This window comes from Hyaena hyaena, unplaced genomic scaffold (assembly GCF_003009895.1).
Source record: "Hyaena hyaena isolate Hyena2069 unplaced genomic scaffold, ASM300989v1 scaffold_689, whole genome shotgun sequence".
Taxonomy (NCBI): Eukaryota; Metazoa; Chordata; class Mammalia; order Carnivora; family Hyaenidae; genus Hyaena; species Hyaena hyaena.
The window spans coordinates 999-73,087 of NW_024081322.1; positions in this window are offsets into that span (position 1 = coordinate 999).

Sequence of the window (72,089 nt, forward strand, 5' to 3'; positions counted from 1 at the left end):
TTCTAGAATGTGTAGTTGGAATAGATATACTTAGCAGCGGGCAGAATTCCCACAGTGGTTCCTTGGCCTGTGGAGTAAGGGTTGTTATGATGGAAAAGGTCAAGTGGAAACTATTGGAACTGCCCCTACCTGAGAAAATGGCAAATAAAAAGCAATACCACACCCCTGGAGGGATTGCAGAGATTAGTGCTCTTATTAAAGATAATCCAGAGAGATCCCTGGTACCTTCCACCATGTGAAAACACAGTAAAAAAGATGATCATCTGTGAACCAGGAAGAGGCTGTAACTAGACACTGAATCTGCCAATGGCTAGAAGAGTTTTAACATGCACCCTGGAAAAGCCTAGATTGCCATGAATGGACCTTTAAAATAAGGGCTCAAAGACAGCAGCTATAGAGAAAACTTCAATATTATTCTTAGAGAACAAACACCCATGTAGTCCTGAACAGAAATTTGATCAGAATATGGACCAAAGATCATTCTGATGAGGTCTCAGGTGGAAATGAGGATCAAGATTTTGGACACTGGAGGAAAGGCCATCCTTGTTTTCAAGCAGCAAGGAACTTGGCTGAATTGTGTTCTTGTTCTAGTGTTTTATGGAAGGTAGAACTTGCAAGCAATGAAAGTGGATATTTAGCTAAAGCTATCTCTATTCAGTAAAAGTGTTGAAGGAGTAGCCTGGCTCCTCTTGACTCCTTATAGTAAATTGTGAGAGGAGATAAATGACTTAAAGTCAGAGAGTTAATCAAAAAAAGAAACATGACTTATAGATTTGGAAAATTCTCAGTATATGCGTATTATAAAAATGAGAAAGTGAGATCAAAACTGAACACTAAGGGTGTGGCCAAGAGACTGTTTGATAAAATCACTATGGATAAGCCATCTCTACAGAGAAGCCAGAAGCTATTCTCCAAGACCACGGAAGAATGACCCTGGAGGAGTCTCAAAGTTGATCAAAGTGGTTTCAAAGGAGAGGCTGCTAGGACCTGAGGATCACTGCCACACATCGAGGGCTGTCCTCCTTGGCTGACATAGGTGTGGCATCAGCAGGATGATGAGGTTTAGCAAGGGACATGGTGGCTGCCCCTCTATAGAATACAGGTGGTAGGGGGACCTAGGTGGCTGAGTCAGTTCAGTGTTCAACTTCTGCTCAAGTAGTTTACCTCAGGATGAATCACACTTTGAGGCTCACCCATATGTGATTTAGAGGATATTTAGATGAGACACTGGACTTTAGGCTTTACACTGATACTGGAACTAGTTAAGACTTTGCTGCTACTAGGATTAAATGAATGTGTTTTGCATGTGAGAAGGACATGCATTTTGGAGATCAGGGGTAGGATGCTAAATACGGAATGTTGGGTCCCCCCCGAAATTCATATATTAAATCCTAATGCCCAGTGTGATAGCAGGAGGAGTGGGACATTTGGGAGGTGGTTAGTTCATGAAGGTAGAGCTCTCATGAGTGGGATTAGTGCCCTTTATAAAAGAGATGCCAACACCTTCTGCCATGTGAAGGTAACAAAAGAAAATAGAGCCATCTACAAATCAGGAAGCTGTTTCTCATTAGACACTGAATCTACTGGTCTCCACTTCCCAGACTTCAGAACTGTGAGAAATAAATGTTTATTATTCATAAACCACCCAGTCTCTTGTATTTTGTTATAGCAGCACAACAGACTAAGACAGAGATCAAGGAAAATACTAGTCTCATTAAATACATTTAAGGAAACTATAGGAGACATTTTAATTCCTAGTTTTGTAACATTCCATGAGCTGTGCCTGTTCAATGAAACTATTAGGTGCAAAAACTAGAAAACCAAAAAAATAGAAGTATGAACATATTCTTTAGATGAATAGAAGCCCATTCCAAAAAAGACATCAGAAAAATTGGAAAGTGATTGCTTCTAGGCATAGGAATCTGGCACTAGCAGAGTTGGGGATTGAGTTGCTGGTTTTCATTATATTGTTATTATAAACATTAAAATACATAACACTGTATTATTATATAGCATTATTTGTCTTCTAAAACTATGTATAAGTGTTGATTTGATAAGGATGAAAAAATTAGAAAATAAATTTTTTAAACAAATAGTTTATTGTCAAGTTGGTTTCCATATAACACCCAGTGCTCATCCCCACAAGTGCCCTCCTCCATGCCCATCTCCCCCCTCCCCCTCCACACCCATCAGTCCTCAGTTTGTTCTCAGCATTCAAGAGTCTCTCATGGTTTGCCTCTCTCCCCCTTCCCCACTATTTCCCCCGCTCTTCTCCCCCACGGTCCTCCGTTGAGTTCCTCCTAATCCTCCTATATGTGCAAACATACGGTATTTGTCCTTCTCTGCCTGACTTATTTCACTCAGAATAACACTCTCAAGGGCCATCCATGTTGCTATACATGGCCAGATTTCATTCTTTCTCACTACAGATGTAGATACAGCCATGGTGCTTCATCCAACTTCATGGGATCAAGGCCCTTCCCATGCTTCTTAAAAATTTATTTTCTAAATTTTTAAGGTCCTCACACCAGTTAGAAAATAAATTTTTAAGAAGCATGGGAAGGGCCTTGATTCCATGAAGTTGGATGAAGCCCCATGGCTGTATCTACATCTGTAGTGAAGCAGCAGGTTCTCATGTAGAGTATACGACTAATATTGTACTTGACAAGGAAACTCAATTTTTAGCAAAGACACCAAAAAGCCACAGAAACCTTAGACAAGTCACAAACTTGGAATTTGGATTCAACATTTGCAAAAAGAGAGAGTTGGACTCAACAATGTCTCTATGTTTTTCAGTTCTAGTGTGTAAACATTTTGCAACTATTCTGCAGTGGTTGGGGTTTCTAATAGACTAGCTTGACACTCTCTCTACCTCCTTTTTCTCCATCATATCTGAAGTATTTTATGTGTATGTTTGCATATAAATTTTATTCTGTTTATTGTCTGCCTCTCTCCCAATGTAAGATCTGTGAGGGTACAGAATATCTATCATTTATTTGTCACTGTATCATATATCTTACATGATATTGCAAGGAACTAGAATAATGCCTAACACATAGTAGGCACTCCAAAAATATTTGTTGAATAAATACATTTTGTCAATTTCAAAACTGTGGTTGACCTTACCATGGCATAACATTCCATTATCTTTGCTTAAAACATTGATAACACTGCAAGAAGATATAAGGTAACTTGTGATTGAAGCTTTGGAAATGAATAAACTAGAAAAGGTAATGTATGTAAGTATATATGTCATTTGCTTCAGCCTTCTAACATAATGTCAAAAACTTACTTTGATGGAAAATTATTTACCTTTCCTTGACCTGCCTCAGTCCTGTGTGCAATATTCTTACAAAACAGTATTCAGGTTGCCCTACGGTTCTTGTTTCACCTTGTCTTGCTTTGCTTTTAGCTTCCTTAGCTTTCAGAAGGCTTTGGTACGGAACTCTGCTAAATGGTCACAAGTTAGATACCTCAGCTATTAGCTTTTAATTCAATTTAATATTATTTATTAAGCAATAGAGAGGACAAATTTAATTTCATTATGTTGTATCAACTGGGAATCAAATACAAATGCTCTGGATAGCTTTGATGTGCTGAAAATGAACCTCATATTCCTGAGTGAATACAACTCAAAAAATCAAAAGTCAGTATTCTGAATAACTAACATTAATACTTGAATATCATTTAAACAAAATTGACCACATCAAAATGAATTAAGGATAATCCTAGGTACACCAGATATCTATCCCTAGAGCTTTATGCAGCTCTGATCAAATTGTGAAGGGGAAAATAATGATTTGGAGATAAACTGCATGAATTCTCAGATCATTTCACACAAAATTCGCCTTCATTATTAATCAAAGACCTGAATCTTGCTCTTTGGGAAGATTTTTTTTTTAATATTATATATCTAGTCTGATATAATTAAAACCACTCAAAGAAAAACTGAAAGTTGTTGTTGTTGTTGTTCTAATCAAAAGTGTTTATTTAAATACATAAATACCCTTCGTTTCTTGTTTCTTTCCTCTCTTGCTTCCTTCCTTCCTTCTCTGGGTAAGTCAGTCAAAAAGCCATCGGAGACCTTTCATTTCCACTCTTTTCTTTGTCATTCACTTTCTCCAATACTTGGTGGAGGCAGCTGAGGAAGTAGACACCATTATAAAATGACAGCCAAGAAACATTTAGGGCAAGTGCTTTGTAGGGTTATTTAGGTGGTTTGATTTCAGAAGTATCGAAAGCAAGCAAATGGAAGTCAGGTTTCTACCAGAAAAGGGAACTGCAAATATGGAAAGGAGAAAAGCTAGAATGAATTCTGTGGATATGAACTGGAACTGCAGGGGAACTTAAGATACTGATGTGAATTTAAGGTGAAAAAAGAAACAGAAGTGCATGGATGTACATAGGTGCATGTGTGTTCATATACCACATGTACATTTTTTTTCTAGTTTAATTAATTGACCAACTGAGTAGGACTACAAATAGTGAACTCCTGTGTCAATAAGCACACTCAGCTTATTACTCCTTAGTTTCTAAATACCACTATCCACTAACAGGAAACAGGGTTCATCAGAGAAGTGAAGGATTGGGGCAGAGGACTGAGGCAAGTAAGCCTAGAACATATTGATGTGCTGAAAAATAAAGGAAGCCTCAAAGAATGATAGGGAAATGTGAAAATGACAGAGCAACAGCCTACCGTTGCTGCACTGGCCAGATTTGCAGCAATTTGAGCATCAAAACAAACAATGGCACCATTAGTTAGCATTTTATATGAAGAATAATGGAAGTTAAAAACCACCATTTAGGGAAAATCATAGCAATAATTGTTTCAGGCAAAAATCTTCCATAGATGCTGAAACTACTGAGTGGAAGTTTGATAAGGAGAATAAAATTGCAATGCTCTCAAAATGTCTTACCACAAAATGCAAAGTAATTATTCATTACAAAAGAAAATTAGTAACTTTACTAGGGTGACATCACTTTACTCAAGTGACCAGAGTTAAAATCACCAGTAATGAGAATGGGAATATTGATATTGGAACCACTTATCAGATAAAGTATAATAAAAAGAACACAGCATCACTTAGGTGATATTCCTGCCAGATACACAGTATAGACAGGTGAGAAAGTAGGAAGAGATGTGGGTAGAGAATATAATAAAATGAATGGGGTTCAGTGTCATCAATTATGGAATCTAGGTTATGAGTATTCATCTTCTGTACTATCCTTGCAACTTTCCTGTAAGACTGTAATTATTTTAAAACAAAAAGCCAGGGGTGCCTGGGTGGCTTAGTCGGTTAAGCGTCCGACTTTCGCTTGGGTCATGATCTCACGGTTCGTGGGTTTGAACCCCGCGTCGGGCTCTGTGCTGACTGCCAGCTCAGAGCCTGGAGCCTGTTTCAGTCTGTGACTCCCTCTCTCTCTGACCCTCCCCTGCTCACGCTGTCTCTCTCTCTCTCCTAAAAATAAATAAAAAACATTAAAAAAAATAAATAAAACAAAAAGCCAAAAAGAAAAAAAGATATAGCTGCAAATTCTCCTTTAGAAAATGACAAAATCGTTTTAGGTAAAGGAAATCAGCTAATGATAGTTGCTTAGCAATATTATGTTTGTGAGCACAATACAAGTTTGGGTCATTATTTCATTGTGTTTCTAGAAAAAGTAGCTAAGTTCATAGGAGCTTTGCTACAAATAGGACCCATGGTGAAATTATGGCCAAACAGAGAAAATTAGTAAGATGCTTACTGTCAGCAGGCCTGCTGGGAGTGGCATCTGTGTCTGTAAGTTAATTCTTTCACTCACTGCTACAATATACCCTGCCTTGATGTGTATTACAAATGTGATCACGTTGGGGCATATTATTTTGTCTTTTTGGATTCTTCTCAGACATCAGGAGTTCAAGTACCTTAGAAAGTATAGATAGACTTAATCTCTGCATATTCCTGCCCGTTATTTAAAAATATACCTGAGCAAAACTTTCACCCACCCCTTATCCTTTCCCTCATGCTTTGCCAATAGAAGAACTGGAGTACTCTATGAGATTTGTCTTTTACATATTAAAAACAGTCATGAAATATAGAGTTGAGAATATAATATTCACAAATTTTTACCATGTAAGCATTATATGGCAACTAATATAGAAAGTGATATTCTGAGATAGACTTTTGCCATATATTGCCTCACATAAAAAATCACTGTAACATTGATTACAATGGTCAAGATTAAGAAATATAAAGTGTATACCTGTGTAAAGTGTAGAACACATTTTTGTTCTATGTACATAATTAGAATTACTTGAAGCTATTAAAAGATTATTAGAAGCTATTAGAAGATAAATTAGTGGCTTTTTAAGAGCTCTCTCTATATTACGGGGGGGGGGGAGCAAAAGGATATTAGATAAATATAGTCAGTATGGTTCCACAAATAAACCAACACAGATATACAACTCTAAAAGTTGTTTTCTTTGAGTAATGGAATTATGCATAATTCTTATTTTCTTCTTTGCAATTTTTTTCAATTTCTCAATTTTCCATTATGAATTTGCCTTGCTGTCAAAATCAGGGGAATATGCTAGTGTCATTTTGCAAATGAAACATATTTTAATGTGTTTCCTCTCTGTTAGCCCAGGTATCATCACATTTCTTAGAAACCTTTTATAGGCTGAAAGAAAATTGAAGTTGTATTTACTCTTAGAAGTAAAATCAACTCATTTTAGTTCCTATATTTGTATCAGGTTGGCTTGAATGCCAGCAGAGATTAATGGGTGATTCTTTATCTATGGTTTCCCAGGACTGCCTCATGTTAGAAGCAAAGAGCTCTGTGAACCATCTTTCCATTTTATGCCCCTGCTTCACCAAGAACATCTAATTTCTTTTTCTTTTTAATTTTTTAACATTTATTTATCATTGAGAGACAGAGAGAAACAGAGCATGATCATGGGAGGGGCAGAGAGAGGGGGAAACACAGAATCTAAAGCAGGCTCCACGCTCTGAGCTGTCAAAACAAAGCCCAACCCAGGGCTTGAACTGAGCCGAAGTCAGACACTTAACCGACTGAGCCACCCACAGACGCCAAGAACATCTAACTTCTTAAACAAACTTCTGATTATGTCTTCACAAATATTCTCCATCAAAAATATTCGACTCACAATTAGCTGTTTCTGTCAGCTTACCAATTTCTATCTGATCTTAAATTCAAACAAGAGGCCTTTGCTTAAAAGAATTTGATTCTATGAATCTCTTATCTAAATTCTTTTTAAAAAATTTTTTATGTTTTATTTATTTCTGAGAGAGAGAGAGCGAGCATGAACAGAGGAAGATCAGAGAGAGAGGGAGATAGGAACCCACAAACCGTGAGATCATGACCTGAGCCGAAGTCAGACACTTAACCAACTGAGCCACCCAGGAGCCCCTCCTTGCAGTTTATGTTAGTTACCTAACAGAATTCAATGTAAATTTCTAACTTTAGGAAACATTTAGGAAAATGGAATTATTTCCCCCCTTTGCTGATTAAATTTAGATGAAAGCTAAAAAGTGAAATGATTGCTTCTAAATTAAATTATAATGCACCTTTCTTTAAAAGTCAAGGTAAACATTAAGTAGCATAATAGTGCGTTCATACTTAGTTTTTCGTATGCTAATCATTTTTCAGGGTTGATTCTCATTCCTTCACAGTAATGAGGACCTGCAGTTATCACAAAGTTAATGGTGATGGGGAACTGATAAATAAAAAGAAAATTTATTACGTGTGTTTTTTATACTGGTAGTGGTTTATGTACTCACTCCAAATGTAATCAACATTTTCATAGCCTCCTAAGTCCTCGAAGCATTCTGTAGTCTACAATCCAAATAGATGAAGTTAATGAGTTGTGTCTTAGACCAATAAATAGAAAAAGAAAGAAAGGAAGAATTGTTAGTATGTCATTATGATGAACCTATTACTATTAGTGGAGAGCCTGAATTAACTATAAGGTGACCTTGGCAATATATCCATTTCCTTCCTGTAACAATATAATGATTACACTTCCGTCATTACCGTAATGTTGCTTTGTCATTATTACAGAGAATCAGGAGCATTTTCCACTCATCAGTAGGAGATGGGGTTAAAATGGGAGAGAAAATACTCACAGAAATTTAAAAAAAAAATTCCCCTTGAAGGAGAGTAAACGTCTGCAAGAGCTGTGTTAATGCAAGAAGTTTCATAGCCCCATCTGGTGGTCAGAAGTTAATTAACTAAATGAATCATCTAGATCAGAGCTCTAGTTTTAAGATATGTATGATTTCAGCAATCACTATCATTGTGTTCCTTACTAGTAGGAAATGTGATAACCATGCTATGTTAAGCAGAAGTTGACTAATAAGCAAACACCTGTCCATTTAATAATTCATAAAATAATAGAAACACTCTTCTCCAGAACTAAACTCATGTAGGAGTTACATCTATTTTTTTTATCTTTATGTTTATTTATATTGGAGAGAGAGAGAGAGAGAGAGAGAGAGAGAGAAAGAGAGCAGCAGAGTGGCAGAGAGAGAGGGAGACAAAGAATCTGAAGCAGGCTCCAGACTCTGAGCTGTCAGCACAGAGCCCAGACACAGGGCTCAAACCCACAAACTGTAAGATCATGACCTGAGTCAAAGTTGGAAGCTTAACCAACTGAGCCACGTAGGCGCCCCACATCATCTATTTTAGGGCTGACTTCATGTTTAACAGCTGTATCTAGTATTTACCTATCCTTAAGTGGCACTCAGTAAAAAAGTTTAATAACAGGATTATATAAACAGTCTTGATGTTTTGTGTAATATTAGCATTGCCTCAGTCTTATAAGTGAAATAAAATATCAGAGTCTTTATAACTAATTCTGTACCTTGATCATATTGGAATATTCATGATTATAATCCCTCTAGAATTTTGAGACTCAAATAAAACAGACTGAGTTTATCTCCAAGCTTAATCCATGTATGTCCATCCTCACCAGAGCCCAAATATTCAAGGATTCTAATTTTTAAGATACTCATACACCAACCTTCCAACAATGAAAATATTCTTTAAAAACCTGTATATAGCCAGAAACAATTTTGAAAACCATTGTATTACAGAAATTTTTAAAAAAATGCTAGTGAGTATATAAAGTTACTGGGAGTTTCTACTTAGGAAGCAATGTGAACTGAAGCTGAAAGGTAAATCCGTCAAGAACTGCATGTCCTTCAGGAGGTTATCAGGTACCGTGTCCCTGATACAGCATCATGTAGTGTAGGAAGCAGAAGCGGTGCTCAACATACAAACCAGCTGTGAGGTTTCCACTGCTCAGAGATGTTACATCTGGCCCCTTAAATAGTTTCACAGGCATCATCAATAAACCATAATCAGGATGTGATGATTCAAACAAGATCACCAACAAGAAGAGCCTGGAAGCCAGCCAGTCCATCAGCACTGACATTTCACTGCAATTTAGTCCACCTGAGCTGGCTCGTTCAGGAAAATAGATGACCACAAGACATACAAAGAGCAACTGTCAAGCAGGCAAAAGTGGAAAGAGACCAGCAGGAAATGGAGGAAATATGCCCTAATGGTGAACTGAATCTCTTCAATAAGACTGGAGCAGCCAGACTGTAGGTTTGGGCAATTCACTAATTAAGTTGTTTGTAGCCATGCATATATATATCGATATGTTAAAAAGTCCTATGACTAATACATCAAGAATCATAATCATTTGCAAGATTTAAGTATATAACTATAAATGACAGCTAAAATATTCACAGGTTAGTCTATTCAGGATTCAACAATGTAAAATATTCCCTAACTTTTAAATATTGATAGTCATTATTAATTTTGACTGTGTGCACCTTCCCAGAATATTTCCATGAGTTTGCATCTACCATGGATTGAGACTTTTGATTCTGTTGTTAGCAAGGAACAAACATGACTTTATGAATATCAAGAAAAGCTGTACCAATTATGCTGAAAAGTGGAATGCTAAAGGTCAAAGCAGAAAAAAACTGGATTCTTTTTGCATAGTGTCCTATAAAGACAGCTTTCTCCACCCTTGAGTGAAACTGGGGCTCATCCTGTGACTTCTAATCTCTCTGACAATAAAAAATTTCCTTGATAACTTTCAGTCACAAGAGAGTCATCATTCTCTAATAGAAACATCAAGTATGTGTCAATCTATCAATCATAATAATAACTGTAGTACTTCTCTTCCCTTAGCTTAGACCCATGAACCTACTGGGGGAGGGGAAGAGATGAATTAAGAGTGGAACATAGCTGGCTTAACTCTGGGATCCCTCCTTGGATTTAAGCGGGGAATAAAGTTCAGAAAATTCCTTTCCTCAGTGGCACTGATCTAATCTCACAGTGCTTTCTACTGACTTTTCCATGTTTGAAACTCTTTCTCTTTTTTTCCTTTTTTTTTTTCACTTGTGAAACTTGGGAACTTTGAAGTTTACTTGGGAGCTTTGAAGATCACTCCTCCCCACTCCCTGCCTCTCCTCCTCTTCTCACAACCCCTCTGCATCTCTGGACATCTGTCACCCGCAATTCCATTAAAGCAAGGAATTCTTTCCTCCTACCATCATTTGATGACCCTTCCCTTGCCCTATTCTTCTGACAGGTTGCTGTGTTTACCACTCTCCTCTCAGAAATATCTCTTAACAAAGTTCCAGGCCAACTTAGTCTTCCAAGTGATGTTCTGAGCCATGGAAAATCAATAGCCTTCACCCTCAGAAATTCTGGGATTAAGTTCGGTCTATTCTCAAGGCAGATACGTCTTGTTCATCCATCAGAACAGCTAACAAGCCACAGATCAGCTTCTGTGCCCCCACAGACTCCACTGAAGATATATGAAGCTCCTTAGATGTCTGTTTGAAATGCTAATCTCCAGAAGTGCAACCCATCCTTCCACAATGGTGGAATTCAACTCAGCACACAAGTCTCTCCAAAGAACTTCTCTCTCTTATTTTTTCCCAGTTCCACTCTTGGTCCTCTCAGTCCTTTTTATAGTCTGGTAACAGGATCACAGGTTGTTCTTAGCCACTTCCTCTGCACATTACTTTGGTAGTATAGGTGACACACAATGTTACATTACTTTTAGGTGTCAAACTTAGTGATCTGAAAAATTTATATGTTATTATTTGTTCACCAAATATGTAGCTAACATCTGTCCCATTACATCTCTATTACAATACCGTTCAGTGTATTCCTTATGCTCTTCCTTTTCTTCCCATGAATTACTCATTCCATAACCAGAGACCTGTATCTCCCTCTCCTTTCACCCATTTTTCCCAACCCCCACTGCCTTCCCCCTATGGCAACCATCAGTTTGTCCTCTGTATTTATAGATATGACTCTATTTTTTTTTGGTCACTTATTCTTTTTTGTAAGATTCCATTTATGAGGTGAATCATATGGTATTTGTCTTTCTCAGTCTGATTTAGTTCACTCACTTTGCAATTCCTTCTTAAATCATCTAGCAAACTTCAAACTAGAAGGTGTGGATGGTTGGCACCTCTTATCTTAGGGTTCTCTTAGTTTGATTTACTTGTAATAAGGATCTGAGAGCACACAGAACATGTTTTACTTAGGAGGTAATCCCAGGAATACTGGGAGAAGCGAGACTGAGAAAGGACAAAAGCCAATAAAGCAAGTTTTTGCTGTGGGCACTGAGTCTAACCCTGTAGGGACACTTTGGGAGTCAGTGTAGAAATGTGCCTCAGATTTATTCCTATCAAAGATCAAAGAAACAAGGACGTTCACACAACCACATTCTTCAGTGACTGGTTGAAGGCCTGTTCTCAGAGGACTGGGAATCAGGGTTAATTTTCCAGGCATTTAGAATAGAATGTCATATGTGATTGGAGAATGGGCTCTGACCACAAAGGACTCAGACAAAAAGATACAAATGCTGTAATTTGTAATTTGGACTGGTGGTTCTAAAATAGGAAGGACTGACTGAGTATATAGACAAAACAGTGACTGCTGCAGGGCCCAGTGACCTGAGACAGAAAAGTCTTGTTTTAACATACAATTAAATAGACAAATGATAGAACTGAAATAGTATTCAAGGTTGTTATGTTTTGTTTCCTTTTGTTAGAGAGAAAGAGAGAGAGCGTGCAAGAGTAGGGGAAAGGGGTAGAGACAGAGAGAATCTTAAGCAGGCTCCACGCAGAAACTGATTGAGCAAGGTTCAATCCCATGACCTTGAGATCATGCCCTGAGCCAAATCAAGAGTCAGGTGCTCAACCGAGCCATTCAGGTGCCCCAGAAATAAGATTCTTTAAAGAAGCCTGTCAAACTCTGCTTTGTGCCTTTCATGATGAGAGTGGTCTATGAGACCTATAAGCAGTGATCAGTAACACCGAGATCTACTCTAGAATTGAAGTCTTTCTCATCAGAGTTCCACTGAAAACTTGAGGCCAGAACAACAAAATGAGACTCTCTTTCCATTCCCTTTCTCATTTTCTGCTCTAACACAGTCTATGAAGAACTTTCTATGTTTTACAAATTCACCTATTATGTCATCAACCTTTTCATCCCAATGCTCTTTCCACCTACTTGTCAGAGCTGATACCTGACCCGCCCCTTGCCTCCAGTGGCAAGATACCCTCTCGTGCCCTTGTCTGCATTCTGCTCTCAATTGCCGCTTTCCCTTTTATTTAAAAGTCCCTTTTTCTCATCCTCTACCATTCATTGTCTCTTTCAATTTGGTCATCTTCCAAAATTCATTTAGAATGTTGGCACAAGGTTCATGTGTCCATGTAATATATAGAATGCCCGTTTCATGCAGTTCTTTAGTGCCTTCAACTTGGCCCTCAGGTCACTTCTCCTCTTCACATCCACAGATGTCTTGCCAAGTCTGCCATCACCCACAGTCACTCTACCTCTAAAATCTTATTCTATAATATTTTTTTCTCTAAATAGAATCCATATAATCCCCATTTTTCCAGTTTGGCTTTTTTTTTTTTTTTTTTTTTGTACTCATCTCTTACAGTGTCATGTTTTTGAAAGGGTCCTTTAACTTGTCATTTACTCCTAATCTACAAATTCCTCACATCCTCACTTTCTTCCCATTTAGGCTAACCTATGATCAATACCCTCAATTCACCTGACCTTATATCACACTCAGCAAGTAACTCCATGATCCTGAACAAACCTGTCTTTTTCACTCCCATATCAGACTGTTTAAAATTGTCAAAATAAGGAGAGAGAGGAAGAAGATTATGAGAAAAAGGAGAGAAAAGAAAATAAATTTAATTCCAAATTGATACATATGCATTTTCTCCATTATTTGTTCTTTCTTGGTGTTTCTTCTTCTATTTTCTACAAACCTCTCTCAAATCTCTGCTATTAGCTTCAAACTCCCTACTTCAATGCCTACTCAGTCACTCTCAATGTATAATCATGCCCACCATGACACAGAGAAGTTGGAAATTTTGGTGACAATGTGAACACTTCATAGGATCCATCCATGAAAAAATAATTTTAATCATATTTATTCTCATATCCTTGCCTCCAAGTTTAAGGTATAATATTATAAATAATTATAACAAAACTGCACTAATTCATTTCCATATCAGAGCACATCACATGACACACTTTAAGTATAATAATAACTGAACTGAGGGAGGCATTATTATTAATATTACTAAAGTCTACACTTTACATATATGTTTGCTTATTTTTATATAATAAACTTTATGTTTAATCAAAACATAGCATACATCAATAAAAGTATACAAATCATATCTGTACTACTTGATTAACTTTTACCAATTGAAAATACCTATGTAACCACTACCTGGATAAAAAAATCAAATATTTTCAGCATCAGACAAAATCCATCATTGCTTCCCCTAAATAACTGCTTCCTCTATCACCCAAAGGTAATCCATATCCTTTCTTCTTTTGTTTTTCAGATTAACTGATGTATAATTGACAAAATTGTAATATATCTAAAGGGAAAATATGATGATTTAATGTAAGCATCAAAAGAATACTTTTAAAGGAAATTCTACTTTTTTGACTTCATGCTTCTAATGTTCTAAAATTACATTGGATTCATTTGATACACATCCCTCTGTTGAACATTGTACAGGATACCTAATAATTCATCAACACTTAACGTTTCTACACTAACTAGTGCCTCCATTTATTTGGTCCTTAATTATTTATTATCTTTCATTTTACTTGGCTGCTTTTGATGTGCATCTTTTCTCAGGAGTCAAATGGAACATAATGAAGACCTCTTGTACTTGAATATCCTTATTAGTACTGTACAAATTTCTAACCATTGTATATTTTCTCTTAGCACACACTTTGCTTACTGATGTTAAAGAAGAAAAATTTCTCTCTTCTAAGAAACATTTTTCCTACTCCATATTCTGTTACAACTGTGAGTTGTAATAGCTTCATGTGTTGACAGGTGATAACTACCCTTGTGGTGAGCATAGCATGACATATAGAATTGTTGAATTGCTGTGTTACACACCTGAAATTAATGTAACACTGTGTGTCAACTATACTCAAATTAAAAAAAAATATTTTACCCCAAAAAACAAATAACTAAGTTAAAATAATAAGACAAGAATAGATTACCAGAGAAGACATCCAGATGCCTAATAGACACATGAAAAGATGCTCAACATCAAATATCGGGAAAAATCAAATCAAAACCTCAATGAGGGGCATCTGGATGGCTGAGTTAGTTAGGCATCTGACTCTTTATTTTGGCTCAGATCATGGTCTCATGGTTCGTAAGATCAGGCCCTATGGCTGCCTCTGCTATGACAGCAAAGAGCCTGCTTGGAATTCTCTCTCTCCCTCTCTCTCTGCCCTACCATGCTTGTTCTTGCTCTCTCTCTCTCTCTTTCTCTAAATAAACATTTAAAAATAAAAACCGCATTAAGATACCACCTCACACATGTCAGGATAGGTAAAGTTAACAACACAAGAAACAACAGGCATTGGCAAGGATGCAGAGAAAGGAGAACCCTCCTGCACTGCTGGTGGGAATGCAAACTGGTGCAGCCATTCTGGAAAAGTGTTGAGGTTCCTCAAAGAACTAAAAATAGAACTACCCTATGATCCAGCAATTGCACTATTAGGTATTTACCCAAAGAATACAATAATATGGATTTGAAGAGGTACATACACCCCAATGTTTATAGCAGCATTATCAACAATAGTCAAACTATGGAGAGAGTCCAAATGTCCATCAACTGATGGATAAATAAGATGAAGTATACGTACAATGGAATATTACTCAGCCATCAAAAAGAATTAAATCTTGCCATTTGCAATGATATGGATGGAGCTAGAATGTATTATGCTAACCAAATAAATCAATCAGAGAAAGATAAGTACCATATGATTTCATTGATATGTAGAATTTAAGAAACAAAACAGATGAACATATGGGAGGCGGGTAGAAAAAGAGAAAGAAGGGAAACAAACCACAAGAGACTCTTAATGATAGAGAACAAGCTGTGGATTGATAAGTAGGTGGGTAAAAGATGAGCTAGATAAGTGATGGATACTAAGGAGGGCGCTTGTTGTGATTAATACTGGGTGTTGTATGTACGTGATGAATCCTGAAACCGATATTGTACTGTATGTTAAATAAAATTTAAATTAAAAAGAGGGGAGAAAAGATTAAAAATATAAATTAAAATTTTAATTTTTTTTAATTTCAGGAGTAAATAACCATCATCCCAACAAGTACCCTCCTAAATGTCCATTATTTCTAAAAAATAAATGACTGTGAAAGAAATCTCTTGCATAGATGAATATATTTAGCCAATATTTTTATTTGATTAATAAAATTAACATGTGTACTCTATTTTATTAGCGACAGACACTATGCATCATAATTCACTCTGTGGAGTTACCAGGATGAAGTAGTTCAGAGTCAGAGACCAAAGTCCTAGTGAATATTTCAGTCTCTATACATCAGACAAATTTAAATAAACTTAAATTCTCAAATTTTGGGGTCAGGATCTTCTGTATTTTGTTCGCACTTATTATTAATTTATCAGTAGAGAAGTAGTATATTTTTGGAAGACTCATTTTTTTATCAGAGGTGAAATTCTAGAGGCAAATGCCAAGAGTAAGAGTGCAAATTGGAAGTAATAAAGACCTAATCCATTGCATATATGGCATCAAAATACAGGTACAATCACACTACATACTTGCGGGAAACTTTTAGGGTTGAGAATAGAATATGAAGGCAAAGGACCTGACATTTAACTTTAAGAATTTTAAAGCAGGGAGAATGATGCTAGCATTATTGTATCATTAATATGTATAGGAATAATAAAAATCAGAAATCTTTGTATGGGGAAGAGTAAATTTAGTTTTAAATTTGTTAAATTCAAATTAGTAATTCATATTCTGCTGGAGATCTATGAGGAAATAGAGAAATGGGACCAGAGATTTCTGGGCAAATCAAAGTCAAAGTACTAAATGATTATCTTCATCATAAAGGCAAAAGTTGCAACCATTGAGCAGAAAACATGGGTAGAGAGAAGGGAGACATAAATACATTATTGAAGGAAAATATGATCATATTCTTATTTAGACCAATATCTCTTTGAGTGGAATAGGGCCGGAGGCTTTATTGTCAGTATAAACAGTAAGAAGAGATGCAGTTCTTCAATAATGTTACTAAAAATATCAAATGAATGCTCTTTTAAAGATTCTCCTATTATGGGCTCAGTGAATGCCTTTTGTATTTATAGGATTACTTAATAGTCCATAGTTGATTTTTTTTTCTCCTTTGCAGAGGTAAGAGTTTTTATTTCTGAAATTATCCTTTTGCAGCCTTATGGATGTTCCATTCAACTTATTGACGTAATCATGCCCACCTGACTCTGTTCTTCCTTCCTTTTTTCTCAGCTAGTTAAAATGCACCATCACAAAGTGCCTGATGTCACAACAATGGGAAAAGATAAGAGAACCTGTTAAAGTGCAGTCAGAGGAAGCGAAGTGTAACGAACACCAAGAGTGCCACAAGGGAGCCGATCAACACGGGAAATGAAACCAGAATTGTCAGTATCTGTCACATACTGTACTACATCCTCATTTCTACATACGCTGCTATTTACCTGACAGCCCCTAAGAGCTCTTTGGGAGCCACTGTGACTTCTCAAATAAATATGTATTTCAGTTTGTGTGCTTATCTTGAGAACCCATTTTAATTACCCGGTAGACATGAACAATGTCTTCCCAGCTGTTACTTTCTATTATGTCCTGTAAATGAGCCTTTGGGCTCTTTTTAAAAATACATCTTTGACCTAAAGAAGATGAGAGTGCTCAAGGAGCTGTGAAAAAAAGCAGTATAAATTCTCCTTGGTTGGGAAATGAAACGGGAAGCTTTCTTCAAAATTACCCTGGTCTGTGACTTCCACACTGAACACACGTTGTGTTTTAGATTTTTATGAATTATGTCCCTGAAGTATTTAAAATAAGCCCCATGGAGGTTTGATCAGAGTCCCTCAGTACCCCACTTTGAATCAATGTAGAAAAATCCTACAGCTCACTAAAAGGGACAAGAATGAATAAAGATTTATTTATAAACTGCTTTTCTGTTTAATGCTTCACACCATTATGCCCATTTGGCTACAGGTTGCACGTTCACATTGAACAAAATACATTTTACTCCTCTATGATTTCAAAGATCGAATGATTTGATCCATCGAACTTGAAAAGCTTTCTGTTAAATAGGAATAAATGCAAGTATATAAAAAATTATATTGTAACATACTCATATGTATAACTAAAAAGGTGGCTTTCTTCTAAGCCTGGTTGGTTTTACAAATCCTTTTCTTTTCAGACAACTGAAAAGAAATTTGGAATTGGGTAGTCCCTCTCTTCATGAGAAACATAAAAATATTTTTTAAAGAAAACTCTGATTATTCTGTTAGTCTTCTTTTCCCTTCCAAGACTGTATTTCTAAAACACAGAAATCCATCTGAGAACACTTTTTTTTTTTTCCCATTTTGTAACAAATAGAAATTTATCCTGAAACTCCCTACAGAAACCTGAGAGAAAATCAATGATCACTTTGAGAAGAACAATGCCACTTTCTTTTGAACAGGTCACCTAGTTCCTGGTAACTTGTTCTCCCAGGACAATTTATTTAGAAAATCAGACCAATCACCTCTGAGTTTGCTCAGTACTCTGGTTACCAATCATGCACAGCACACAAGAAACCTAAAACTTCACAACTACTAAAAAGCTTTTTCATAGTGTGCTGATTTCATGAGGAAGAATCATTATATCCATCTAATACAAAGAGCTACTGTGACCATTCCATTTAGATTTGTCCGTTAAATCTGAATCAGAAATGGAGTGAGGCACATTATCCTTTTTTAGGAGATGAGTCACCATAGGATATTGTTTGAGAACACGGTCTTTTACAGCAGAGTAATGGAGTTTTGAATCCTGATTCCACCACTTACTTTATATCTTTGTATTCTTAGATGTGTTACTTAAATCTTGGAACTGCAATTTCACCATATGAAATATGCAGATAATAATAACAAAAATGATGGTTCTGTTCATTTGTTTGGATGATGCTTACAAAATCCTTAGTACATGGCCTGATACCTGGTTAGATCCCAGCAAAAGTGAATTATTCTTATTGCTGTTGTTATAGTTTTCCATGTCACTTAGAGAAATAATCTATACATTTATATTACAAAATCTTCAAGGATAGTGTCAAAACCTGAATGCATAATGGCCATGATGTTATAGTTATCTTTAAAATTTTGAAATATTTTTGTAGATTTATAAAACTTAATGGATTTATAGCCTAAATCTATAACTGTACAAGATCTTAAAAGTTTTTATTGACTTAAAAGGGAAGAGAGAAGCAATATTTGAGATCTGGAATAAGAGCTCAGAGTATCAGAAGCAGGTAAAGCAGAGGTCAGGTTTACTTCTCCAGGTATATTAATGTCTGTGCTTGTTCATTGCAGTGCTAAAGCTGCCTTCTTAAGTACTCATATTGTGTACTTAATCCTCAGCAGAAACTCCACTTCTAATAGTGGAAAAAAAGCTATGCATGGGTTGAGACTTCTCCCCATGAAGTTATTTCTTTTCTCTATCAAAGTTATTTCCAGCCATAATACAAGACTTGTGAACTGGCTTCTTCTTAGTAAATCTATGTCATTATAGCAATAGGTAATAGGCAGGTAGTTACAAGAGAAGAAGAGGAATTACCACATGCTAGCACTGCTCTAAGTGCTGTTCATGTAATGACTCATAATCCTCATGACAACCCTATGAGATAGATACTATTGTCCCCCCTATTTTATAGAGGAGGGAACACAGGCACAGGGAATTTAAGTAACTGGCCTGAGGTAATGGCTCATAAATGACAAACTCAGGCAGCATGGCTCCAAGGCACTTAAACAGGACACTACACTGGCTCAGTGAGAAAGACAAAAATGACAACTAATTTGGTATAAAATTGATTTTAAAAATTTTACCTTGTAATGAGAGCAAATTCATTTAATAGATGAGATCATTGGAAACAGATAAATCAGCTATCCAAGATCTCAGAGCGCTTTAGAGATGAAGGCTAGATGACACCCTAGATTTTCTTTCTACAAATACTCTTCTTGTTCTTCTGAACTATAGCACAATGATGGCAAGATGGAGTGGTAATGAGTGTGCAAACTGCTTTGGTAACTACATTTTACCTAGAATTAATAGATTTGTTTACTTCTAGAAATAAAAAGAATATTGAAAGACTGGCATTAAAACCACACCAAAATGCAAAACTAAAATAATAAATATAGATATTATAGTTGCTTAAGTAACATTTAAACAAACACATTGAATTTGGGTAAAGAATATCAATATTAAAACCAGTTAGGAATATACATTTTGAAGTAACTATTTGTAAGAACTCACCAAAAAAAATGTCTAATTTGCTCTAGTCTTAGTTACAGCTATTGTAACTTTAAAATATACTGAGACAGATGAATGTTTTCAAGTATATACTAGGTCTAGCACATGCTAATAAAATAATCTTGAACTATAGATCACTACTAGTTAATTAAATTATGCTTCATAGATTCAAAATTGATAAAGCAATGTTACCACAATATTTTATTAGATAAGAGAAAAATGAAAGAAAACAAACTATTAGTATGTTGAATATTATGCAGGGTTTATTAAGAAACATAAATTTAGTTTCTGTGATAGGGCTCAGATGAGAGGTAAGATAAATATATAAAAGTTGGCTGTTTGCTATTTACAGCTAAGTATCAACTGTAGCATAATTAAAATGAGTATAATACTTAATAAGAATTACAAATACTGTCAACAATCAGCTGTGAAATATAGGTCGTTACTTAATTTGGGGGGAACAGTTTCCTCATTATTCAGATTAAAGAGTTGTACAAGATAATATCATAGATTCTTCCTAGTTCTAAGTCTATATTCTACAGAAAACTGGTTAATACAGCTGCAATAATACCAATTAGCAGTGAACACTAAGAGGGCCCAACCATTTAGACTATAATATTTATACCACAGTACAGTTTATGATTTACATAGTTACATAGATAATCAGAGTCTACTTAGGAATTAGTTATTTATTTATTCAGTCAACAAATATTATTTAAAACCTACTTACCTGCCTCTATACAAAGGCCTGGGAATACAATGATGAATAAGACGTAAGGTCTCTTCTAAAGAAATAGGTGACTTGGTGCCAGGTGCCTTGGGGCACCTCAATGGTTCAGTAGGTTAAGCATCTGACTTCACTCAGGTCACGATCTCACAGTTGGTGGGTTTGAGTCCCGCCTCGGGCACTGTGCTGACAGCCAGCTCAGAGCCTGGAGCCTGTCCTTGGATTTTGTGACCCCCTTTCTCTCTCTGACCCTCCCCTGCTCATGCTGTCTCTATCTCTCTCTCAAAAATAAATAAAACATTAAAAAAAAAAGAAATATACAACATTACCAAGGAGGCAACATATTAAATTAAAAATTCCTGTTTTTACATCCAAATGCTATTTTAGTGCTCTCGCTATAGAAATAACACAGCCATCAGAAGGAAGTCCTACATAAGAAGTACAAAGAAACCTCAACAAGGAAGACAATTTATGAATTAGGTTTTGTAGGCTAAATGGGAGTTTACTAAAAAAGAAAGAGCACTAAAGACACAAGGAAGAACCTGGACAATGACACTAAATAAAAAATGGCCAAAGGAGCCTAATGTTCAGGGTCAGAAGAAGATAAGGAAGAATAGTATTCATTTTGAAAGGGAATTATAATTACCATGCCCCAGACTGGATGAAACGGATTAAGAATATATACATACACACAGACAGACAGACAGACAGACACACACACACACACACACACACACACACACACTAGAATAATACTCAGTGGTGAAAAAGATTTAAATCTTTCCATTTGCAACAAAATGGATGAAGCTAGAAAGTATTATGCTAAGAGAAATAAGTCAGAGAAAGACAGATATCACATGATTTTGCTCATATGTGGAATTTGGGAAATTTAATAGATGATCATAGGGGAAGGGAAAGAAAAATAAGATAAAAACAGAGAGGAAGCAAACGATAAGAGACTCTTAAATATAGAGGACAAACTGAGACTTGCTGGAGGTGGGGAAGTGGGGCAAATGTGTGATGGGCATTAACAAGGCACTTGTTGGGATGAGCACTGGGCGTTATATGTAAGTGATGAATCACTGGATTCTATTCCTGAAGCCAAGACTATACTGTGTTAACTAACTTGGGAACAAATAAATTTTTAAAAAGAAACAAAGTAAATCATAAAACTAGAAAATGGCTATGTTCTCTTGGTTAGCATTGGGACCTCTCTAGTGAGTATCCAGAAGGGAAACAAAAGACATTAGAATCAGAACTGTTTTTTATCCAAATATCTCATCCCCACCCATGGGGACTTGTTCTAAATGTTAACCTGAGGCTTGCTAATGACCAGGCTATCCTGCATGAGTCTGGCAGGTTTGCAGTCTTCCATAGGCCCACCAAAATGGCCCTAACTGCAGCAATTCCTGTCAGGGCTTGAGGACAAAGACTAGCAAGAGCATATATAGATAATACATCAATGTCAATAATACATTCAGTAATGAGGGCCATAATAATGGAGGCTCATAGGGACCCAAAAGGACTCATTCATTCATAATCAGCTTTGATCAAGGACTTTGGTGATGATAACCTCAGACCAAAACTAGACAGTATTATGTCTTCTACTCATCTTGGTGCCAAGGGTTTCATGATCCACAGTCACTTGTCCACTGGTGTCCACAAGGCCAAAAAAATGCCATTCTCTCCCACCATCCCACTGAACCTCTGGTCTCTCTTGGGGACTAAGGGCTATTGGCTTCTTCCCTAATCATGTTCATTTTTAAAAGCCAAGAGTTCTATTCAATGTGAGCAAAGCCCTCAGAACTATCCCCAGTCTCATAGAGCAGGTTGGAGAGAACACTCATGTCAGTTATAAGGATCACCTGTCAGGATTTGGCCATAAATTTTGTTGGGGAGGGAGGCAGGTTTAGCAGCTGGCCATATTCTGACAACTTTTTGCTTAAGCTGGTTTGAAAGGAGTCTGGACTTCCTCAGAGATGGGGGTGGTACCCTGAAAGTGGTGGCTGTGCTACTGCTTGAGTTCTGTTGTCCTGGCAGTAGCTGCTTTCAGGGTACTCTGAAGAGAGAGGGTTTATAATAATATGCCCCATGCCATGCCACTCTACTAACTTGAGAAAAATTACCTCTTGGGAGGATTTAATTAAGGGAGGATTTAATTAAGTCTCTAAGGTCTCTTTGGGACCACTGGGCAAAACAATTACAAAGAGCTCTACACCTTTTTGTTTGTTTTTTCCCTCTGGAAGTTTCAATAACTTACTGCACTTCAGAGCGTTTATCAATGCCAGGGATCTGCTCAGAGATATTCAGCTCATGGAAGCCCACTGGCCATCTCTGGTCCCATTAGTGAAGGGCCATAAGCAGTAGATAGGGAACTGTTTCCTTGTCTTTTTCTAAACCTCTCTGTTTTATGCCTAATGTGGTCTACTGAGTGAGACTAGCTAGAGTCAAGGGCTAAGGAGAAAAACCAAAGGTTCCCCCTCATAACCCAAAAATTTATATAAAAAATACCAGAGCATCCTCTAAGAATGCCCCATGGCTAATACTTACCAATACCCACTGGGAAAATGCCCCACAGAACCCTCAAACTCTTGCAAACAATGTTTGTGGATTGCCCCAATGGACTCCTCTACACCTCACAAAGGTGCCTCATGGGATTTTCAGCTTTTGGTCCTCTAGAATAGCATTTTTCTTAATCAACTATCCTATTTACAGAGACAACTCAGCAGATGATTAGGAGAGCTACAGTGTTGACCTAACAGGTGTCAGACAGCCAATTAAAAACAATGAGCCAAAAAAATTAAAGTACCAGTAAAGACTTGAATCACTTATTGTGATTGCATAAGTAAGAGCCTTAAACCAGAGAATGCATAAAATCCCCACCATTCCATTTTCCTTCATGGAATAGCACATCAGTCAAAGGTCAGATAATGAGCACAGAAGTAGGAGTGGTCTCACTGTTGAGGGATTCCCAAATAAGACTCCTGTGGTTTTAGGGACCCAGGACCATAAGAAGATGGTGAGAGGAAATGAAAAGTAAAAGTATACCATTCTTGGGGCGCCTGGGTGGCTTAGTCGGTTAAGTGTCCGACTTTCGCTTAGGTCATGATCTCGCGGTTCGTGGGTTCGAGCCCCGCGTCGGGCTGTGTGCTGGCTGCCAGCTCAGAGCCTGTAGCCTGTTTCAGTCTGTGACTCCCTCTCTCTCTGACCCTCCCCTGCTCATGCTGTCTTTCTCTCTATCCTAGAAATAAATAAAACATTAAAAAAAAAAAGTATGCCATTCTTGTCTGAACATTTATAAAAGCCTGATTTATCACTTGAATTTTAGGAATAATGACATAATTCCTCAGTTTTGCTATATTCATAACTTTAAAGAGAATGCCATCTAAGTATGAAAATGGTTCTAGAAAAGAATTGTGAATCATTAAGATAACATGCCTATAAAGTAATAAAACAGATATACTGTCTAGTTGGTGAAAAGATGGAAGAAAAGGAAGAAGGAAGGAGAAAGGATGGAGGAAGGGAAGGAGAGAGGGAAGGAAGGAAGGAAAGAAGGAAACAAAGAAGGAAAGAATATATACAGAGAGAGATTGAGAGAGAGGGGGAAAGATATTACATACTATGCTCAGGATACACTGAGTAACATCAGCCTAAACACCAACAACATAAAATTGATTCAAGAATAAAATAAAGGGAGAAAAGAATTGTTTCTTTTTTAACAAGAATAACTTTTTAAAAATATTACATGAACTGTCTTAATTTGTTCAGTTTTATTCTCTCTCAGTCATTAGTTTTTCAACAAACCATGCTTGCCTCTTTATCTACCTTCGAACTTATATATACCATACTTGTCCTATACTTAGTGTTATGAGTTATCTGCCTTATTTACTTTGTATTTCCAAAAGCTTAGCCTAAACTATTTGTGAATAAATGAATGAAGGGCCAACATGTTGTGGATGTACTAAGAGTTTTAGATTCTTGGCTTGAGATACTTCTTCCTAGCTTAAAAGATGAATTATTTTGTTAAAATAAAATTCATGCACTTTCTTTTTGTATTTAGCAACTTGATCATACCTTTGGAGAATGGAATCCCAGAATTATTCCTTACTTCTCAAATTAATATACAGATAACACATTAAACTATATCTTAAAAGTGTTACCAAATAAAAATAAACAAAGGTGCTTTGATATGTTTTTCTTTAAAAAAAGAGAAATGAAATATATGGCCATTGCATTTCCGAGAGTGAATAGAATTGAGATCAACTAAGAAAAGCAAGGTAGTGTTTGTTTGACTATCACTGCCAATTTCTGAAATGAATTTCATTCTTACATTCCAGGTATTAAAACTATAACAAACTGAAATGGATTCTGCCTAGACAAAACAAATTGGTATAAATAGTTCTCCTAAAATTTGTTTAAAGTATTCTTTCACCTGTACTTTTATTAATATTTTATTAATATTAATATTCCTATAAAATAGGTTCTCAAATTTGAGTATATTTATGTTTAATTTGCCTTGGAAACTTAAGTATAAATATTCAAACAGTAAGAGAAAGAGAGGGCTCATGGGATTTGGAAGTGTGGCATTACAGGCTTAGCCCTACCATGAAGGGGAAAATGAAACTTTCTTCCTGCAGCATTTCATGGTAGTTAACCATAAAATAAAATTGACAGATTGCCAACACTGTAAAAATCCTATACAAATATAGGTCATGGTGTTCAGCCCCCAGTTATGTCTCCTGATAGCAATGTTTCTGAGCATTCAATTGGTTTAAACTTTGTTTTGGGATGTCAGTCTGGGTTGGCAGATGCTTAGAACAGCCTGATATAGAAAGTCAAAGCTTAATAAGACTACTCAAAAAGCAACAAATCACAGGGGGCTCATTATTGCACCAAATATGTAACTATCAATTGCTCAACAAAGGCCTTTACCTGATATAGTTTTGAACAATTTCCTGGGGTGGATAAAGCAATAAAAGACTCTGGGTGATATGTTCCTAATCAAAGTTTCCCATATAATAGTAATATGACCCCATTTATCATTTGGCCTGCTTGTCACCCACTTAGTATATACTGTATCAGACATTCTTAGTCTACTACATGAAACTGATTCTACACTCTATCATGATGAATGACTAGCTCTAGACATAACAGGCTTTCCTTTCTTGGATCAGAGTCGCATGCACACTTGCTGCCAAATGGATTTCAATTCATCCACTGAGAGGGGAAAAACTGTTTGAAAAAAGAAAGATTAAGTAAGAATTTTAAGCATCTTTTAAGTGCTTATCTTTGGGCAAGGCAATGCTGAGGGAGAAAGAAAAGTTTTATATATAGTCCTTGCCCTCCAGAGCTTATAACCTAACCAAGGAGAAGCATAAAATTAAAAACAATTTAAGTACTAAACTATATGACACACAAATAAGAGTTAAGCAAATATGAGAAGAAGAATAGTTAAACTAGTAGATGATTCCCAGAGCAACACGATTTCCTAGAATTTGATCTCTTTTCCATTTTCCTAGATTCTGTGCTATCTGGTAGTTTCACATCTACTTAACTGCTATAATTTCTTATATCCTAAAATCTAAGCACCTTGAAAGCAAAAGGACTCACTTTTGTTTAATTCCATTTTGACAGATTGGGATTTTGGAATTTAATTTTTTTTTCTTTATAAGTTTTAACTCAGAAATTTTGAATAAAAAGTAATTCTTATTCTACAAACACTGAAGCATCTTTGGAGTATGTCATAGGAAAAACGAAGGTGGCAAAAGTGTGCTCGGCTATCTGGAGACCATGCTATTAACTGACACCAGAAACTAATGAAAAATATCATCCAATCTGACATAGGGCAGAATGGGTTTAAATTGGTTGAAGACTTATTACATTCATTCAAAAATATTGAAAAGAAAATTCAGTCCACAAAGAGAAAATGCCTGTCAGGTCTTATAAATCCTATTTCTAGAGCTTAAAAGAAAGTGTGATTCAAATGTGATTTATATTATAGGTGTGTACATATAAGTCTTCACAGTGATAGGTTTGTAGGGAAGGAAGGCAAAGACACTGCTTCTAAGAATACTTTTTCAGCATCACACAGACATGATTATATAATTTAAAAAGCTCATGCCATGATTTCAGTTAAGATTTGATATTTATGGGGTGCCTGGGTCACTGAGTCAGTTAACATCTGCCTTGGTTTCAGCTCAAGTCATGATCTCACAGTGGTAAGATTGAGCCCCACATCACGTTCCACGCTGAGCCTGGAGTATGCTTAAGATTCTCTCTCTCTAGGGGCGCCTGGGTGGTTCAGTCGGTTAAGTGTCCGACTTTCGCTTGGGTCATGATTTCGCAGTTCGTGGGCTCGAGCCCCGCGTCGGGCTCTGTGCTGACTGCCAGCTCAGAGCCTGGAGCCTGTTTCAGAGTCTGTGATTCCCTCTCTCTCTGACCCTACCCTGCTCACGCTGTCTCTCTCTCCTAGAAATAAGTAAAACATTAAAAAAATTGGTATTTAACTGAGAGACTGAAATGCCAAAAGATGTTCCTGGAATCGTGTTGGTCCCTGGAACTGTAGTCAAAGAGATGGGCTATTCATTAACTTAGTTAGTGGTTCTTTGTAGGTGTATGAATGTGTTTATACATACGTGTATGTAGGCATACCTGTGTGTATATCTGTGTGTAAACTTTTAATCATTCTGAAATCCACTTATCGTAATTTGATAATGGAATTTCATTGTAAATAATGACAAATAGTTAACGTTTTCTTTACAAAATAGTGTTAATTCCAAGAAACATAAAGCACTCAGCATTATTAAATTTACAAGCCAGACTCTTGAACAGCATCACAATTTCACTAACCTCCTATAAGGAAGATTTACAAAAAGCATTCAGAAAACATTTAGATATAATGTTATCATCATCATTATTATATTATTTTAATCCACTAATGTTGAGGATTCCTGATCCATTCCTATAATAAATTGTTGCCATCTTATAAAGGGAAGGATGAAAGACCCGCAAAAATGTTTAGCATATGAGTATTTTGAAATGATCAGTATAATAAAGAGCTACAGAATGTGGTTTGACAATATAGCTTCATTTGAGACAATGAGCTGGGATCAAAACATCCCAAAACTTTTCTTGGAAAGTTAAAGTTTTCTAAGAGTCATGAAAAGTTCTCCTAGTTTGTCTACGTTAAATAATTGTGTTCTGGAATAAAGCTGAAGATAGGTAACATTGGGTGGCAGGAAATTAAGAATAAAGTTGGAACTAGAAGCACTAGTTCAAACATGAAGATCTGGGACCACTATGGACTAGGACTTTGAGGACATATTCCTGTGAAGCAATATGTCAGAGAGTAGGGTAAACAGGTAGGATTAATAACAAGGCAATAGGCAAGTTTAATAACTTGGTTCAAGTCACTCAGTGTATGTATCACTTTTTTTCTGTACTATGGGATAGTTATAACTAGAATGGTGGTCTGTCACCACATGGTGACAGATGGAAATTAAAACCCTGTTAACAAAAAGTTTTCCATTCTTTTTGGGGAAGCAAAATGCAAAGGCTTCTTTTAATTTGTGGAATTCAGTCATAATAAATCCCTACCCTAGTCATCAGAAAGTGAACTTGGGTGAGGGAAAAGTCATGTAGAGGAACCTCTCTTCTTAAAACAGAAATAAATCCAGATGAAGGAGATGAATAGGACAGGCATATCCCAGTTATATTTTATCCTAGTGTTGAAAGATCATGAACATGACAGTAAGCACTGTTTTTGAAAGTATAGAATATATGACAGAAGAGGTAGACTGGTTTCTGATTGCTTTTTAAGTCTTCTTTAAATACTCTCAGAGAGAATGACATCTCCCAGTCACCCAAGGCATGTAGAGACTTCTGGAGACACAGGAGGACCTCTAATTGATGGGCGGAGAGTAAAGGAGGCCTAATGGGATGGATTTGCCCCTGGGAAGTAGGCAAGCAACTCTTTCCAAGACAGAGCCTTACACCTGAGCTAAGAAATTGTACTCAAAATGTGGCTTTCAAGGAGTCTTTTATAGTCCACAAGCAGGAGACTTCGGAATCAAGTCAAAGGAAACCTGAAAACCAATGAGTTTGCCTGAGACTCCTCAGTTTTTTTTTAAATTTTTTTAATGTCTTATTTATTTCTGAGAGAGAGGCAGCATGAGCAGGGGAGGGTCAGAGAGACAGAGGGAGATACAGAATCTGAAACAGGCTCCAGGCTCTGAGCTGGCTGTCAGCACAGAGCCCGACGCGGGGCTCCAACCCACAAACCGTGAGATCGTGACCTGAGCCAAAGTAGGACACTTAACCAACTGAGCCACCGAGGCGCCCCTGAGACTCCAGTTTTAACCATGGAATATCTGTGTCTTAGAATATTCTCTAGTTCCAGGAAAACTTAGTGGTTGACTAAGAGCATGTAAATTCTAGAATTCAATTTTGTGCCTTGAGCCCCCTCACCTATGATTTAAATGGTGTATTTGTGAAATAACTTCAAATAAGAACACACAATTTCTTTCTATGAAATGTCATGAAGAAAGCAGTATTATCTAAATAACTATTGTAGGATTATCCGTAGAGAAACCTGCCTTACTGTGAGGAAAAATGCAATAATTTCATATTTGGGCATGATAGAAGGTAAGCCTTGCTTCATGCTATACCCCAATTTTAGGGGCTAGCAGTCAGTTAGCTTCTCGTTGTACATGGGTGGAAGATTCTTCACTTTACAAAGGCAGAAAATCTGGAGAGGAAAGGAAGTGGAGAGAGGAACAGATAGTCCACTAAAGGCTATAAAGTTATATGATGTGACTCATCTATGTGAGTACGTATCTACCTCCAGTAAAGTCAACAGAATTTACCAATGCTTGCTGTGATTTCTGCCATTGTGAAAATGAAAAGGTGGTTGAGTGTGAAAAAGGAGCTAGCCCTATGGAAGTCAAGGTAAAAAAGACAGAAAAATCCTGGGGAATATAAACTAACACCTAAGATTAGAGTGTAGGCTTTCATAAGCCAGTGAATTCAAGTCACTTCAAGAAGGTTTCTGCTTGGATACCTTGGTGGCCCTGTCAGTTGAACATCCAGCTTTAGCTCAAGTCATGATCTCATGGTTCATGAGCTCAAGCCCCACATCCAGCTCACTCTTATCAGTGGAGAGCCTGCTCTGGATCTTCTGTCCTCTTCTCTCTGTCCCCCCCCCACCCCTGCCCATGCTTGCTCTCTCTGTCTCTCAAAAATAAAAATAAACATTTAAAAAATAAGCTTTCTTCTTAAATTGTCACCTTTTCATAGATGTAGCGTCTGATAAACTATACAAAGTAGCCACCACCTATTCCCATCAACCTACCCTGCTTTCATTATTCTTCATAGCGTTCATCTCCACCTGACATATTATAGAATTTTAGAGACTAAAAAATATAATACCTATTACTTAGACTGCCAGACCTAGATTAAATTGAGAATTAAAACACAAGAAAAAGATAACTTAATTTCAAAATGTCAATTGCATTGCTGATAAAGCCAATATTTGGGTCCTCTACTCCTTCCTTTTCCATTTCATAGGTCAGTTTAGTTTGGATCTGTTGTACAGATATACTTAACCACAGGGCTGCTTCCCAGTGCTCTGCTGTTGAGAAAGAAAAAGAGCTAATCTCCATTGTGAAGAGAGAGGCCAGGAGAATCACACTATCTTTCTTTTTAATGTTTATCTATATTGAGAGAGAAGAGAGAGAGAGAGAGAGATCATAAGTAGGGAAGGGGCAGAGAGAGGGAGAGAAACAGAATCAGAAGCAGGATCCAGGCTCTGAGCTGTCAGCATAGAGCTCTGATCTGAGCATAAGTTGGACACTTAACCAAGTGAGCCACCTAGGCACTTCTAGAGAGTCACACTATTTTCAGTTCTTCCATGGACATATGGAAACAGGAGAAAAAGGAGGTTACCACCTCCTAAAACATTATATATTTGATGATTTGTTTAAAATGTAAGCTCCATTAGGGTAAAATTTGTCTGTTTTGTGAACTAATGAATCCCCAGTGTTTACAATAGGGTCTAGGATTTATTAGGCACTCAATAAATTTTCTTGACTTTATAAATTAACTGGAGAGACTTAAATTAATTTCAACCAAGAGGAAGTGGAGACCTCTAATGATATCAGGAATATGTTATATGAGTTAATTAGGAAATATTTAGGAGGGACAATCAACATGATGATTGATGTGCAACCCACCTTCTTTCCTTCAAAGAAAGACTTGCTGCCCAGTCATAGGGAATGCTATCAGTAGATGGCCTTCAGCCATTCAGGGCCTGTCTCAGCTGCAGAGCCATCCAGGATCTCACTCTTCCCAGCATGGCTTATACCCAATGACTGACCAGAGTGAAATTTTAAAAAACCTGACCATTCTTAGCCAGGGCACGACTCCTCTGAGAGCAGTAATTGCTCTGAGCATTCTGTATGATCAGCTGGGACTTTGTCAGGCTTGCACCAGGGTCCAACATTTCTCCCTGGCCAAGTCTCTTCCTCTCCTGTTTTTCATGAGTGTTGATGTTTAATGAACATTTTACACATCTAGTTGTATTCACCGAATTTGCTCCTGTAAAAGTCAACCTGTGACAGAAGGGTTATGCCACAGGGAATGGATAAATAAATGCAGAGATATCAATTTGGGAGTGACCACAAAAGGCATGAACGGTGAAACCCGAAGAATCCATAATATCATCTAAGAACTGTGGGAAATAAGAATAGAAGTAAGAAATAGCAAGAGAGAATCCAATGGAATGTTATTGGAATCCAATGGAATACAACATTTAAGAAACAGAAAGAGGGTTCATAATGTAGCTGAGCAACCCAGGAGGAGAGATTGGAACAATATCCACCATAATTTTTTATAGTTTATTGTCAAGTTGGTTTCCATATAACACCTAGTGCTCATCCCCACAAGTGCCCTCCTCCATGCCCATCACCCCCCCTTCCCCTCCCCTCCACACCTATCAGCCTTCAGTTTGTTCTCAGCATTCAAGAGTCTCTCATGGTTTGCCTCACTCCATCTCCCCAACTGTGTTTCCCCTTCTTCATATTTGGCAACTTAAATGACATCGGTGTCCTTGAGGAAGGTACCGATTTGCAGGAGGGTAGACTTCAATTACTGCACTGTGAACTGAATGAACAAGAAAGGGAGACAGCTAAGGATAACCTTTACACTCAAAACTTTGGGGGAAAACAGAGATAGTTGCTATGATAGGAAGAAACAGGTAATAAGAAGGGTGTAGAGAAGAAAAACAGCAGCAAAAGGCAGACATGTCAGGGATCACAGATAGCACCAGAGATAAAAACAGCAACAGGAAACAAGTGACAGTCACTGCCAAAAGTGATATGTAAGAGAAGAGTAGAATGTCAGCTGAGAGAACTCAGAAAGAAGAGCAACAAAATTTTAAAAAATAATGAAAAATGAAAATAAAAATAAAGACACTTCTGCAGGAACAGGCACAATCAGTTACAACATGAGAACCGTTTTAGGAAACATGAACTGTTCCATGCTATGGAGCTTACCCAAGAGAGACTTTTTTCCCAAATAAACAACAACAACAATAAACAACAACAACAATGAGCTATTAAAACAAGGCATCATCAATCCACGAAAACTTTAATAGGCTACTGCCCTACTGGTACAGGTGGCATTTTGTGAAGAGCTCAATGTGCACTGGAAAACCTATCTGTGTATCACCTATCAGTGTCAGAATAGGCATCTATTCCTAAATTTTTTTTCTTCCCCTTTATCTTCCTTTCATTTTCTTTCTGCAGAATTTCTGTTATTTTTAGTTAGTTATGCTTTACATTGAGTGAAGTACAGTTTAAAGTCTTCACGTTTGGAGACTACTTTAACTTGCCATTTTAAGCTGATCAATTCACATGATTAAATGTGTAATACTTCAAAATGACTAGTTTCTTTAAGTAGGTGTGAAATGGTGTATACTACCCAATATGTGATCAATTTTAGAACAGGATGGATGGTAGGAAGGAGGGAAAACATACTTTAAATTCTTATTTTTTTAGTTCCCATAGTTACAGAAAGAACACTAAAACTATGTTTTTCTCCAAAAACAGGACTCTTTTCAAAGAACCCCTTGCATGTTTCTTCTTGTTGCCTTAATAAAACTGAAATAGCTGATGTCTTAGGTAGAATTCAAGCAATGTCTCCCCAAGAGTCCAATCCCCTAGTTATTCAGTCAAAACTACTTCTGTGAAGAAAACTGCATATGCAGTTGAGGTTACTAATCACCAAAGTATAAGAATGGAAAAATTAATCTGTATTATTAGTCCCATGAGCCTTTAGGAGCATAAAAGGAAGGAAGAAGAGTCAGTCAGACAAATATTATGGGAGAGGAAGGCAACAGAGAGATGAGGCAGAAGAGTCAGACAGATATGAACTATGAGAAGGACTTGATTCATCATCACTAGCTCTGAGGATGAAGGGGAACACAAGCTAAGGAATGTGGAAAACCTTTACAGACTAAGGACAAAGTCTACTTGACAACTAACAAGGGAATAGGAGCCTCCATCTTACAACTGCAAGGAAATTAATTCTGTCAATAGCCTGCATGAACTTGAAAGAAGATCCTTCCCTAGAGCCTCCAGAAAAGAATGCCACCTGCTGAAACCTTGGTTTTGGCCTTGTGAGACCAAGCCAAGAACCAGCTGAGCCACACTGTGCAAGATTTCTGACCTATGGAAACTGCAGTAATAGATGGGTGTTGTTTTAAGCTGGTCAATTTGTGGCAATTTGTTACATCAGCAATAGATAACTAATATAGCTAAATAATATTGCAGTTTTCATCTAATTAAGTCTTTCTTTCCCAATGTAGGTGGAGTCTCCATTTGATAATTCTGGATTTCAATCCTAATTTGTCTAAGCTTTATAGGTATCATGCATAATGCATTTGAATTGACAGGTGTTCTCTCTCCCTTTATAACAAGAAAAACACTGTGCTGTGCAAAATAATGACTCACTGATACCACTGGGAGAACAATGATCTATAAACTGAAAATATTATCAAGTGAAAAATTATAAATACCAATTAAATACACCCCCACCATGGGATTAATTATGGGTTTATTAAGTATACCAGGTATCATTTAAAATGTCTTGGAGACTACTAAAAAATTCCTACCTAAATGGAACAAAAGACTAAAGTATAACTTGTAAAAAGGACAACCTGATAATAAGAATATAACATTTACCATTTAAGCAAAACTTGAATTTGTAAGGTTTGACAACACTTAAAAACACAGGGGCGCCTGGGTGGCTCAGTCGCGTAAGCATCCAGCTCTTGATTTCGGCTCATGTCATGAACTCACAGTTTGTGGGATTGAGCCCACTGCGGAGCCTGCTTAAGATTCTCTTTCTCTTTCCCTCTCTCTCTCTACCCCTCCCCTGCTATCTCTCTATCTCTTTCAAACAAAACAAAACAAAAAAAAAACCTTTAAAAGCACTAAGTGTTCTCTCTCACCCCTTGGCAACAGAGGTGAAAACATTTAGTATGAACACATTGGAATGGAAGTATTATAGCTTGGTAATGATGTGGAATAGATACATTCTGAATGCACTGAGATTACTTTATGGTTCTCAGATTTACTGCTGGCTTACTACCTACCTTTAGCTTTTGTTAATTTTTTTTTAAATTTATTGAGAGAGGAATGAGAGAGAGAGAGAGAGAGAGAGAAGCAGCATGGAGGGGTAGAGAGAGAGAAAGGAAGAGTGAGAATCCCAGGTTGGCTCTGCACTGTCAGTACAGAGCCCAACCTGGGACTGTATCCCATGAATTGTGAGATCATGACCAGAGCCAAAACCAAGAGTCAGACGCTTAACCAACTGAGCCACCCAGGTCCCCCTTTTAATCTTCTGATTCCTGATTCTAGATCTAGGATGGTAATCACTAAGCATGGTAATTTCTTACATATATATCATGTCCTAATGAAATATGCTATTTATTAGGGAACCATTATGTTATTCATTAGCCATCTTGAAAGAAAAGAACAAATGTTGTCAGGCTCCATCTATTTGGAATTAATTGACTGTCTGCTCAGCTATCCTGCCTTTAAATATAATTCACTTTGGATTGATTGGCAAATAATTAATATGATTTACTCCATAAGTGTCATCATTCCACATTCTCTCGTATTTTTATGTTTTGTTCTAATATAACAACTTGCTTCAGCTGCATCTTTTCACAACTGAAAAGCCATGGTCCAGGGCTTTCCAGCACAACTAACCCTTTGGCTTTGAATGTTAGTCACTCCAAGAAGAGAGCATAATGGCAATTCTAAGTGCAACTGCAAATCAACTTTATCTTCTTTGAGTTGTCACAAAACTATTTAATATGGTTCCTTCATTTGATGAATCAAGATAGACACCTGATTAAAATAGACATTCCTAATGAGATTCAGAAGAGTTACCAGTTGAAGACAGGATTCTATTATAAGATACAATATTCTATTTAGATATGCTGTGAATTTTCTTCAGGGAAGGGCAATGAGGGCATAATGAGAGCCGGCATTGGCAATGATTCAATTGTTAAAACACCAATTTCTTAACTATATATTAAATAATAGGATGCTGCCAATATATTGAATCATTAAGCTTATAAAATCACCTTGTAACCTCTTGGTTTTTAATTTAGGAGTTATAAGCCATGGAAGCAAAATGTATAATAGTTTAGAACTCAAACTGAGAAGTCAGTTGCATCTGTGTTTGAATCTGTATTTGACCACTTCTATTAGCTGTATGATAACATTCATGTTATTCAATCCCCCTGAGCCTCAGGTTTCTTATATTTAAATTAAGATAATGCCTATTGTTAGGGCTGTCAAGAGAACTAAATAAGATATGGCATATAAGGCACACAGAATGAGATTTGATACACAGTGCCTGGAAAAATGGTATTTACCAACACTGTTGTCATTCTTACTATTATTATGCTGTTGGATTAAAAGAGAATTATCTTAGGAGCTGAGTTACTTCTGGTATGATATTAGACAGGTCATTTGACCACTTGGAATATATTTTTTTCATCTCTACAAGATAATAAAAAATTAAAGTTGACTGTGCAATATATGTGATATTATGTAACAGATGCTCAAAGACTGTAAGTTTCCTTATTTTTTTTATGGCTTCTTTTATCAGAGTCCATCATTGATGCTAAAGTGGTGGTTGGCAATGCATTTTTTTGTCCTAGGTAGGATATTTGCATTTTTCATAACAAAAATCTTAGGACCCAATTCTTAACCAAGAAATGGTAGTGCTAAAAACTTCCACTACTCTGGCGGATTTGGTGACACACATATTCCATGTTCCTTTCATGGATTACCTCCAGATAATATACACACTTTCTCCCAAGAATTTTTACCATTGGCTTACAGTTTTCTCCATTTACCCAACAACTCTTACCTTGCTAGTAGCCTTAAACATTCCTGTGAATAAGCCACTTTGGATCATAACTTTACAGTTGTTTGAACTGTTTAATTCCAGTGACTTTGAATCTCCATCTCTCTCTCTTGGTTTAAAACTAACTAATTCTTGGAATGCCTCAGTATCTCAGTCAGTTAGCATATAACTCTTGATCTCAGCTCAGGTCATGATGTCATGGTTCCTGAGATTGAGCCCTGTGCTGGGCTCTGTGCTGACAGCATGAAACCTGCTTGGGATTCTCTCTCTCTCTCTCTCTCTCTCCCCACACACACACACACACACACACACACACACACACACACTCCTAATTTGGTTTAAAACTAACTCATTCTTGGGATGCCTGGGTGGCTCAGTCAGTTAAGCATCCAATTCTTTATCTTAGCTCAGGTTATGATGTCATGGTTCATGAGACTGAGGCCTGTGTTGGGCTCTGTGCTGACAACATGAAACCTGCTTGAGATTCTCTCTCTCCCTCTCTCTCTGTCCCTCCCCCAACTACCTTTTTCTCTCTCTAAATAAATAAACAATCAAACAACAACAAAAACTCATTCTTTCTCTTCCCAAATCTACTCCTCTTACTATATTTCCCTTCTCCATTAATGTTACTGTGAAGTTGCCTAAGCCAGGAACCTAGGAGTCATCCCTAATTCTTTCATCACTATCTCTCCCATATCAAATCAATGACTGGACTTTCCCAGGCATTCATAAAAATTAACTTCCAAATCTATTCCTTCTTTTCTATCACTGTTGCTACTTTCTTAGATTCCACTTTATTATTTATTATTCATGTTTTGCTTTCAACCTCAACATTTAAACTGGACTCACTATCTCAATGATCAGATTCCTAAGAAACATCCTTCAAATAATTAAATAGTATATCTTTGGAACTTAAAACTCTTCAGCAAATTCCAATCACCTCTAGGATAAAATCCAAATACTATACAGTATACAGGGCTTCATACCACATCTCTAACCCTTCAGCTCTCTCTCTCTCTTCATCTCTTAGGAATATCTTTGTTCCTACATTACTGAACCATTTGCTTGTCTCAAATATCATTGAACATAAAACATTACATGACAACATGTGTAGTCTCTCTCTAGAGTATTACCTCTTCATAACAAGAACTCTGTGTCTCTGTTTCAATCTCTGTAACTGGGCCTCTGTCCCCTCTCTATCTTAGTTTCTCTCTCCTTTTCAACTTAATATCCACAAGGACTTGAAACATTCATAAAACATGAGTTTATTGAGTAATAAGTAATAAGTAAATCATTAGATGAATATATAAATGGATGACTTTGTTAGTGAGGTTCTATGATGTTAGCAGAGTTCTATGATTTTTACAATAATAAAAAGACAGGATCCGTTAGTCCTCAGAAGCACATTATTTTAGAGATTAGGAAGAGATATACATTAATAATTATTATAAAATATAGAAAGTAATAAGTTACAACTGATAGGCTTAAAAAGAGAAACTACTTACTCTTTTCCTACAAGATAAACAGAAAAGAGAGAGGAGAAACAATTTTAGCATGCAATAGTATTTGGGTTGAGCCTTGAGGGCTACACACACTTTGATAAATAAACAGGGGTATGTTTATGTAGCATGCACTGCTCATCCCCATCCTCCTCTAACTGAAGGGGTGAGTTTAAGAACAGTGGTAGCCTGATGGATAAATAAATGACTAGACCTGTAAAAAAGAGAAGTGGGCTGGAAGGCAAGTTGGGTTCAGTTGTGGATCCTATTAAATTTTATACTAAGGAATTTGAACACTTTTAGGTAGACAGTTAAAATAGCCTTATGTCTGATTCTGACAAACGTGTCAGTTTCTTTGAAGAATAAATTAAATGACATGGCCAAAAAATGTACAATTTCACACTAATCGATAGGTTAGCATTCCATAATAAACATTTTGTCGCTTGAAATTCATCTTACAGCTTGTTTCTGACAGATAAGGGCTATTTCAGGTATTTCTTCACACATAGACTTTCTGGGGTCTTTTCTTCAGCTAAATTATATGGGCACCAAGGGATTCTACCCCAGTAAGGGTTGTATTTTGTTTTATTTCATACACATTTTTATTCCAAATATACAAACATCAAAACACCATCCAGCTTTGTGTGGAGCTTAAAAAGTCTAAACGATGAAGCAGCAGAAAGATATTTGTATTCTTCATGCCCTAATCCTGCCACTACCTTTCCACTAACTGGATGAATTCACCCAGCTTCTTAAGCAACATTGCGATCTCCCTGACCTAAATATAATTCCTTTCAGCATGTCAGCTACATGTCTTAGATGAACGTGTAGTGATTAAAATTTAATGTGTATTCTGTCATTTTATTCATGTCTTCTCTCTCTTTAATCAGTCTGTTACATTTTGACGTTGAGGAGGTGAATAAGAAGCAGTTTTATTAATATTTCCTAGTTCATCAAGCATTCTGAGTGCAAAGTGAATCCCAGATTGCAAATCTAAAAAGAAATACAAGACAGACTAACTGCTGGAAATGGGAATTGGGGGGAATGGGGTGGAGGTGGGAAGAGGGGAGGATTTTTAACTCAAGTTCTGCTAGATCCAAGAAAGCTAAAACTTCTATTTCTAGAAAGATCAAAATATATAACAATAACTGCCATTTATTAATTTGTATATGCCTGAAACTGATTCTTTAAATTGATTGTCTTTTTAACACTCTCATTAATTCTACAATGTGGGTGTCATTTTATAGACTAACAACCAAGAGTTAGTGATTGTAGAGTGATTTTTCCCAACGGTGACTATGCTCCATATTTATAGCTCTCTATCAATGGTTAGAGTCAAGACTTCTAAGACCTTGTTGAAACCATGTTAAAATTTGAATGATACCTACTTCTTATATCTCTTGCCTTTCTATCCTTGACTTTTAACCAAACTGTGAAAGGCTATGAAATACATTCTCTGAAAGGGAATGATTTTTCAACAAACATCATGCAGCCTACAAGACAGTTACCAAACCAATTATGGTTGCATATTATAGTTTTAACCATTATGTAGCAGGAACTCCAAATGTTATCAGTTTGGAAATAAGATTAGTGCTTCCATACCAACTGTTGAATTACATAAGAAAACTTTTTTTTTAAGTTTATTTATTTTGAGAGAAAGAGAGTTTGTGTGTGAGCAGGGTAGGGGCAGAGAGAGAGGAAGAGAAAGAATCCCAAGAAGGCTCCAAACTGTCAGTGCAGAGATCAATGTAGAGCTTGAACTCATGAATGATGAGATCATGGCCTGAGCCGAAACCATGTATCGGATGCTTAACCAACTGAGCCATTCAGGTGCCCCTTCATATGAAACCTTTAATGCAAAACCAAATATGATATTAAAATACAAGCAATGGGCACAGTAAGAGGATGAATGGCAGACAAAATGAGACCCCATCAATCTCTAATACAACCATAGCCAAATGAAAGGGACTGAGAGTCTGCAACTTCCATTATACTCTACAGCTGGAAACTGGCATCTCTTCTTTTGAGTACTCACTTTCCTCAGCTCTATTTCCCCTACAAAGCACATTGGCAGATATTTCAGTTGTAGCTCAGGAGGGAGCTAAAGCAATTTATGTAGGTTATACCATTTGATGGGTTTCTGGATTACAAACACTGCTCAAAATTTGGGTGTTAAGAAACAGTAAAAGATAATACAGAAAGGAATTATTAAAATAGGGTAAGTCTAACATTGGTTTCCTTCTTTGGGATCCAAAGAAGAATCTTTATTAAGTTCAATTAGGCAAGTGAATGATGGCTGTAGGATATAGATCTAGGTTGATAAAAACAAAGATGTATCTGTTATTTATCAGTTACCTACCTGAAAACAAACACCACATCCAGATGTGTAGGTCAAAGTCCTGTAAATTAGGCTGTAATTCAATGAGGCCAATTTTTTTTTTCTATATAAAGACATTTGCATCTCCAATAGCATACTGCTATTTTTTATCTGGCAAATGCAGAGATGCTAAGAATTACAATTACACTCTCAAAAAGAAATAGGTATAAATCAGACGTAGTCCAAGAAAAGAGTCCAATTTAAGCCCTAAGCAGTCTTTCAGGTTACTTTTATTTCTATTTTAAGCTCATTGTTCCTTCTAAGAGACACCATCATTCACATAGATTAGCTCTCTGATGAACCTGCAGTGTCACCAAGTTCAATATTACCAACTGTTAGAAGAGTTCCTTGTGTGAAGTTTATTACTCAATGAAATATTTACATATTCAATTACCTTTGTGATGGGTTTAATTAAACTGTGCAGAACAACTAGACCATCTTATTTTTTTACCTTTTCAGTAATACTGATGGAAATTATTAAAATATATCATACCTCAGAAATGCTCCACACAGACTTTACATACATTCAAACTAAGGAAGTCTCAATAATGTGATTTATTGACCAAATACAGGGTTTAAACTAAAACTAGTTTAAAACCACCAATATTAAAGCTAAGTGGCTATATAGGTCCCCTTAATATCTTTCTGTCCTGAATAAATTTAATTTTTCCTGCTCTCAAAGAAAAATGTTCCACTAAATTAAATTCGTTTATGAAAAATGAGCAAAGCAAGGATATAATTTAATTACATTTTCAATTTTTAACCCATGCATTAGATTTATTTTCTTCTAATAGATGTTATCACTGTAATTGAAAAGTATGCCCCCAAATACTCAGTTTTATCTTATATTCTTTAAAAATCTCTAAATGTACAAGCCTGTTGATATCATAAGTCTCTGATGGATATCTAAAAGCAGCTTTCATATTCTAAATCACTGATGAGTATTTATACATCATCTTGTGTATTGTTTGAAACATTCATCCTTCCTGGGAAAAGAAACAAAGAAAAGATAAGCAGTGAGTGATAATAGATGGTAGAAGATTTGAAGATTACAAAGCCTGAAATCTCTCTTGCTGACACAATTTTGAAACTCTGTCCTTCAATCACTCTTTTAGAGAGCAGGAATATAGTCATTCTGAAACTAACATTCTGTGAAAACTCAGGCAAAACATCTATAAAGTCATTTTTTTCCCTAAAGATACTTTCATTTACTAGACTCAAAAACCTTTTGGCAGATTAGTTTTACTGATAACTCTATATATGGCCTTATGATTAAATTCTGAGGTCCATGCCTCAGATTTTGTTATGAGGAATCCTTGTGGTACTTCTAGTAGCTTAACATGTGGAAATGGCTCAAAATATATCTGGGCTACAAAGCTGTACATTCCTAAACTTTTGAGGGCAGTGTCTCTCATCATTGAATTCTAATGCCAAAATTCTTAATAAATGGTTGATAGTGTTGTTGTTGTTGTTACAAACAATATTGTATTGTTGTATTGTTACATACAATAACAACCATTATGTGTCAAGCACTAAAGAAGTTTTTGTGTGTTTGTTGTGTTTTAACCCAGGACTCTCTAAGCCTAACAACAGACTGTAAAATTGTTATTATTATCCCCACTTTATTGATGTTGAAACCAGAGTTCTAAGATTAGATAAGTTATTATCCTGATGACAGAGGATAGAGAAATAGACAGAGAGAGAAATAGACATAGAGATAGAGATGTAAAGAAATAGTTTGAATAACCACCAATAAGCCCTAAAGCCATCCTTTGGCAAATCAAAGCCATTTACTCTGTACTAGGCATGAATCTAATTTTTTTTAATTTAATTTTATTTTTTTAAATGTTTTATTTATTTCTAGGAAAGAGAGAGAGAGAGCGTGAGCAGGGGAGGGTCAGAGAGAGAGAGTCACAGACTAAAACAGGCTCCAGGCTCTGAGCTGGCAGTCAGCACAGAGCCCGACGCGGGGCTCGAACCCACGAACCGCGAGATCGTGACCTGAGAGAAAGTCAGCCGCTTAACCGACTAAGCCACCCAGGCACCCCTAGGCATGAATCTAATTAATGTCCAAGTAGCAGAGCTGTCTAAATCATGTCCTATTCCTCTAACAGAACTAATACAAATTATGGAGACAAATAATAATATGCTTAAGTAAGGACAAGATATGATATTAACTGATTTTACTGATGACACTTTTCTAGAATCTATAGACATGGGTTGAAGGGAAGAGGTGATAAGTCTTAGTAAATTAATCCCTGCTCTTTTGAAAACTAGCACTGCCACATTTCAGTCAAAGTTGAGTATAAAATGGATTCCACTTTGTCTCCCAATCTGGTGAGAACCATGTCACCCCCGTGAAAAGCCACACACCAATCACTTCCCACATTTGTTTTCACTCATGCACCCTCTAATTGATGATCTGTCAGCAACATCGAACTGACTCTGACAAGATCTGTGAGATCTGTGAGTTTTATAAGAGCAGTCAGAGATTTGTTTATTTTTCTAAGGAGACCAGCTTCAACTCTGCTGATAATGTGTTTTCCTTTGAAAATGAGCAGACAGGCTGCTGGAATCATCCCAGAACCCACAGCAACTGACAGCTCCAACTTGTTAGGTCCGCAAGGCTCACATTCTAGCAGGTTTAACTTAATGAGTATCTTAGGCAAGTAACAAATAATTGTAGAAACACACAGATGAGGATGGAGGCTGTAGTGAAAGGACTTCACCAAAATAAGAAAAATCCTACTTATTGAGTGAAGATTTTAAGGCAATTATTATGTTGAAAATGAGATAGGTAGAGAGGGAAACTTTGTAACCTATAACTCTGACAGGTCTAAGAGTTACACAGAAGAAGATAAATCAGCAGGATAATTTCTTTGAAAAACACCATTCAAAAAATTATAGTTAAGGTTTCTGTCAAAAGAAGAAAGGAGATCCATTCATCTGTTGATGGACACTTAGGCTCTTTCCATGTTTTAGCTATTGTGGAGAGTGCTGCTATGATGAATGGATCAAGAAGATGTGGTTTATCTATACCATGGAATACTACATGGCAATGAGAAAGAATGAAATCTGGCCATGTGTAGCAACATGGATGGACCTTGAGGGTGTTATGCTGAGCGAAATAAGTCAGGCAGAGAAGGACAAATATCATATGTTTGCACATATAGGAGGATTAGGAGGAACTTGACGGAGGAACAAGGGAGAGAAGAAGGGCGGAAATGGTGGGGGAAAGGGAGAGAGGCAAACCATGAGAGACTCTTGAATGCTGACAAAAACTGAGGACTGATGGATGTGAGGGGGAGGGGGGATGGGCATGGAGGAGGGCACTTTGGGGATGAGCACTGAGTGTTATGCGGAAACTAATTTGACAATAAACTATTTGTAAAAAAAAAAAATTAAAAAAAAAATTAATTAATTAATTAAATAAAAAAAAAAAAGAAGAAAGGAGACAGTATTTTAGGAGACTCATCTTGGGGCCAGGCAATATGGTTTCAGAATACTTCTGAGCACTTTATTCCTAGAAACCAGGAAACCACCATGAACTGACCATCGCTAGTACTCAGAGTACTCACTGTCACATTTTTCTCTTTCCTACCTAGCTTGCTCATGACTAAAGTAGACCTACACTCTTGGTGCTCCCATTATCCACCGAACTAAAATTTACTTGCATCTGTACAACTGTGAGACCTGAGCCACCAACATTCAATAGCAAGTATAGAAAAGGTCAGATGTCAAATTGTCTTTGTCCTGAGACATGTAGTCAGTTCTGACTACAAATGCTACAATTTTCCACTGCCCAACATTGTAGGAGTGTCTCTGCTGCTCATTTGACATGTACAACATTTTTTATATAGTCCAAGCGAGATCAGAATGAATACCCAAGGAGGTCTTGAAGGGCATAACAAATCATACAGTGATATTGTGAAACCTGAGGGGGTGTGTGGATGTGTTTCCAAAGTGGAGCAGTAACCCCACCAATCTCTACTATAGCTTGGTAAGAGTGGGGATTCATGTGGACTATCTAACGTGTGTCAACTTTATGCATTTTTAGGCAACGCTTGTAGGGCTCCCTCCTTTGCCATTGACTCCTGGTTCCATAATCCTTCAACTTCATCCTCTCCCCACACCCCTGCTTCATCTGACCAGCTATTATAGTTGAGTTACTTTGAACTGAGCAATAATCCTTTCTGCACTGGTGTTTTCTCCTTTGAAAAATGAGATATATGAGCTAAATGTTCTGCTGTGTCCTGTTCAGACCTGGAGTTCTTTACAAAACAGAAAATTGGCAAAATATACTTTCTATATCTGTGAGAGTTCCAGATATTTACGCACAGACAAGACTTGACAGTGCCTAGGTTTGGTGATCGGGAAATATGTACTTCTTGGCCAAAAACCTTAATCAAATATTCTAGGAAACAGGATTACAGCTAGTAGACTGGTTCAGTCCATCCAATCTGAATAAAGTAATTTTTTTAACCACAGATAAATTGTTTTTTTTTTCTTTTTCAATTAAGGACTTTAGAAAGGAAGTAATTTTCAGGAAGAATAAAAGCATTTAGGCCACTGTACATGAAATTATTTTTGTAGATTAAAAAACATTTGAATATTATAAAGTACCTATAGCTCAGCCTAACAAAATCCATATTATTTGCTTTTCTAAACAATTATTTTAGGCATAAATAACTATTAGGAGTCAAAATGAGTGGATCCCAGAAAGAACGAAGTGAGAACTACAAGCTACAATCTTAAGAGAAAATGTTTTTTAAATACCAATTATGAAAAATATGGCTTTTTCACTTTTTCTACAACTTCCTAACGCCTAGGAAAAGGGGGAAATGACAATATCTGGGGCAAATCCCTTCTAAGCCCAAACATGGACTCAGTTTGCAGGACTGCTAGATCAAGTTCCTGGACTTCCTGTACAGACTTCCACTGAAGTAGAAAAGCATGAGTTTGCATTCTGGTTGAAGAAAAATGGAGGAATTTTGCACAAAATTACTAGAAGGAGAGGTAAGAACAAAAGATTCCTAACTCTGCTTCCACCTTTACATAGAGAATGTTTGCTGAGCCCCAAAGAAGTGAAGAATTTGAGGTAGAGACTAAGGGACCCGTTACCCATGGAAATCTGTGGAGGCTGAAAGGAAGAAGTTACATACAGGAACATTGGCTTTAGCCAACGGGATCATTTCAACATCAAGAAACACTGGGAGAGAGCAACCTGGGCAGATTGCCTCCAAAAGATGGACATGGCAATGGCCAAGTGGATGTTTCAGTGGCCCACCATCTGAGGCTTGCAGGCAGAGCACTGAAATGTAGCCTAATTCAATATAAGGAACAGACCTTACAGTAAGTAATAGAAACATTGGGATGGAGTGAACTGTAAGGAACTTTACTGAAAAATCAGGTAGGAATTTGATCCAGGGAAATTTGTGTTAGACTGAAACTTCATTAAAGCTGCTATTATTCTAGGGAAAAAAATTCCTTTTAGTACTTAAAAATCTTTTAATTCATTTTTGTATTCAACATATGGATCTCACTTATGCTCATTATTGTTTTCAAACCATCATACTTTATCCCAAATATGTTAGACATTAATAAATCCCCTAATAAAGATTTTTTAAATGCCAACTTGATTTAAAATGAAAATCAATACAGAAAATATCACCCCCAGCACCTGTGTTTTGAAAGTAGTTCACAGAGATTGATTTAATACCATAACTGTGGACAGCAAGATTGTCCTGCCTCCATGTCCCATTTTGCTTGTGGCCAAGATAAGGCACAGAGGAATTATGTGATTAGCCCAAAGCCACATAGCCAATTGGTGTCGAGGCTAAGATGGCCTATGCTTAACCCACAGGGCTGGACTCTCTGCAGTTCTCATTATTTACTGCCGTTTTCATCCCCTGGCTAGCCGTCCTAAATAGCTCCGCTGATCTACACCAAAATGGCTAAGGTCTTGGTCAACAAGCAGCCGGTGCTGCTATAGATATTGCTCTGTGAACCTGTTCTCTTTAACACTCCAGGGAGAAAGAGGAAGTTTTCATTATTATTGATTTGCTCCTTTGCTGGATGATGTGTTGTCAAGTGAAGAGAAAGGCAAGACCACGAGCAAGGACTCAATCATTTTAATCCCAGCTCTGTCTGTGGCTTTGGGCAGGGGCCTTCATCTTATAAAACTTCAGATGTAAAATGAGACTCAAAATGCCCATTTTAGCCATGTGTGAAAGAAGCCCAGGTAGTTTGTAACATTAAATTGTAAAGGATTTATCAAGGTTATATGATTTCCAATTGCCAAATTTTATTCTTAGTATTCTGATGCTCTCATACTATATTGACTAGAAAACAATGATTTGAATTCTTCAAAGAATTTCTAGTTATTGAAGTAACAACTGCCTATAGATCCACCTAATCCTACTCCTCTTTTTTCTTAAGAAATAAAGCATTCTTGTGAAGACACAAATAATGGCATTTGCTTAAGTTTGTAAGAAAAAGTTTTGTTACTAATATGCCAAAAAAACCCCAAAACAATGTAAAAAAACCCTCAGTAGTAGACAAAGGCTTATTACTAAAAAGAAAGAGGTTTTGGTTTGGGTATTTTCATTTTCACATATGAGTCAAAGTGCTTTTCAGTTTTCTAAATCAGAAGTGCTAATAAAAGATGCACAATCCTTGCTTTTATGGCTGTGACAGCACTCTAAAAAAAATACCGCTCGATGCTTTCTGAGGTGAAAATCCTTCTCTTCAAGTCTCTAAACATGTTTTTAGATCTTCCTGATTATTTGCAGATGTGGTTTTGTGTTCATTTATCTTTTATAATTCATAAAAAATGTACAAAAACATAAAACCCCTACATTCAATTCTTACCCCTAAATGGACTCCTTTACTGCCTGCTCAGCTTGTGAAAATCTGTTCCCTTGGCCAGGCACACACAGTGAATATTCACAAAGCTGCAGTTCACCAGATCAGCATGAAATGGGCCCAATGCAGGATTGTACTGCAAAATAAGCCTTGATTCCCTATAGCCTGACTGTCAGAGAAAAGCACAAAAATAAGCATTTTCAGGTACAGTAACAGGATAGTAGGAAGAGAGAATCTCAGAGGACAGAAGGAGAATTCGTGAAGGATAACTGGATCAAGAGAGTGAAATCTACTCCTGATGTTTAGTTTAGATTGTCCTTCTGCCAAGAATACAAATGTTTGCATCTTTCTTACTCCCTCAATGCTATTCCCCTATTTCTTTCTTTATCTGCACTTTTCATGAATAAGATAATAGAAGTCAAGTAAGGAAGGTGAAGGAAGAGGTTTATTATATTGCTTTTTTTTTTTTTAAGAAAAAAGAAATCCAGTTGCCCATATCCCCTCTTCCCAATGTCTATTTGTCCAGTTGCAACAGCCATGATTTACCCACTCCAGTGAGTGAATTTATAGCTACAGCAAATGAACTTTCCTTCTTGTGCACTTGTGGAGCAACTGTTATCAAATGAGCACAGGGCCATCAACAAGACAGATAAGTAGCTTCCATTTCCCAATTACATGTGAGTAGGCAGAAAGCAGAGGGCCAGCAAACTGGATGACAATCCTACAGGACCATTTAGAGTCAGGTCACATTGCAGAGGGCTCTGGAGTCATTTGTAATTGGACTTGCTACCAGGAAGCCATAATGTTTTCTCATTTCCTATCAGATATTTCAGGGCAGATTGCAAAAGAAGTGATGCCTTTTAGGGGCATATTTCTACCTGACAGTCTAACATAAATGTTGAATACAGTAAAGACTCGGGTTTTTAATCAACTCAGTAAAGTTCTTCTCCTTCCCAACTTTCCAACTTCAATGATTTTTCCATCCTACCCTTAACCAACCTGAATGTGTAAATAGAGTTTCAATTTTCAGAACCAAGCTCCTCAGAATTGGATATCATTTTATTCTGGTCTATGCCAAATCATTATTTAAAGCACTAGTTGGGACAAAGCTATATCAAAAGTTATAAAATCAAACTAGGAAAACAGATATATAACCAATCATCCAGTTTTATATATGTGTGTATTTATGTATGTGCATAGCCATATATATTATATACATGTTATGTAACATATATACATGTTAAGTATACATTGTATATTACACACACACACACACACACACACACACACACACCATATTTACATATCCTCCCCTATAGCCATATCTTTCTTTTTTCACAAGGGAACCAAGAAACACTAAATCTAACACTTCACCATTTGTATACAAACTGTATGTCCTTTGCTGCACTTCCTCAATCTTCATTGTGAGAGATTCAATTCTTTATCTCATCTGCATCTGTCATGTAATACATAGGCAAATGAATGTTTGATCTGTTTCATTTTCTTATTCCAGGGATACTATTTTTGTTCTGCTTTGTAAAAGGCCAGTTTTTCTTCTCAACTATTTTTCTGCTGAAAAGAGACTACAGAATTTTACAGAAGTTCCAGGCTGACCAAATCATCAATATAGAACTGAGGAAGGAGTGTATATGAGATTGCTGGGGGTTTTTTAATACAAAGGAGTTTTGAGTTTGGGGAAGTGCCCACGACCCTATAACACTTTCTATATTTTTCAGAACAAAAAGGATATGATATTAACAACTAATATTTCAGCTTCTATTACCAGTCATGAAAATGGCAGAAAGACTTTGCTTTTACAGGACACGTCAGCACTCATGGATGATGATGGTTTCCTATGGACCAACCAGCCATATTCCATATTGGGAAGGAAGCAGGCAGAGCAGGTTGAAGATGGTCCAGATTTCACTCCAATCAGTATATATGCTGAATATACCCAAGAAGTACAAGTTGGTAGTAAGCTGGCCTATCCATATAGAGCATTCCAAAAATTCACTGAGAAAATGTCTTTTATTTTGTCTAATGGGCCTTAGACAATGAGTGGTTTAAAGCAAACTGAATTTGGGGCACCTGGGTGGCTCAGTCAATTAAGTGTCTGACTTCGGCTCAGGTCATGATCTCGCGGTTTGTGGGTTTGAGTCCCCCTTGGGCTCTGTGCTGACAGCTCAGATCCTGGAGCCAGCTTCAGATTTTGTGTCTTCCCCTCTCACGGCCCTTCCCATGCTCATGCTCTGTCTCTCTCTGTCTCTTAAAAATAAATAAAAATGTTTTAAAATTTCTTTTAAAAAAAAGCAAACTGAATTTGTGAGCATCCATACTAGATAAATATTATATTAAGTCAGAAGCTGGTTTCCACAGGGGGTTCTTAAGCCACTATCACAGAGTAATCAGAACTCATTGACAATATTTATAATATACACTACCTTCTTTAATCTTCATAAGAAGCTGATCAGCAGGTATTCTTATTCATTTTACATATCAGAAAATTGACAGAGAAGTTAGCAGACTTGTTTAGGAACAAACAGTTATTAAGAAAGAGAATAAAAATTTAGAGGCATTCTGGGTGGCTCAGTCGGTTAAGCGTGGGCTTCCACTCAGGTCATGATCTCATGGTTCATGAGTTTGAGCCCTGCATCAGGCTCTGTGTTGACAGCTCAGAGCCTGGAGCCTGCTTTGGACTCTGTGTGTGTCTCTCTCTCTGCCTGCCGCTCCTCCACTTGCGCTCTGTCTTGCTATGTTTCTCAAAAATAAATAAACATTAAAAAAAAACTTTTTAAAATAAAAAAAAAGAATAAAGATTTAAAATCAACCACTTCTCAATCCAAAGACCAAAAATCTTAACTATATGATATACTTTATCCTGTGGCACGTTACATATCTTGCAAGAGCAGAAAGTAACTTAGGAAAGATAACTTTAGATCTTTCTTACATAAAAGATGGGTTTCATTCCAAGGGTATTACTATCAATAATCCATAATTTATTCAAACAACATTGTATGGAATACAAGCATTAAAGGGACAAAAGTATCTAAGAACGATACTCTTCTGCCCAGCACAGTTGTCTTTTCTTTCAGCAACCAGTGAAAACCAGCCGTCTTTTCCTAACAATATTCCAAACACTGACATCTTGTGGTAGCCGCAGCTATAGCAGCCCTAAGAGCAAGCATCAAATCTGAGAAGTCACATGTTTTTGTGTTTTCTCCTCATCTGGCTGAGTCTCAGTGGGAGACAGAGGAGCTGTTTGGTTTCATTATGGCAAGACAGATGAGATTGAACAGCCCATGGCTTATTCTTGAGCTCTGACTTCTGTTTACTTGAGAAAGGGTAATGTGGCAGAGGGGAAATGCCCACTCCCCATTCTGCCAGTTTTCACTGTAACATCAAGCATGAAGCAAACAATTCTAATTAGATTCTTTCTCTCTTGGATACCAGTAATTCTTCTTTATACGTAACAGAAATACTGTGCTTTCAGAATCATGTAGCTTTCTTTTCTGTCAGAGACAAGCAATCTATACTCTCTTATCGATTTGTCCAACCAATTAATCCATTGATCTTTTTTTCCCATCTATAAAAACAACAGCAACAAAAATGCATGCATATCCAATGAAAAAAATATGATGGAAATTAAAAGTGGGCTATGAATAAAAACCATTAATAAAAAACGATACCTACTGATATTTGCATTTTCACAGTAGCTTTTCTCCTGTTTTTCCAACAGAATATTTCACAGTATGTTGTTGAGCCATAACGACACCCATGAAAATGATATAAGAAACTCCTTAGTAAGAGATGAAATAAGAGAGTTTTCATTTTGTGTACATTTGGCTTCTAGTTCAAAAGTTTATGGTTTTCTTTTCACATTCAGTTGATACACTACTATATCCCAAGCTGAAAGCTCTGCGCTACCACCAGCCGTGAGCACCGAAGGCCAGACATTTGGAACTTTTACTGGATTTATAACCTAGAAGAGCAAAAATAGAGCAGGACAAGGAAATGAATGGAACCGTAAAGCAGATTTGAATCTGTCTTGCAGGAAAAAACACTGAACTAAAAAAAGACGATTTTAGAAGCAATGGTGATGGACCAAGTGTGTTAGGTGAATGAATGTGTTTGTTTCTTGCCGACTGGCTATTACATATATCCTTGTTTAAGGAAGGTAGGGGTGCACCAAGAGTTTCAAAAAAGCTTTATTTAAATTTCAGGCTGAGTCACAGATGTAAATTATAAGACAAGGATCACATTATAAGAGAAAAATGTGTCTCTCATTCTCGGAAACTTTACCATGTTAATGAACCCTAACTACTAAGTATCATGCTAAGCAGTCTAAAATTTTTAGGATGAAATCACCCTGGAGGCATATATGTCAGTTTGTAGTTACTATTCATCTTGTGTAGGAAAACCTACATTATACAAGACATCAAAATCAAAAACTAGATAGAATTTTAATTGTCCAATCACAGAAACTTTCTACTGAGTTATTATCTCAAAATTACCAGATATTAGGAAATAAATGGCTTTCATAGAATGAAATACCCACCCATCAGAAGGCGAGCATAGCTAAGCAATAGCTCATCCCTGATCTCAAGCAGTGCCAAAGGAATTGACAAGAATATCTAATAGAAATTCTATACAGGTAGCATCTTGAGACATTGGCAATTAATTTGATTTGTGGGCAGACAAATGGACTTGTGGAGGAATGGAGAATGTCTCTTATATTTCCAGTGTTGGTAACTGAGTAGATGGTGATAATGTTTTCTGAATTTGGTTGCACAAATAAAAACAGACTGGGAACAAAACATAATAACTTATTTTGGAACATGTTGCAGTTGAGCTACCCGTGTAATGAGTGTGAAGATGTTGAATGGGCAGCTATAGAAATCCATCAGGAAGTCAGAAGGAAAGTCTGAACTTAAGACATGCAATTGAAGTCATTTGCATTATGAACAATATTTAAGTCACCGAAGTAGATAAACTTGACCATGGAGAATACACAGAGTTAGAAGAAAACAGGCTGTCAAATCAGCAACACCAACAAAAACCTGAAGAACAGCAACATTTAAAAAAAAGCATTAAAGGAAACTGGAAACTAAAAAGAAAGTGAGCCAATGAAGAAAACAGAAAAGTAAAAGGAAGGTAGGAGCAGGAAAATAACCAGAGAGAGCAGAAATTCAGAAGTCAAAGAGAGGAAAATCTGCAAAATAATGTCTTAATCTGACAAGGGTGCTATAACACAATACTGCAGACCAGGAAGCTTAAACAACAGGAATTTATTTTTTGTCACAACACTGGAGGAGTCCAGATGTTGAAGATCAAGGTGTTGATGGGTTTGGTTTCTGTGGAGGTCTCTCTACCTGGCTTGCCCACAGCTGCCTTTTCACTATGTGCTCACATGATCCTTTCCCTGTGCATGCACATTCCTCCCTTTCCCTGTGCCTCTTCCTCTTCTTAGAAGGACACTGCTAACATTGGGTTAAGGCCTCGTTTCTTATGCTTTCATTTAACCTTAATTACCTCTTAATTACCTATAAAGGCTTCATCTCCAAATACAGTTATATCGGGTGTTAGGGCTTCAACATTTTAACCTTTTATGAAAGGAGACATAATTCAGTCCATAAGAGTGGTCAAACCTTTTGAATACTATGTTGAATGATTGTGTCCCACCAAAATTCATACATTGAAACCTAATCCTCAGTGTGATGGTATTTGGAAGAGGGGGGAGGAGGGGTTTAGGGGAGGTGATTACATCATATGGCAGAGCCCTTTTGAATGGGATTAGTGCCCTTATAAAAGAAGCCCCAGAGAATCCTTTTGCTTCCTCCACCATGTAAGGTTATAGAGAAAAGACAAGCTATCAGTGAACAGGAAAGTGGCTCTCACTATATATCGAGTCTGACAACACCTTGATCTCGGGACTTCCCAGGCTTCAGAACTGTGAAAAATAAATCCCTATTGTTTATAAGCCTCTCAGCCTATGGCATTTTGTTATAACAGCCCAAATGTACTAAGACATTGACTATTCACTATTCATAAAATAAAATCTAACTTCCTTAGCATGACTAACGAGCCTTTACAAAGTGGCCCCAATCAAATTTCTATCCTATCTCCCATCTCTTTCCCCACATAATAACCCAAACTTTAATTTCACTGAACAAATTTGCTTTCACCTGATCATGCCCTACATTTTTACACACGTGTACCTCTTAGGGTCACCTTGATTTTCCCCATGAGAAAATCATATTTCTCTTTGAAAACCTCCCCCAAATATAATTTCTTTACCAAAGACTTCTCTTATCCTTCCTAGCAAGAAATGCTTTCTTCCTCTCTGCTATCTCAGTATTTTGTCTCTATCACACAAACCACTTATTAAACTCTATTGTAATTACTCCTGCTAGAATATGAGCTCATTTAGGACAACCTGCTTTTACTCATTTTTATAAATGGGTTCTCTAGTATTGTTTCCAGATACATACCAAATGATTATCAAATATAAGACAGTAAATGAATGAAAAAGAGTAGGTAAATTAATGAGCTGCTACACTTCCTACAAGGAGTTATTTCTCTAGTATAGATGTTATTAAAAAGAAAGATCTTCTCTAAAATTTTATATGAGATTAGTGTTCATCTCTTCAATAGTGATAATTTATAAAATACCCACAGTGCAAGAATAAAATGAAAATGTTAAAGAAACCCTATGGTGGAGGGTATAGAAAAATTCAGAGATTATAAACAAAACACAACCTGATCTGAAACTTAGCAAACTTATATATTAAAGGAGAAGTAAGTCAACTTGCATGCTGGAAGAAGGTGCAGCAGGATCATATTACATTCTTTGAAGATTCTACTTGTTATATGTTTAGCTTTTCCTGTTCTGTTATCCTGACAGTAAGGATTGGATTTGATATATTTTAGACACAAAGGATTTTCCTGGGTAGATGAAACATTATAGTTCTCCTCGAGTTCTTCAACAGAGCAGTCCAGTAACAGTCCATAATCACTCAGTTTAGCAGGAACCAACCCTTTTCTCCCTGCTCTGAAACAGAGATAAAGCTTCAAATATCTACACAATAATCTTTTAATTAGCTATGAAATTGTTTATCCCTCCAAGAATCGACAATATTAATGTTTCCATATTGCTGAGGCAATAACTAAAAAATGTAACAATAAAGAAGATATCCTAGGTAGAGGTCCAAAAAGCTTGTCACCCTCAGTCTCTGGTTGGGACCCAGGGGACTCCATTTTCCTAGTTCCCAAATCACCAGCAAATGTTCTTGGAGACACATTAGATCTCTCTACACACAAAGGCAAAATTACTTTTAATAACAGCTGATTTCCAATCCAGTCCATTAGTTCTTATATAATTGCCTCAGTAACAACAGAGACAAGACTAAAATCATTAGTCATTTTCTCCAATAATCCTCTCTGCTGCTTCCATTATTTTAATCCCAGAGCACTGAGGCTCAGCACACAGAATTTGTTAAAAACACCCCACTAAAGGGGTGCCTGGGTGGCTCCGTCAGTTAAGCATCTGATTCTTGATTTGGGGTAAGGTCATGATTTCACAGTTCATGTGGAGCCTCCTTGGGATTCTCTCTCTCCCTTTCTCTTTACCTCTTCCCACTTCTGCTCTCTCTCTCTCTTCCTTCCCCACCTCCTCAAAATAAATAAACTTTTAAAAATCCTACTTAAAAAATCAGGAGTTTTTCCACTGTTATTTTTTAACACAGTCTCTATGCAAGTCATTTTGAACCCCAAGTAAAATCCTACCTATCAGTGTCTTGTTTTCCCCAAAGCTAAGCAAATTGTCAATAGACTTTCTTCACAGATGCCAAAGTAATTGTTCACTCTCTTGTTCAAAATACTCTTACCTCCACATTTGATGGCACCAAATACTCTGTTCCTGACTACCTTTTCAGCTACTGCCCCAACCAATTTTTGCCTCCCTAACTCAGGTCTAGGTTTCGTGGAGCAGCTGCTCTAAGATACCATGCTTTTACTTATTTAGAGGTTTGTGCTTGCTATCACTACTATCTAGAACACTTTATCCCTCACACTTTACATTGTTCTTTCCTTCATTTCACCCAAATTTTTGACTAAACATCACTTCCACAAAATACCCTTTCTAAATATCTTGCCTAACACACACACACACACACACACACACACACACACAGCAATGCCAGTTGTCTTAATCTGCTTTTATCTTCTTAGCACTAATCACTGAACAAAATGATTGCTTGTGTAATCATTGAAGAGTACTCTATTGAAAGAGTACTTTTCTGCTCAGTTCAGATGGTTTGGAGTTCATTGTACACTGAGGATTCCAATCATTCTCCACTGGGTGGTTTGAAATTCTTAATTCACCAGATAACTAATCAACTCTAATACCATCTGGATCATCAAATCAGCAGAAAAGTGTGGAAATCATAAATAGAATCCATTCTCTCTCAAAAAGAAAAGAATTTTAATTTGCCTTGAAAACATATTGACCTCATATCTAACTATATAGGTCTATAATTGGTTCTTAGTCAACAATTTTCTTCATCTACCTTCATCACCAATATGATCAAGTAGGAGGTCTAAGTCCTAGGCTGTAACATCAAAGACAGCTAATGATTGTTATTCTCTCTGCTCTCCAGCCTCACAAGAACAAGGGTTAATTCTCAGGTTGTGTTTCAAATCCCATCACAAATCTCATTAGAAAACTTGATTTTTCACAGAGTGTATTGGACATAATAACTTAAGCATCCACTTTAGGAAACTAGAGAACAAAGAACAAAATAAACCTTAAATAATCAGAAGAAAGGAATAAGGGCACCTGGGGGACTCAGCTGATTAAGCATTCAACTTTGGCTCAGGTCATGATCTCGTAGTTCATGAGTTTGAGCCCCACATTGGGCTCTGTACTGACAACTCGGAGCCTGGAGCCTGCTTCTGATTCTGTGTCCTCCTCTCTCTATGCCCCTCCCCTACTCACACTATGTCTCTCTCTTTCTCAAAAATAAATAAACAAAAATAAATTTTTAAGGAAGAAAAGGAATAATGAAAAGTTAGAATCAGTGGAATTAAAAACATCAAAACAATAGAGAAAGACAATGAATTCAAAACCTACTTCTTTGAAAAGATCAATAACATTGATATCTTTATGCTGATTAAACAAGAAAAAGAGAAAGAAGACACATTTTACCAATATCAGCAGTTAAAGAGGGGGATTATCACTACTGATCCTATGCACATTAAAGAGTTAATAAGGAAGTATTATGAACAACTCTATCCCCTCAAGTTTGATTAATTTAGATAAAGTGAACCCACAATACAGACTACCCAAATATACTCAAGGAGAAATATATAAATGTCCATATATCTATGAACAAAATTAATATTTTAAATTCTAAAAAAAAAAAATAACAAGACCAGATGATATCATTGATTAATTCTATCAAACATGTTAGGAAGAAATAACACCAATTCTCTATAATCTTTTCCAGAATAATACCAATTCTCCACAACCTCTCTGAGAAAACAGAAGCAGAAAAACTTACCAATTCATTTTATAAGCCTCACCTTACCCTAATACCAAAATAAGTAAAGATGTTACAAGGGACCAATATCTCACATGAACAGAGATACGAAGTTCTTAATAAAATTCTGAAAATGACAAAACTATAGAGAAAGAAAACAGATCAGTGGTTGTCAGGGATTTAGAGTGAGGAAAAGGGTGATCAGGTGAAGCACAAAGGAATTTTTAGTGCTGTAACCATTTTGTATGATACTATATTGGTAAACACGTGATACTATGAATTTGTCAAAATCCATAGAATTTTTCACTGCAAGAAGTAAACCTTAATGTTCACAAAGAAACAAGCAAAAAATCAAGGCCAGGGGTCTCAAGATGGCATACGAACTGTGATAAAAGAGTCTAACTGCATTACACGTGTGTAACATAAACTCTACTGAAGAGGATGGAGGGGGAAAGATTCCCATGTAAGTAGCTTTGGAAATGTGTGGAGATTATAAGACTGTAGAAAAAAAATAAACTCTTTATGTAGTACTGTACTCTAGTAGGGAAGACGGCTTCTTATGGGGGTACTGATGAACAATTCGAAAATGACTATTGATGTGTACTGGAATTGAACAAATAAATAAATGGGTGGCAGATGGCAGCCAGGTGTCTCACTTTTGGAGTGGGAGTTTACAGATAAGCAAGGAGGGAAGGCCAGAAGGATCCATGTGGTAATGGATTGGAGTTGGCGCTATCAATATGAACTCACATTTAACTTAATATAAATACAGATGGAAAGACACAGAAACACTTGTAGGTTTGTGTTCATACATAAGTTAGTAGGAACACATATATTTGCAATCTGCATTGACTGAGAAGTCTTAGAAGTGGTGAATATCCATATCTGAGTTTCTTTTTTTTTTCTAATAGTTTATTGTCAAGTTGGTTTCCATATAACACCCAGTGCTCATCCCCACAAGTGCCCATCCAGGTCTTAGTTTCTTTTTTTTTTTTTTTCCAGGTCTTAGTTTCTAACCCCATTCTTGAATACAAAGAACTTCAAGTTCCTTGAAGTAATGGCTGATTCTAGGCCTGGGGAATAGAATATAAAAAATGAGCCTGAAGCAGTATTTAATGACAAAAAGTAAGCAAGTGTTATATTACACAAACACACATACATACATGCGTGCTCACACACACACACACACACACACACACACACACACACGATGGGGCAAATGAAAGGGAACAAAAGCCAACTTAAAATAGCTCCCAAGAGAGGGAGGGAAGCAAACCATGATGAGAGACTCTTGAATACTGAGAACTGAGGACTGATGGGGGTAGGGGAGAGGGGAGGGGGTAATGGGCAGGGAGGAGGGAACTTGTTGGAGTGAGCACTAGGTGTTATATGGAAACCAACTTGACGATAAACTATTTGTAAAAATAAAGTAATTAATTAATAAATTAATTATGGTTAAATTTGAAAAAAAAAAAAAGAGTATGTACCCTTGGTACAATTATATGAAAATGCTACTTTATCGCTATGAAATTCTTCCCACCACACATATCCCAAGTCTAATTGTGGAAAAAAGGAAAAGTAAGATAAGCCCAACAGAGAGGTATTCTACAAATTACCTGACCAGTATTCTGCAAAATTATTAAGGCCATTAAGTTAAAGTAAAATCTGAAGAATTATCACAGCCGAAAGCATCCCATGGAAACATAACTACTGAATGTTAATGTGGTATCCTGTTTTAGATCCTGGGGCAGTGAAAGAAAAAAATATTCAATAAAGAATTCATAAATTCTTAGGTAAATAATAATATATCAATATTGGTTCACTAATTACAGGAATACTTCAAACTAAAGATGTTAACAGTAAGGCAAACAGTATGCAGGATATAAGAGAATGTATATGTTCTTTGCAACATTTTGATAAATCTAAAAATTACCTAGAATAAAAAAAGACTATTAAAAATTACATTACCCAGTTGGTATTCTTAAAAGTCACAAATTTAAACTCAATAGAATGTACCTTCAATTTCTAGGAACCAATTATTCCCATTTCATTTTCAAGTCAATTATTAAACACAATAACTTAGAAGAGAAGTTTAAAGAGTTTTATCCTAGAAGTCTCTTTAGTTTTCATCAGGAAACCCAAATATGCATCCAGTTATAGATTGTGTATTCTAACTTATGATAACAGCTATGTCCAAGAAGGAAGGTCAGAAAGTCAACATTTTATCATTTACTGTGTAGAAATATCCTTATATGAAGAGTTCTATCAGAGATATTTTTTACACAGTATACTAGATTGGATATTTTCCCCCCCAAAAAATCATATCTACTGGAAATGTCAGCAAATGAACTTATTTGGAAATAAATGCTTTGAAGATGTAATTAGCTGAATTAAGATGAGGTCATAATGTGGGCACCTGGGTGGTTCTGTCAGTTAAGCATCCAACTTTGGTTCAAGTCATGATATCATGGTTTGTGATTTTGAGCCTTGCGTCAGGCTCTGTGCTGACAGCTCAGAGTATGGAGCCTGCTTCGGGTTTTGTCTCCCTCTCTCTCTGCTCCTCCCCCACCCACACACTCTCTCTTTCTCTCTCTCTCTCTGTCTCTTTCTCTCTCTCTCTAAAAAATACACATTTAAAAAAATGAGGTCATACTGGAATAGAGTAGGCCCTAATCCAGAGACTGGTTCCTCATAAGTAGAGAAAACAGACACACAGTTAAGAAGAGACACAGAGAAACAGAGAGAATGCCATGTGACATTGGAGGCAGAGATCGCAAAGATGGAGCTACAAACCAAGAAAAGGCAATTGGCAACTCCAGAAGGAAAGGTCCTCCACCAGAGCCTTCAGAGATTAGCAATGCCTTGACAATCTCTTGATTTCAGACTTCTAGCCTCCAGAACTCTGAGAGAACAAATTTCTGTTGTTTAAAGTCACCTAATTTGTGGCCATTTGTTATGGCAGCCCAAGGAAACTAATATATACGCATTTGCAGGGTGGGCTACATACCAGGCTGGAAGAAGTGCTTATGCCTTTTTCAAAGCTAATTCTTTGGGATGTGTTTTATTTTTTTTCTAGCAATGCCAGGCTTCTGAGGAGAGCAGGAGCGTTAAAATGAACACTTTGATCTTCATCTCATACAACTGTGCATAACCATTATCTTTTCTTCTCAGGTCTATCTCTATCTCTTATCTCTGACTAGCAAATTGTACTATTTGGATGAAGGCACTTCCATTTAATTAAAAATTCTTTTCATAAGTGATTTATTTTTTTTCTAAGCCCAAGAGCCTAATTTTAGCTTGTTAACCTCATTATGTCCATGAGACCACTTTGGTAAAATTCTAAAGCTTCTCTCATTTACTTTCCAACAAAAAAGTAAAAATACACACCAGACAAGCATATTAAAGATTCGCTTCTAATTAAAAAATCTTTTATCTAATGTTAGCATGGATGAGAAGAGGAAGCTTTTTCTTTTTCTGGAGTACGTAAGGGTCTTTCTTTGGTCCCAGCCTTACTCCTGATTTATTTCTCAAGTCCATAGCATGCTCTAGCTATTCCATAATATTCTGCTGGAAAAAGGTCAAGCCTAATTTTCCAGATCTCAGAAAAGAAGGCCTTGAGAATAGCAGTACTTTTCCTCACACTTATTCCTATTTCCTCACCTAAGGAACTATAGGATATATTAAGATAAATAGAAAAGAAATGAGTTTTAACTGTGAGAAAAAGAGAGAGCCTTTTCAGCAAGTTATTTGAGTTCATATAGTAGAAAAGTGATTTTACAGCTTCGGTGAGGCAGAATCACTCACTGGTTAGTAAAAATCCTCTTTTTATGCAAGCTGGAGAGGGGACAGAAAACTTCATATGGAAATAAACATCTACAGAGTCCAGAGCAGAGAGGCTTTAATTGCCTGTGAACCAGAAACTACTAAAGGTAAATAACAAGGTGACATTAAGACTGTCAATAATGCAGGTCATTATTTTTACAGAAAACTAATTGCAATAACCTACTTAGCATTTTTCTTCCTATATGGCTGAGAGGAAAAAAAAATAGATTGTCACTAACAAAATAAGACCTGACAAATGAATGACACTCTCAACAACTCTGAACTCCCTAGATGACAACCCTACTTTTGCTATCGAGATCTTTTCTGAATTGCTTACATTCATGACAATCCATAAAACAATTTCTTTTTTATTTGCTCTGCAGGGTAACATTTATTTGGTATTTGTATACAATAAAATTCAAAGTGAGCTGCAAGTTCAATATTAGAATACAAGCAGAATATGCCTCAATAAACACTAACAATTATACACAGGCTCAAACTAAGTATTTAGGGCTTATTTCTGTGTATGCTTGGAATAAAGTAATAGTAACTACCTTTTACTACACTTTTGTAGAATCAGATGAGTCATTATTCCAGCCTTTGTCAATAGTCCACTTTGCAATTGCTTCTGTTTTAGTTGGTATTTAAAAAAAAAGATTTTTAGAAGGAAATTTGCTTACAAGAGGTTTGCCAGGTATGCTCTAGAGGAAAAATTAAATCACGCCTTAAGGAAGTGAGGCAAGCAGGACTGGGCAGAGGGAGACACTGAGCTATGATACAGTCTTACAGTAGACTCAGCCAATCTCACAGGGAGCTCAAAAGTCAGTCTGGCCCTTCAGTGATCCCCCAAAATGAAGTAAGAGGTCAGGGCCTTCGTATTCCTGCATTGACAATTCCTTGGATGTAGGCTGCTCCTGAGTACATGGCCTAACACTAGGCAAGACAGCCCCCTTTCAGAGGCAATAGCCAGAGAAGGACTCAGCTGTGGACTATCAGCCAACAACACTCCCAGCTGCTAGGGATGAGGGTAAGCAGTCCTGAAGAGGGGACTGGGCAGAGCTTCTGCATCTAGCATAGCTTCCCTTTTGTTCCCAACTTTTGTGTCTCTCTATCCTTACTTATGTCATGAACTTAGCCCATTCAGCCGTCCTCTTCTTCTAAATCTTCTCACCCTTTTATATGTCTTGGTCTTGATGACTTGCTGCCTATCCAAGTCTAAATAATTACTGACTATTCCAGTGCTTAGAGGGAGGGTCCAACATCGTGGAGAAGTAGGGAGATCCAAAGTTCCTTCATCTCTCAAACAAAGAAGTGTTGAAGGCAAAGGACTTTGAACCCCAAGAGTCCAGGAGGAAGAGACAGAATCCCTTCCAGGGACCCACTGGGACAACCTGATAGGCCATAGGTGCGTGACAGTGAATTGGGAGAGAAAACGAATGGAGGGCAGGGATCCCTGTCTACAGAGAGAGGAAGAGAAAGAGAGGCTGGGAAAGCATAGGATTGTAGCTGGGCAAGAGAAAAACCTTGACCGCGATGGAGAAAGATCCAATCTCTAACTGAGGGGCTTTCTCTGGACTGGGGCTGGCTGCCCACCTGGACTGTGAACCTGGGGAGGAGAGAGCCAGCCCTGGGCTAGGTGGCTAGGTCAGGTGCGCAGTCCACAGGAGAAGTGACCCCTTGCTGATACACCAGGAGTGTGCAGCAGCCAAGAGTCACTTAGGGAAACATGGAGAATTTGGGATTGGTTACCTGACCACAATGGAACAGTAGTCCATGGAACTCTTCTTAATATTTTGTGAGACCTTTTAGAGATTCCTCATACTTATCATTGCCAAATCTTTTTTTTTTAATGTTTTATTTATTTCTAGGAGAGAGAGAGAGACAGCGTGAGCAGGGGAGGGTCAGAGAGAGAGGGAGTGACAGACTCTGAAACAGGCTCCAGGCTCTGAGCTGGCAGTCAGCACAGAGCCCGACGCGGGGCTCGAACCCACGAACCGCGAGATCATGACCTGAGCGAAAGTCCGACGCTTAACCGACTAAGCCACCCGGGCGCCTCCCAAATCTTAATCTTCATATCTTTCAGTATATTCCCTTAAGGTGCTTATTTTATTGTTCATAAAGAAATCTCATATATATGTTTTTTTAAGTTATAAATTCATGAGTTTTATAATTACCTAGATCTAAGTCCATATGATATTTCCTTTTTACAAGTATAAAATTAGTTATTTGTCGGGGCGCCTGGGTGGCTTAGTCGGTTAAGCGTCCGACTTTCGCTCAGGTCATGATCTCGCGGTTCGTGGGTTCGAGCCCTGCGTCGGGCTCTGTGCTGACTGCCAGCTCAGAGCCTGGAGCCTGTTTCAGAGTCTGTATCTTCCTCTCTCTCTGACCCTCCCCTGCTCACGCTGTCTCTCTCTCTCACTCTCTCTCCTAGAAATAAATAAAAATATTTTAAAAACAATTAGTTATTTGTGTAAACCTGACCTGAAATTCAAATGTATATTTCATCACACATGAAAAAAGAAATATATTTTCCCAGGAACTATTTATTTTGATTTGCATTACATGAAGAACCTATGCAGAAGAAATTGCTACACTCACAAATGAAATACTGTGAGAAATATTGAGAAACTTAATTTAAACTGTATATTTAAAGATTAAACTAAAACAACATCCTTCTGTGAAAGTTTCAAAACAATAATTTTCAAATATGTTCTCATTTGAAAAATCAAATTTTATATTGCCTTTTTTAACATTTAACATGTGAAACTATTTCTACCTAAAATTAGTTTTTTTAAAAAATGAAGGTTAAGCCACAGAGGCACATCTGTGTATTCAGTGTGTAAATGTAGTCAATTGTGCCATGTTAATTGATCCAAGACATCTTCCATTCTGTTTTGATTATCTACATTGCTTATCAGGAAATGGAGTGGGAAAGCAGAGATAATTTGGGTGTTTACATTTATCTTAATTTTTAAACTGTTTAGTTTCATTTAGCTGTACTTCTTTGGAGACTTAGATCAATTGATTTAAATCCAGATGAAGCCTTTCCTGGCTTAGAGAGGCAGCAGTAAATATATGAGTGTACAGGATCTAGCTGGATGGAGTTTAGACCTAAACAATGATTAAACCTAAAGAGAAGTTTAGTTGTTTAGGGCAGATCTGATTAATGTTCATGGAAACAGAATTATTATTATTATTTATTTGTTGAGAAATAAAACCACTATTTCTCTTTGTATTTGAGCTCATAATAGAGAGGGAATAGTGGATTTTATGATTATACATCACTTGGAATGTGGTCTCTATTGACCAAGTAATGATCTAACAGATAATGGAATACCAAAAGGTGAAGCACCTTTAATTTAGAGATCTGACATATTACTTTCCAAGATACATACTTTAAAAGATCTCTTTTGACTAAGTAGATGAAGAGTAGATTTTTTAAACTCTACTTCCCTGTAATATACAGGAAAATAATAAAACAATATGCCATACAAGATTTTTCAAGATCTGGACGCTCTAAGCTTATTACTTACCAAATCCACATAAACCATTAATTCTTGCAATACTGAAATTTTTGAAGTATCTTGAATTTGTAAGCTCATACCTTTTTATGTGCTTTTACTTAAAGTGTTCTTTCTTGGGGCACCTGGGTGGTTCAGGCAGTTAAGCATCCAACTCTTGGTTTAGGCTCAGGTCATAATCTCATGGTTCATAGGCCCCATGTCAGGCTCTGCACTGACAATGTGGAACTTGCTCAAGATTCACTCCCTCTACCTTTCTCTGCCTCTTCCTAATGTGCATGTGTGTGTGGGCACTCGCCTCCCTTCTCTGAACATAAAAATAAAAAAACTTATCTCAGATACATTTCCTATGGTACACTTCCCCTAATTCCCCAAACCTTTGCCTTTCCTCTACTGTTGAATGGCATATTTTTCCTAATCCTATGGGCTCTCTGATGGTCTATTTCAAGAATCTGCAGGGAGGCTATGAGCATCTTGGTGGCAGGTGCCATGACTTACTCTCTGTGTCTCAGACAACCAGCACAGGAACTGACATATAGTGGGTCTTGATATATTCTTATTTTACAAATGAATTCATAAATGTCACATTCCTGTATAAGGCTGATGCCTTGAAATATGCCACCCAATTATTGGAAGAACGGCAGTGACAAAATATTGAGAAAGTATCTTTAGCATGCAAAATACAGATATTTAAAATGAGAAATATTTTTCTGATTAAATCATCACTATCTATAAAAAGTGCCTATTTTTATTCATTTTCATAAGATACATAATCTGTATTTTGGACCTTGCCTCCAGTAGATGAAATGGCAAGTTTATCCACTTTTGGTATAAACACACTGTGCAGATATGTAATTTAATGACTTCTAATAGCATATAATAAATAAAAACATAAACCACAGTTACTATAAGAAAAGAGATACTATGCTGTGGAAACAGTGGTAGGGAGCTAGAAGTTCATTATTTTTCTTTGCTTTCACTGTTAGGTGAAAAAAATCTGTTCAACTGAACTCTCTACACAGTGCCATTGAAGCTGTTTCATCTGCATTTACACTTTATTATTATTCTCTTATTTTCTATCACTTGTTTCTCTTTTTCCTTTCTTATCATTAAATTTCCAACTTAGTCAGTTTTTTTCATCTGCCCCATGATTCACCTATTTTATAAGCCCAAGAATGATGCTAGTGATTGTAATCAGGAGTAAAAATCACTAAATCATAACAAGGCACAGAATACTGTCCTGGAGAAATGGACTGACATTTACAGCCTGATCTAATTTCTTTTCACCACTCAACAGATGCATTTCTATATAACTGAGGATAAAGCCAGATTATTTCAAGGCAACCAATAATTTGTCTAATTTCATTTATGAAAAAGGTTATCAAGGGCTTTTTTCTCTTTCTTGAATTATAAGAAAAGTGTTTTCCTCATAGCAGTGTCTTCATTACCATCAACAGCAACAACAACAACAAAAAAACATGTGACTACTTATGGCTTCATAACCCCATAAGTTAGACAACCTTTTGAATCTGTAGGCCCCTTACAGTAATGGTAGTGCTCAGGAATAAAAAAAATAAAAGGTAAGGAAAAGTATCTTGTTTAAATGATGTAAATTAATATCATATTAGCCAAAAGGGCAGATCCACAGATATAGTCATATGAGGTTTGGATTAAAAAAGAGGCTAATGGATCTTGCTGCTGCATAGGGAGAGTGTATTAAAGAACAGTTAATTTAAATGACTAAAACGTGAGCAGGGATTTCCAAAACTTGAAAAAAAAAAAAAAAAAAAAAGAATAGAAGCCTCAGGTTGTGGATAAAGAATTGGTGACTGGGAAAGTACCTGTTAGACATGGGCTATTCAATACAGTGCTATTAGCTGCAAGTGGCTATTTTGATTTTTTAAGGATTTCATTCTTAAAAATTTCTTAATGTTTATTTTTGAGAAAGAGAGAGATAGAACATGAGCAGAGGAGGGCCAGAGATTAAGACAGACAGACAGACAGACAGACAGACAGAATCTGAAGCAGGCTTTACGCTCTGAGCTGTCAGCACAGAGCCCAACGTGGGGCCAAACTCACAAACCACAAGATCATGACCTGAGCCAAATTTGGATACTTGACTGACTAAGCCACCCAGGTGCCCCTTCATTTTTTTTTTCTTGGTAGATTCACAAAGTTGAGAGAAAAGTACAGTGATGTTCCATATACCCTTGCCTTCAAATACACATATCCTCTCCCCATATTTAACATCACTTAACAGAGTTGCATATTTGTCATAATTGATTAACCTCCATCGATACATCATAATCACCAAAGTCCAAACATAAAGTTTACATAAAGATTCAGTTTTGCTATAAATTCTATGGGTTTGGACAAGTGTATAGTGAATGGCATGTATCTATGATTACAATATCATAAAGAGTATTCTCACTTTCCCCTATGCTCTGCTTATTAATTCCCCTTCCTCTAAGTCGTAATGAATACCGAACTTTTTACTATCTCAATAGTTTATCCTTTACCAGAATGTCAGATAATTGGAATCATATACTATATAGCCTTTTTAGATGGACTCATTTCAATTAGTCATATACATTTAACTTTCTTCCACTTCTTTTCTCTGCTTGATAGCTCACTTATTTTTAATGCTGAATAATATTTTCCATTGTCAGGATGTACATTTCACTTATACATTACTACTGAAGGACATCTTGGTTGCTTCCAAGTTTCAGCAGTTCAGTAAAGCTGCTATAAGTATTCACGTGTAGGTTTTTGTGTGGACATAGTCAAACCCTTTGAGGAAATATCAAGGAGCATATCCCACCAACAATGTAAAAGAGTTCCTGTTGTTCCACATTTTAACCACCATTTGCTGTTATCAGTGTTTCAGATTTTGGCCAGTCTAATAGGTATGTAGTGCTATTTCATTGTTATAATTTGCATTTCCCTAATAATGTGTCACGGGGAGTATCTTTTCACATGTTCATTTGTTATCTCTACATCTTTGGTGAGGTGTCTGCTAAGATCTTTCACCATTTTTATTCAGGTAGTTTTCTTATTATGGAGTGTCAAAACTTCTTTGTGTATTTTGCATTGGATGCCCAGTTGCAGCACCATTTGCTGAAGAAATTATCTTTGCTCCATTGTATTGCCTTGCTTTTTTTTCAAACAAGAGTTGTCTACATTAATGTGGGTCTATTTCTAGGCTGTCAGTTCTTTGACAATACCACACTAGTCTTGCATGCGTGGCATAAATACCACTTGGTTATGATGTCTAATTCTCTTTATACATTGCTAAGCACTATTTGCTAATATTTTATTGAGGATTTTTACATCTGTGTCCCCAGAGATATTAATCTGTAGTTTTCTTTTCTTATAATGTCTTAGTTTGGTTCTGCTTAGGATAATGCTGGAATGATAAAATGAGTTAGGAAGTAGACTCCTAAAGAGATTATATGGAATTGGTATAAGTTCTTCCTTATTTGATAGAATTCACCAGTGAATTCTGGACCTGGGTTGGTTCTTTCTGTTTGGGAAAGTTATTAATTATTTATTAATTTTCTTTAATAGAAATAGGTCTTTTCAGATTGTCTATTTCTTCTTGTAAGAGTTTCAGCAAATTGTGTCTTTCAAGGAATTGTTCCATTTCATCTAGGTTATCAAATTTGTGGGCATAGATTGTTCGTAGTGTTCCTTTATTACCATTTTAATTCCCATGGAATCTGTAGTAATGTCCCTCATTTTGCTTCTGATATTAGGGATTTATGTTCTCTCTTATTTTCTTAGTTATCCTTGCTATAGGTTTATCAATTTTATTAATATTTTCAAAGAACAACCTTTTGGTTTTATTTTCTCTATGGATTTCCAGTTTTCAATTTCATTCATTTCTGCTCCAATTCTTATTTTTTTCTTCTGATTATTTTAGATTTAATTTGCTCTTTCTCTAGTCCTCTACAGTAGAAATTTAGATTATTGATTTCAGATCTTTTTCTTGTCTAAAATATTCATTCAATGCTATAAATTCCATCTAAGCACTCACTGCTTTGGCTACATCTCACAGATTTTGATAAGACATGCTTTCTTTTCCATTTAATTCAAAATATTTTTAAATTTTTCTTGAGATTTCTTCTGTGATCCATGTGTTATTTAGAATTAAATTGTTTAATCTGCAAGTAGTTTGGGATTTTCCAGTTAACGTCCAACTGTTGATTTCCAGTTTAATTTCATTATGGTCTGAGAGCAAACATTGTAGGACTTCTATTTTTTTAAGCTTGTTAGGATATGTGTTATGGCTTGGAATGTGGTCTATCTTAGTGAATATTGTGAGCTTGGGAAAAATGTATGTTCTGTTTCTGTTAAATGAATTAGTGCTTAAATGTCAATTATATGTAGTTCATTGATGATGTTGTGGAGTTCAACCATCTCCCTACTGATGTTCTAACTGCTGGATCTGTTCATGTCTGATAGAGGGGTACTGAAGTCTCCAACTACGATAGTGGAATCATCTATTTCTCTTTGAAGTTCTATTAGTGTTTGCCTCACATAGTTTGATACCCTTAGGCACACACACATCAATGATTATTTTGCTTTCTTGAAAAATTACCCCCTTTCTCCATAAGTAATGCCCTTGTTTATTCCTGATTACTTTCTTTACTTTGAAGTCTGCTCTGTCTGAAAGTAAGATAGCTACTCCTGCTTTCTTTTCATTAATGTTAGTTACCATGATATATTTCCCTTCATTCATTTACTTTTAATATATTTATGTTTTTATATTTAAAGTGGGTTTCTTGTAGACAACATATAGTTGGGTCATGCTTTTTGATCCATTCTGACTTTCTCTTTTAATTGGTACATTTAGATCACTGATGTTCAAAACAATTATTGATAGAGACAGATTAATATCCACCTTATTCATTATTGTTTTCAATTTATTTCATTTGTTCTTTTTTCCTATTTTTGATTTCCACTTTTTTTTTGGCCTTTTGTGATTTTAATTGAGCATTGTTATGATTCCATGTTCTCTTTTTTGAGCATATTGGTTATACTTTTTTTAAAAACTTTTTTCTAATGATTGCCCTAGAATTTGCAATATACAGTGACAGCTAATCCAAATTTACTTTATTTTTTTAACTATAATTTATTCTCAAATTGGTTTCCATACACACACCCAGTGCTCATCCCAACAAGTGTCCTCCTCAATGCCCATCACCCACTTTCCCCTCTCCCCCAACCCCCATCAACATTCATTTTGTTCTCAGTATTTAAGGGTCTCTTATGGTTTGCCTCCCTCCCTCTCTGTAACTTTTCTTTTTCCCCTTCCCCTCAGAGTGGCCAAAATGACCAAACTTACTTCCAAACAACACTATAATACTTGGGTAGTAACAACAAAAATAATTCTAATTCCTTCCTCCTGTTCTTCATTGTTATGATTTATCTTATATATAAACAAACCTAAGCAAATGTACATTTAAAAGATATTTATGATAGACATATATAATGAATATAAGCATACATAATCAATATACTGTTCCAAATATTATTTTAAACAAACTATTTGGTAGGTGAATTAAGAATAAGAAAAGTTATTTCATCTTCATTGAATCTTTCTTTGATGCTCTTTTCTTTATGTAGAATCTGAGTTGCTGACCTGTATTATTTTTTTCTCTAAAGAATTTTTAACATTTCTTGCAAGGTAAGTTTACTGGCAACAGATTCCTTCAATTTTTTTATTTGTCACTTTTGAAAGATAATTTTTCAGTATGTAGAATTCTCAGCTGCCAGGTTACTTTCTTTCCATCTTTATATACTTTACTCCACTCTCTTCTTGTTTCCACTGTTTCTGAGAAGTTACATGTAAATCTTATCTTTGTTACTCTGTATGTGAGATTCTTTTCTCCCTTTGGCTTCTTTCAGGATTTTTTTCTCTATCTTCAGCTTTCTATATTTTGAAAATTATATGCCTGGGCATATTTTTTGTGTGTGTTTTTGTTTCTTGTTAGTGGTGGGATTTTGTTTGTTTGTTTGTTTTTGTTTTTAGCATTTATCCTGCTTGGTGTTCTCTTAGCTTTCTGATTCTGTGGTTTGGTGTCTTACATTAATTTAGAGAAATTCTCTGTCATCATTGTCTCAAATTATTTCTCTTATTGCTTCCCACTTTCTTCTCCTAGTATTCCCATTACACATGTGTTACTCGTTTTACATTTGAACCACAATTATTAGATATTCTTCTCTGCTTTTTCTCCTATCTTTGTTTTCTCTTTTCTTGTCACTTTTGGAGGTTTCTATTGATGGGTTCCCAAGCTCAGTGATTTTTTTTTCCCCTCTGTCATGTCCAGTCTTCTAGTCAACACATCAACACCATTCTTCATTTCTATTTCAGTGATTTTTATCCCTGCCATTTCTTTCTTGGTTCCCTTTTAGGATTTCCATCTCTCTGATTACATGGCCATCTAATCTTGCATGCTGTCTACTTTATCGACTAGCACCCTTAGGCATCTTAATCATAGTTGTTTTAAATTCCCAATCGGACCATTCCAGTATCTGTCATGGGTGCTTTTATGATGCTTCCTATGTCTCTTCAAATTGTTTTTTACCTGTTGGTATGATTGCAATTTTTTTTCTCAATAGATAGATCATGATATACTAGGTTAAAAGAACCTTTGTAAATAGGCCTTTAGTAATGTGGTGGTGAGGTATAGAAGAGGAAGCATTTTATAGTTATTTGATTAGGTTTCTGTCTTTTAGTAGACCTATACCTCTGGACTGTGACACTCACAGGTTTTTTTAAAAAATATTTTCCCCTCCCCACCTTAGCTAGGGGAAGATGTCTTGAGTTGGCTGGAGCCAGGTATTTCCCTTCTCTCGCATGGAAGTCTAGACATGACTAGAGTTAGGTACTTCCTTTCTCCTCCTACTCCTCTGGGCAGTTAGGTTCTGATAACACCCCAGTAGGTTAGGTTCTAATTAACTAGTTTTTCCTGAGGGCTGGCCTTTTTCAGAAGACCACAGCGCTCTCATGTATTTCAAAAGAGTAAAACCTTGGATTGCAAGTTAACTTGTTCTGTGAGTGTTCCACAAGACGAGCAAATGTTTCTAATAAATTTTAACTTTATAAACGAGAGATGTCTTGCAATATGAGAAGTATGTGATGCCAAATGTCACATGATCACAACTGAGCCAATGGTTCTTGAAATTCTCTTTGATATATCAGTGCTTTGGATTACAAGCACGTTTCTGGAATGAATTATGCTTGCAAACCAAGGTTTTACTGTAGTTTCTTTCCCCTCACCTTGCTTAAAGCAATCAGGCTTCTTCTCCAATATTTACTGTGGGAACCTGGTCAAGCTCCTAGAGGAAAATGTCACAAAATTGTGGAGGCACTCTTCTGAGAACCCTTGAGTTTTTAACTCTCAGAGTTGTCCACACTGAACCTCCAGCAATTCATTCATTACAGTTTAGCTTTTCCTACCCCAACACTAGTTTCAATGGAAGTTTCTACTCCTTATTTCACCTCAGATGAGTTGTTATTCTCTTGATTTGTCTGTCTCTCCAATCTTGAGGGCAGTGGTTTTTATGTGTCTGCCCCCCTCTTAGAGATCCTAGAGGAGTTACTGATTTTTTTTTTTGTCTGTCCCACTTTTGACTGATTATTAGAAAGAAGTGGCAGCTTCCAAGTTCCTTACATCCGGAACCTGCTCTATTTAAAGTTTTAATTTTAATTTAGTTAAGTAAAATTAAAAACTCAGTTCCTCAATTGTTCTATCCACATTCCAAGTGTTTGATGACTACACATTCCTAGTGGCTACCATATTGGGCAGAACAGAAGAAGAGTTCCATCGTTATGAAAAGTTTTCCTGGGCAGCACTAGATAGTGGAACACTCTGTAATAGGGTTATAATAATAGAACAATATATTATTAGTGTGTTTTTACTGAAGTGAAATTAACATACAATGTTAAAATAGTTTCAGGTGTGCAAAATAATGATTCAACAATTCTATACATTATTTAATGCTCATCAAGATAAGTATACTCTTCAACACTTGATTGCTGAATATTAGAACAATATATTTTGAAATATTCCCTTAGAAAAAATCTTCTGTTAAAATGACTTGAAGAGAAAGATGTCATGATGTCACATGTGAAGAAAGTAATAATAGACAGTGACTGAGAAATCTTTAAACAACAAAGAGTATTCTGTATATATATCTTTCTTTTTTTGAAAAATGGAGGAAATATTCAATTTGTTCCATTAATTAAAACTCAGAAAATATTTTGCTAACTATGAATAATTATGTTTGAGAAAAAGAATAAATAAGAATGCTAGGAAAACACAAAAAACACAAAGATTGGACTTTATTTTGTTTTTGTTTAGTTAGATGACATTTCAATACTTTCTT